General features: G+C 41.5%; 6 protein-coding genes across 6 annotated transcripts in view; 5 read left to right on the top strand and 1 right to left on the bottom strand.

The window, feature by feature from the left end:
- Positions 1-432, top strand: part of LOC109523039 (L-threonine ammonia-lyase) — a 15,201-nt gene extending 14,769 nt beyond the window's left edge. Inside the window, exon 11 of the mRNA XM_019881878.1 lies at positions 1-432. This exon is cut by the window's left edge and continues 332 nt beyond it. The gene's annotated coding sequence lies outside the window, so the exon portion shown is untranslated.
- A 690-nt stretch (positions 433-1,122) lies between these two features.
- tmem254 (transmembrane protein 254) lies at positions 1,123-5,561 on the bottom strand. Its single transcript, XM_019881854.1, has 4 exons — positions 5,403-5,561; positions 2,582-2,685; positions 1,739-1,798; positions 1,123-1,642 (listed from the first exon to the last, which is right to left on the bottom strand). Exons 1-4 carry the CDS (start codon positions 5,487-5,489, stop codon positions 1,525-1,527), a joined length of 369 nt encoding a protein of 122 aa, XP_019737413.1. The 5' UTR covers positions 5,490-5,561; the 3' UTR covers positions 1,123-1,524.
- Positions 5,562-9,633: 4,072 nt separating this feature from the next.
- Positions 9,634-11,317, top strand: mxtx1 (mix-type homeobox gene 1). The gene is made up of 2 exons (XM_019881889.1): positions 9,634-9,846; positions 10,380-11,317. The coding sequence occupies exons 1-2, from the start codon at positions 9,634-9,636 to the stop codon at positions 11,085-11,087; spliced, it is 921 nt and encodes a 306-aa protein (XP_019737448.1). The 3' UTR covers positions 11,088-11,317.
- A 7,298-nt stretch (positions 11,318-18,615) lies between these two features.
- Positions 18,616-31,916, top strand: LOC109523194 (rho-related GTP-binding protein RhoQ). Its single transcript, XM_019882184.1, has 5 exons — positions 18,616-19,200; positions 19,498-19,556; positions 28,891-29,055; positions 29,429-29,524; positions 31,056-31,916. Exons 1-5 carry the CDS (start codon positions 19,059-19,061, stop codon positions 31,215-31,217), a joined length of 624 nt encoding a protein of 207 aa, XP_019737743.1. The 5' UTR covers positions 18,616-19,058; the 3' UTR covers positions 31,218-31,916.
- Positions 31,917-38,501: 6,585 nt separating this feature from the next.
- On the top strand, positions 38,502-42,776 carry LOC109523052 (proline-rich protein 36-like). Its single transcript, XM_019881888.1, has 3 exons — positions 38,502-38,939; positions 40,526-42,351; positions 42,452-42,776. The coding sequence occupies exons 1-2, from the start codon at positions 38,750-38,752 to the stop codon at positions 42,154-42,156; spliced, it is 1,821 nt and encodes a 606-aa protein (XP_019737447.1). The 5' UTR covers positions 38,502-38,749; the 3' UTR covers positions 42,157-42,351; positions 42,452-42,776.
- A 1,610-nt stretch (positions 42,777-44,386) lies between these two features.
- Positions 44,387-55,143, top strand: socs5b (suppressor of cytokine signaling 5b). Its single transcript, XM_019882134.1, has 2 exons — positions 44,387-44,883; positions 51,064-55,143. Exon 2 carries the CDS (start codon positions 51,100-51,102, stop codon positions 52,762-52,764), a length of 1,665 nt encoding a protein of 554 aa, XP_019737693.1. The 5' UTR covers positions 44,387-44,883; positions 51,064-51,099; the 3' UTR covers positions 52,765-55,143.
- The last annotated feature ends 16,626 nt before the right edge of the window (positions 55,144-71,769 follow it).

Here is a 71,769-nt window from a genome sequence, read left to right as displayed (position 1 = left end):
AGCTCGTGTAGTTTGCTCTCTATTAGGGAGCACGACTGATGCAGTGCTGGTATAAACTCCCCAACAGACACACATGGAAGCATTTCATGCCCAATATTGGTTACGCTCGCACAATCTACTGGAATTCTATGGAAGAGCCTTTTGAAAATCCTGTCTTTGCAAAGTCATTATAAAAGATGGAGTTTATGATGCAGCGCTTGGATTTTGTTAGATTGTGCAAATGGAACCAGTGAGTTTTTTGTCTGTGTATATATGTAGTATAGATAAAGTTTATCATGAATATGAGTTTAATATATATTAAGATGCCTCATTTTGGAATTCTTATTATTTTTGAACTGCTGTAAATATGTTTCAGTATTATTTATACTCCTGTCGTAGGTAGCATAGTCACTCCAAGCAGAAACATTCTCAAAAATATATAATAAAGGTATACTTGACCTGATCCTTTTGAATATGGAGTACTGTATAAATGTCTTCATGAGGTACTATATATCGACAACTCTAGATGAGAATGACTGATATTTTTAAAAAGTATTTCAGTTACAATATGAATACACTACAGGAGAAATGCTAATACTACAGAAATAGAAATAATAGCTTCTACTGACCACCTCCAAAGAGTTTCTAAGAGTGCATCTCTACTACATGTTGGCTAGTTACCAGTTATACCAGCAAATCATTTACCTCTCTCAGTCTACTGTACAGATTTGCTTCTCAGAACATTTAAATAAATGTTTTATTTTTCCACTGCACTGGTTTACAAGCTTTAGTAACATTATTTTTCTGCGGGGCTAAATATTATATGACACCTTGTATTCTGTTAGCCGGCGCAGAGATGCTTAGTTATGTGAAGTGCTATTATGAACTTTACGAAGACAATGTTTCAAGGTAAAAATCCCATTTGTGAAAACAAAATAAAAAGAAATAAATAAAAACAACAATAATGTTCAAATAATGTCTCTGTAAGTAGCAGCAAGCAAGCAAACCGAGATTGCCACTTCAGCTGTTCGGCTTGTGGTTCTTTGGCCACAAAATGAAGTTCTTTTGTGGTTATGTTATATTGCATTACTTGGATATTAGTTGAAGAAAGAAAAACATCTACGAGAAACACAATTCGACGTCGTTTGTGGTAACTTTTATTTCAATTGTTTGCATTAAGAACGCCAAGTGCAATGTTTCAAAGGAGAACACTGGAACGATGAGATGATTTCTCCTGGAATGTAAACATCAGGAATGTATGACAACTCATAAAATTGTACTGCATTTCCAGCTTGCTATTTCTCTCCCAAAATAGCTTTTAATGACCATCTCTTCAGGAAAAAGATTAAAATCTACACAATAAGTGTTATCACAGCAATGCAAGATTCAAGTTAAAAATACCTCAGTGATCTATTTCACAGAATACTTCAATATTTTAAAGTTAGAAAAAAAAAACCTTGAAGAAGAAAAGGCACTAGTGTCATGTTCCGAGGATACAAAATGTTCGCAGCTGAGTTTTTTTTTTTTTTTTTTTTTGAGGACACATCAGTGCTGTTTGCGCCGCTCTGGGTTGTATCTGATGAGCAGGCCCAGTGAGGCAAAGCCGAACACAAAGGTCTGGAAGAACCACAAGCAGCTGGTGGGCATGGTGATGCCTTTGTTGCTGAAAACACCAGATGACACATGCAACGTTTCCAATTTCAGCACGTTTCCACTTTACCCAACAGCATCACCTAGTGGACAAGCTCCTCTTTCTTACCTGCAGACTTTCAAGGAGACCAAGGCCTCAACCAAATGGATTGCGCAGGTCGCCCACCACCTGGAAAAGCACGTCAGATCTAATTCAGAATAACTGAATCTACCGTATTTCATTTATAAAAACGTTGTTTATAACGATACCGATATCTAAGCAACCTTGCAGAATGCGGCATGGAAGCAATTAAACAGCTACAGTTTATTTGGGGTCATTGCGATGCCGCTTCAATGGTGGCAGGTGGAAGCCGACTGGAATTGGACACGAGTGTGAACACACATCTGCACGTCTCCAAAAGTGGGTGTGCACACTTGTGCAACCATGTTGTTTCTTCTGACTTCTCTGATCTGAAAGATTTCATTTTACCACATGAGTTCAGTGTGTTCGAGGTGACAGTGGTACTTTTTAAATATTTTTTTTTCTTGGTCTCCCAACCAACGAAATAAATAAACAGCCCCCATATTTATCGTCACTATCCATTGACGCGGAGGCGCGGTGTGAAAAAATTGCCCATCGAGGAGTCATGTGGGGACATTTTGCCGGCCAAGAGCAAGTCACCTGCTGAAGCCAACCTGAAACCCCATTTCCCAGCAAACCTATTGTTGTGTTTATTGCCACACTCTGCCATCGTGTGACAACAAAGTGTGCTAGTGGGCGTGGGTTGCTAACGACCTGGGAAGCATCGCTGATTAAACAATGTACAAACATGTGAGATCACCTTTTGAAGACCAAAAGAAGCATCACACATTTCTAATACTGCCAAATGGCCTTATAAATGATTTGGCTGATGCATCGTCACCTGATGCTTGTTCTTTAGCTCATGGTGCACAATGTAAGCTAAGCTCTTACCCTTTGTACAAGACGCTAGCATGGTTGTCTACAAGATATCGGCAGAAGGTACCAAACGGGCCCAGGAGACGGTATGGTATGATTTCAGGCGCAAACACGATGCACTGCAACAGAAACAAGAGTTATTTGTTATTTAAAAAAAAAAAAAAAAAATCATCATCAAAATAAAATTTAAAAAAACAGGCGCTCAGCAGATTAGAAAGCCATGAAATCACGACGTGACTAATTAACTGCCACATACGTGAACAAGCTAGTCTGCTCAACAGAACAGAACTCATATTCTTTTTTTAACAAGTGGAAAAGCCACAAGAACATCTGACGGTCTTCCTGTCTTAACCCATCTCATGGTGAAGGCAAAGCAACACTGGTCGCGTTTGTTTGGTTTTTGCCACGCTGGAAGCAGGTTGAATGCAGATGTGGAGCGTGACTGCATCGACTGAATGTAGAGCAAAGTTCAAACCTTGTTTTTTTTGACCGGACACTGAAATTTTACATTTGATGCACCTCGGGAGGCCAAAGCAGCTCATTCAGGCCATTTTGGACATGCACGTTTTTGTAGAAAAATTGGTTCAGATCTATCTATATATATATATATCTATATATATATATATAGATATATATATGTAGATGTCTTATTGAAAATCATTGATGAGCAATTTAACAATGGGGGGGTTGTGGTTTGCAGTTGTGAGAAATAAAGTACAAATACTTCTCGACTATACTTAAGTAGATTTTTCAAGTACGCGAACTACACTTGTGTTTTTCTGATGATTTTCATTTTCCTCCCTGCTTCTTCGAACGGATGTTTACTTTCTACTCCTTGATCAAAACAGACTTCTTACTTTTTTTTTTCTCTCGAACTTCCATGAATGACGACACGGCATAAATAGGGAGAGGTTAAGACTTGATTGATTTAAGATCATGAGGTCTTATGAGGCGGCAAAACAGGGACCACAGCAAAATGGTGCAACATGAGCTGGTGAGTTTTTACCGCAATGGCAACAGATTTGGAGAAGAAAGATTTTCTCCATTCATTGCCTCATTTAATATAATTGTTGGTGTTGGCGATTAAATTATTTGTGCTGAAGGTGTTGTCTTGTGCCCTAAAACTCACCAGCTTCTGTTGCTCAATTATTATTCATCTAATTGCACACCAAAAAAAAAAAAAACAGACAGGTAAGGTGTATTTTTACAGTTAGTAGCTAATTTTGCAATATTTTGTTCTTTACAACACGAAGCTATGGGAACACAATTTGATGCCATCAATGCATTAGCTTTTTTCTTTTTAAACTATATTACCGGGAGTTAACAGCTTCTTTTTATGATAAATGGATTTGTGTCTTGAAACAGATTTTTCATTTGATTAGATTTTTGAGATACATTCTCTTTTTGTTGTTGTTTTTAAGATTGACCTATAAAAGCTTGCGCCACACATATTTTGCCATGAGCTGGAATTTAGAACATTCCAAAATAACTGATTCCATCTGTTGCTGAACCGGACCTACCTACAGTAATACTACTAAATCCAAGGCATCTCAAAAAAATTGGGAAACATTTCAAGATAATTGCTTTTAAAATGATGTCCAATTGATTAAAACCTGATTTATTTGAGAAAACTGTGGGCAAATTTGGAATTAGCACAAAACAAGTATGAAGAAAAGTTTACTTGCATCTGTGATAAACAGATTTAGTGAAAATAAATGGTTGACCTGTGTTATCAATATGAGCACTATGAAATAAAAAGAGGACTATTATCTGTGGGCAGTATTTTTTGGATGCAATTATGAAAACAGCTAACACACACACACACACACACACACACACACACACACACAGTATACTATATTTTTAACTTTTGCAACGTACGCACACTTCCAAGCCAGTTGCCTCTACTTGGACTTCAGTTCCAGACTTTGTCAGTACTTTCACGTTTAGCCCACCAATCTTTTGATGCATCTGCACTTCTACTCAAGTACGACTTTTTCCAAAAGTGTCTAAGTATATGGGGTATTTATAAACATCTACAATTCAAAATTGAGCTGGTGGACCTCATGTTACGTTCAACATGTATCAAATGTGCCACGTGTGCTGCTGCATTCAAAATACAAAAGGTCCATTGGAAGTTTGGGCCCCTGTACACCTAACTGTTGGCCACATCTCGTCTAAATTCCAACACTCAACTAAAAATCAACTTTTTTTCTAGCTAATAATTATGAATGAATTAATGACAGTGAGTTGTTAGAGTATTTAAATCACATATGAACTAATTTTACCGTCAGTAGATTCAATGCAACCACATACTTAAACGTGAAAAAGCGCAACAAAGAGACACAATGTGTACCAGGTGGTATTAAAAGACATCTGAGCATTCCTGTCATATTTTAAACGAGCCAACACTGAAAGTATATAAAGTTTTGAAGGAAGTTTATGCGTAAACGAAAGGCTTCTGGCTGACTTGTAAGCCGCAGGAAACCGAGACGTGTTCACTTGCAGTTTGAACCTTGCGCAAAACTCGATATCGTTTTTCTTTCGGACGCCACAGTGAACTCGATAAGATAAAACACACTAACGATCACCAAACAATGACAATGGCCTCGGTAGCCACTCTTATGAATCTGTCACAAAATAAGAAACGGTAAATGAGCACCAGAGAAATATGTATAAATCACAAAAAACCCTACATTCGTGTTATTCGCTTTAAATGTGAGTTGTGGCATCATGGGTACATTTAACGCACACAAGCAAGTCAACGTGAAGTTTGCAAAGACAGCAAACATCACATTTACTTCAAATTAGAGTCTATTTAATTAGTCTTACTTACAGCAAAATACCCCACGCCGAAAATAATGGAGACAATCCAAAAGAGGCTGGTTCTTTTAAAATAATCACTTCCATCACTTTTAGCCATTGCTGCTGCTGCTGTTGCTGTTGCTGTTGCAACCGTCAAATATGTTCGTGTAACACCGTCGGTCGGCACTGCAACGGGCAGCCTGGATGCATTGTATTTTCATATTAGGGACGCACTTATAATTTACGAAGCATACACGTACGGTGAACGGTGAATACGATTTGAACTGTAACATTGATCAAGGCAACTGTTTATCGAAACATTGTTTTTATTAATTACAATGTTTATTTAAACGTGTGTTGTTTTCAATGTATTTACAGTATTTTTGTCGAGCAGGAAGTGGTTTAAAACACACCCGTTGAAATAGCGCCCCTTGGTGGTTGTGAAAATATCGCCTGCACTGATACAAAGGGTCCTTGTATGTCTTAAACCGTTACGGTGACATATGACGTTGAGTGATTATGAACATTACAAACTATACTTTATTAATTGCTTACTTTAAAAACGATTTTGAGATGTGATTTGCTACAAACCACGCCATGCCAAAGCTGTGTCGCACATTTACATTCCCAAAAGCAAATGCGGCAATGTAAAGAAATCCCCATACGAAAACAAACTATTTCTTGCAATCCGGTCCATTAATGTTTTTATGTATCATGTAGCAACACTGGCTGTTTAATTTTGCTCTACCCGCTGTTATCCCGATGATTGATGCAAGGGTGGAACAGGATGTTAAGATAAGGCTGTCCGATATCTCAACACACTGTTGATTTGCGGCTTTACATCAAAGTTACTTTTCACAAATAGGGGTTTCTTATATATAAAACCCAAATTCTGTTATGTTTATGGATAAAAACCTATGGCTGAGTTAGTAATGGTGATATTTCTTGTTACATTGATGCAAATGTGACCAATAAAATGGAATGGAAAATAGAACTTTGCAAAAAGTATGGGAATGTTGAAATGTATTTTATACAACCCCCGAAATGTTTGAAGGAGTCATATGCATCGCATTTGTTAAATGCTCAGACGGTGTAACCAGCGTCACGTTATATTGAATCACTTGATCACTGTATGTAAACTTGGCCGTAGCACTTATTTATTCTCTGATAAGACTCTTTCCCATGCTTATTTAAAGACAATCATGAAAAATCTGAAAATCATGACCATAGCTGTCATCTAGAATAATGGTTTTAGAAAATGAAAATCAAATAAAAACAAAAAAAATGATTAATAAAAGCCCCTCCTTTTTTCAATAAAAAAAATAAACAACTGGTCAACAGAAAATTTTAATCTAAAATGGCTTTCCGCACCCCTCAAAGTATTCGTGATGTCGATTAACAAAAAACATTCTTTACTTTTTGTCGAGCACATCTTTTTTTTTAATTTATTTTCATTTTTTTTTACATTTGACCTAATAAAAACGAATTTTACCATGTGTTGTAATTTATAACTATGAAATTCCAGGAAAAAAAATCCACCTGAGCCCAACCCTTCATTTATAAATATTATGATGTATATTATTATATTTAATGTTATATTTTGTATTATTATTATCATTACTATAATAATAATAATAATGATCATAATAATACATTTTATTTATAAGCGCCTTTCAAGACACCCAAGGACACTACTATGGAACCATGGTGTGCTAGATTAAAACAAAATTAGGGTAGATTTGGAATCAGCACAAAAAAAAAAAATCATCAAGAATAGTTTACTTTCATCTCTCATTTTAAAAAATGTCAAAATGTTTTGAGCGGTGTAATTTTATTCCAGGTGTTCAATTGGGGACCTTGGCCATTTTAGCAGAGGTGGCCGCCCCACAAAAACATTTTTGTCAAAAAAAAAAAAATCCTCAGGCCATTATTTCAGGAAGGTGATAATATCCTCATATTATGTTATGAAATCACAGTGAGTTTTGAAGTGTTTTGCGGAGACTCTAATCTGAGCAAAATGTGGCTCTGATCTCTGATAGGATTTGGCTGGACTCTGTAGTGAGTTAGTGGGACTTCGAGGAGCCATCTCCCCTTGGAGACATTGATTCCAGTGGTTACTCAGATAAAGATTCAAGATTGTTTTCGTTTGTTTAGGTACCGTGGGTCACCTTCACACTGCACTGTTTTCTAATACATGTCCAAATACAACTTTGACCTTTAGCATTGTGTGGCTTTTCACATGCTTCTGGCTACACAATGTTGACAACATACACATGAAACATGAAATCTGAAACATGACAATAATCACTTTCTGGAAGCTTAGCGCATTCAGGTAAGTTAGCGACAATGCGGGTTAAAGGTCAATGAATTTGCACACAACCTGGCCAAAGCCTGGACATGTTAAACCGCTTGACAAGCTTGCCGCCCAATTGGATGAGGCTCTTCGCTGTAATGAGGCTGCACGGAGGGCCAGGTAAGCATCCAGTTAATCAATGAACAATGAGCCACCTTTGTCTTTACTCTTGTGATAGCAGCCTCCTGATTTGCATATGAAAAGAAAAGAGTAGCCATTGATGGGCTTCAGATCACAATGTGATTTTATGTTTTTCCCCCCGAAACTATCGTTGCTGATTAACGTGCAGCGGGTTGCAAATCTTCCGACATGTGTTTGTGTTTAAAATGTGTCACATGACTGTCAGGAGCCATATTGGGAATTAGGGGACGGCTTTTTGATACAGGCAAGCATGTATATACTCGCTATTTCATGTTTGCAAAACTAAGAAGGAACTGTTGCCAAATGCTTGATGTGGTATTGACATGCCGAGCATGGATGACAACCCCTGAAGCCTAATCATGTATGATCGAATAAACTTGAGTGATAAATGTTTACCAGCGCTACTCCTGAAAATGATCGCAATCGTAACCACAATACAACTCAAAACAGTAGTGCGAAATAATATAGCTTTGAGTAAACCAATAATATGTGAATGAATGAATAAAGGAATGAATGAATGTGGCAAACTAGAAACAGTACAAAGTAACAAAGGTCAAAATGGAAATGTGAACAGTTTTTTTAATTGTTTTGAATTTTTTTTAACTTAAAAAAATAGTTTTATTGTGAATAAAAAATGTTTTATTTTGCGTTGTTCGGCCATCTGAAAACCGTTCACGCAATTTTCTTTGATAACCTGTACATTACCTTAACTCTACTTAACCTGTACTGTCCTTTAACTTATACCCAAATACTGTTTGCCCAACATTAAGAATGTGAGCAGAAAGGTTTACAGAAGAGAAACAAAACACTTATCAGCTATTAGTAATAATTCCACAAATTAGGTAGCATTTTGAGTGAAATGCAGAAGTGCTTTGCAGTAGTTCTATTGCAACCTTATTTTCTGATATGTGCAGGGCATCCAAAACACAGTCATGGCAAAAAAGCCAACAGCTGCAATGAGTACTTGATGTTAAGTGGTATCGATGAGTCTATCCGTCAAAGTTCTTTCATGTCACGTTTGCTATTGACCTTGAAAACACTTTGATAAAGATGGAGTGATAACGAGGGACGTTTTTTTTGGGGGGGAGAGGGGCATGGGGGCACACTTCTTCTGCTGACCAACTCTCCCCAAAGAATAAACCCCACCCCAACATTGTGTCGCTGCTTTACCAAGTCCTCAGCTGATCAATATATAAGGTATCCTGACATAAGCAGTGGACACACAGTGAAGGAACACGCAACCACACTGACCTCTGTCACATCAGACGTCGGTTAGAAATCCATTTGTGTTCAGACCGTCATCCATTTAAGTGCTGCCATGTGGAAGGACTCCAGCAATGGTAAGAGCAAATACAGTACATTGTGCTTATTTTTTTGTGGGGTGGGGGGACATTTGTCTTTTCTTGCATCCCAAAGCACAGAAAAACATTAGTTTATGTGCACATGGTATGGATCTCAAGTCTTGACCAACGAGTTTAGTATTACGGCAGTGCTGAAGAGGATATTCAATAAGGATGGGGGACAAGTTGACAATATATTGAATTGTTAGATTTTTATATGTGGGTGTCTAAAAACCCTTTGCAACCTTCAAAGGGTTTTCTTGTGCATTATAAAACTGCAAGCATTCAGTTCTTTCCGCTGACATTTCAATGATTTGCCATGTTTTACAGTCGATCTGTTTTTTTCATGGCTTCACGGTGCACATTAAAAAAAAATAAAGTTCTAACTTTGCAGTGGTCCATAAATATTGGACAAATGAAGTTCTCTGATGCCATTTCCTCTTCCCTTCTACTCAGATGATGCCAGACCCACGGCCTCCAGCAGCGCCTCGTCTCGCAGCGCCAGCCGCAGGAAGAGGACCAGTTTCTCCAAAGAGCACGTGGAGCTCCTGCGGGTCACTTTCGAGACCGACCCATACCCCGGCATCAGCCTCAGAGAGAGCTTGTCTCAGACGACAGGCCTTCCAGAGTCCCGCATCCAGGTAGGGCACAAGCTTTCATTGTGTTTGGCATTAAAGATTTTTGTGCAGAATTTACCAAGCAGTGGAGTCGATGCAGTTAAAACCCGGTCTTTGGGTTTTCAAGTTAGCTTAAGTTAGAAATGCGATTCCTCGCCTGGCACCATTGCCATTACACGCTTGCCTAAATGATGAGAAATAAAGTAGCGTATTACAGTATTACTGTGACAACCAGCGACCCCATAAAAACTGGTCAGATGATGTAGAGCAACCACACATGTTGTAATGTATACTCTTATTATCGGAAGGTCTGTTTCCAAAAGGCATTGAATTGATACCGCTATCACTTCATTTCTTTCAAGAAAAGATGACACAAGCACTTTTTTTATCAGGATTTTGTTTGAGGTTCCACACGGCGCAGCGACTCGGACAGCTGAGAGTCCCTTGATGTGAACCCTGCCCGTTTCCAGAAAATGATTAACAGAGCGAGAATGACTTTGTTGATCTGTTGCTTTTTCAGATGTAAACTTTGTTTTTTTCTGTGCCTCTCTGCCCAGGTGTGGTTTCAGAACAGGAGAGCTCGAACGCTGAAGTGCAAAGGGGTCAAGAAAGGCCTGTGGCAGACTGACAGTCCAATTCAAAATGCTCAAGCTCCACATCAGAGTGGGCAAGTCTCTCTGGGGCGAGAGGGCCCCCCGCCGTGCTACTCCACACGGGTGAAAGAAGAGATGGAGGAGTCCTGTTTTTATGGACAGTGTCCTCCAATGTACCCCACTATTGAGGAGCATCAACACTATGGCTCTATGTACGGTCTTCATCAGAGCACACCGCTGGGCAGCGGCTCGAGCCCGCACCTGAGAGGCTACTGGTCCCAGTCAAGCGCCCTGACGGACGCCATGACCCCGTTGTGGTCTCCTGCGGAGGGCCGCAGCTGCAGCTCAAGCACCCTCACCTTCATGCGCCCAGAGCAACAGAACTACACGGCCCGCGCCGGCTCTCACTCCACCAACCCCGACACACCCGACTCGGGATACTGGGATGCCAGCCTCGATAAAAGCCCCCCGGCAGAGAGTCACTACTCACAGCTGGATGGTTCGTGGAGTGTTCTGGAAGGTTGCAGGGGGTCTGGATTTCCATCAGTGGTGCAGCATGCCCCCTTGCCTGAGTTGTCCCTACAGGAGATCCTGGGAGAGCTGGATGAGGACTGGCTGGGCGGGGAAGGATTGGACAGCCACGGTAATCATGAGAAAATGGCTCTGTGCTGAGGACTCTCTCAGCGGACATTTGAAAAGAATCAGAAATCATATATAGTCGTTGGTTTTCTTCTGTTTTGTGTTGCTTCTGAGGTGTGTGCATGGTAAAAAAACAAAAAAACAAAGTGTTACCAATGGGATCAGTATTACCCAAAGCCTTTTTCACGTTGCATGTTATCACTGTTGTATTTATTGATTGAGCCTCTATTTATTACCCGTATTTATGTTTTTCTGCACTTTTATATAAATAAATCATTTTAAATAAATAGCAACACGTTTTTTTTTTGTATGAATGTATTTATTGATATACTGTACAATCCATCCATTTTCCAATCCGCTTTATCCTTAGAAGGGTTGCGGGGGGGGTGCTGGAGCCTATCCCAGCCGTCTTCGGGCAGTAGGCGGTTGCCAGCCAATCGCAGGGCACACACAGACGACCAACCATCCTTGCTGACACTCACACCAAGGGACAATTTAGAGTGTTCCATTAACCTGCCATGCATGTTTTTGGAATGTGGGAGGAAACCGGACTACCCGGAGAAAACCCACGAAGGCACGGGGAGAACATCCAAACACCACACAGGAAAGCCGGAGCCGGAATCGAACCCTGCATCTCAGCACTGTGAGGCGGACGCGCTAACCTGTCGCCCACCGTGCCACCTGTACAATAGATTTGCTCAGGTTAATGCTGACCCAAGGAGAATAAATAACATCATATACCGGGTAGTCTATTTTCATACCACAATGAAAGTTTACAAATAACCACTAGATGGTGCCTGTGAATAAGACACAATGCTGTTGTCGTCCTTCTGTGGGCCTATGCTGTTTCGTCCTCCCGAAGCCCCCCCCGCCCCCCCACACCCCCCACCCCACCCCCTTCAAACGATGACGATGAAGTGTTGGCAGGTTTACTTTAAAAGTACCGTATTCCGAGACAATTACTAGTTACCTGTTAAAAAATTTAGTTAGTGACGTCATCCAAGTCCCATAATAAGTAATGTAAGTTGAATACAGTACTTGCACTTACTTTTAGATGACTCCAACACCAAATATGTTGAAAACATTCAAACAGACGAAACTATCTGCATTACAGTATAAATATTTGTACAAATTTGTCCAGTCTTTTCTGTCTTATAGATAGATAGATAGATAGATAGATAGATAGATAGATAGATAGATAGATAGATAGATAGATAGATAGTGTTTGTTAACTTGTGACGAGTTATTCACTTAACTCCAGGAAAGCTTGTTTTGCCAACAAGTTTCAAAAGGCGAGGTGGATACTTTTATCCATTTTTTTTCTCTGCGTGGCAAAAAGCCTTTTTCTTCACGATATGGATATCTGAAAATAGCATAGTTATTAGATCATTACAGAGCACTGGCAGATGTAAGCATTAGTTTACATTAGCTGATTAGATTAGCGCAAGACAGCATTTTTCGGACCTTGCTTCAGCCGCAGTGCGTATGTTTCGAGGTGGAGGTAATTTTGTAACTGAATGGAAAGTGCAACTCGCAGCTCTCAGTACAGTACTCCATGCTATTTCTTTCTTTGCCTGCAGGCCAGTCCGTGCAGGGTTGTTTGGTTGACACATTCCATATTTTTTTCAAACCTTTAAAGGAAGATGCCCAGTGTCTTAGGATGTGAAGCTTTAGACTTGAAAGTATTTCCAGCCAAAATTGGAATGTGCTGTGCTCAATGTTGGCCTCCTGCCTTCATCCACAAGATGATGGGAAGGGAGTTGTCCTTTTGTTCACCTCTGGTGGTGGTTCCTTGAGCGAGAAAAGGCCTCACAATGGGAGCATGACTCCTCAATGTGCTCCTCACTAAAGATAGCTCAACACAGGAAATAGTGCAGACTGTCTGATGGATGCTGGACAGGTGTTCTCCTTCTCCAGTGGTCAACAACCAGCTGTCCTGAGTAGTTTTAGTCCATTATTTTTCATCGACTATGAAAAGTACACTTGTATGACAATTAAAATGTGTTTATGTTTTTTTTTTGAATGTTTTAACATCTAGACTAAGTGCCCAAGAATGGGCTGTGTTTGACTTTTGGCACGATGCATAATTCTCCACCTCTCTTCCTTCAAATTTGAGAGACTGTCCACCTTATATCACTAAAGCCTGACCGCTATTGATTTGAATTGACAACTGACAGAAGATGGCAGAGACAGCTGAAGTCAAAGTTCCAAGTGTAAAATGCTCCCATCCCTACCAGCCAGTTTGCAAGTACTCCTCCAGTTGACCACATTTTCAGATCTGTGTCATCAAAGCAAGAATTTCCTGCTAGGAGTGAGCTACTATCACTTCAGTGAAGCACTGAGAGTGAAATACACCAATCGATCAATCAAGCTGCTATTCGTTCCATGGGGAACAACACAAAAGTGTGAAAAATTATGAATTTTATTTCAGTTAGAATTGAACACCGCTATCCTGTGTCCGCTTAAAGTGTTTCGAAAATAGCAGCATGGTGATTGTTATAAAGCAAATTGAAATTCAAAGGCATACACAAAACCCTTTCAAGATGTTTGTCTCCAGCATGCGTGGAATGGACTGTTTACAATATTGTGAAAATGAATGTGTACATAGTTAAAGTCAATGGTCTTCCGTGGAGTAATTAATGAAATCGACAATTTCTGGAATTAACTTTTTTTTAACTACTGCATAGACACAACACACACAAGGACATGATAATAATAATAATAATAAAAAAAAAAAAGTAAATCACATTTACATAACCCTTTTTCAAAACACTGAACAATACTTTACACACCAAACAGATAAGAGTAGTAGATAAGAATAATAGAGTTGCAGAGAGCATGCAGGAAATGGGGGTGGGCGTATCACATAACTCTGGTATTCTAGAACAAACCACTGTTACTTTCAGTGTTCAACATTCTTCAAACACACACAAACACAGATTCACACACATAAACACGATTATTTGGTCTTTGTCAAGCATTTCAATTCAAATTTCTGAACTTGTCACGGCATCGATGGACGATCATGGCACATACTCACGTACAGTCAGGATGTATTAACACCATGTATTAACCAGTTCTAAGGTAATCACAATTCTTGTTTGCATCAAACTACAATGCACACCATACACACATATATTTTATTGAAGGGCAACTAAGGTCACCGAGACATATGAGTGATGGTCCTCAGCTGTTTGCAGTACCAGGCGATGAAGGTTAGGATCACTAAAAATAAAGCCTGTAATTTCACCAAACCCTCCCAGGGAGTTGACACTGGCCGCGCGCTCTAATTTAGGAGCTCATCTGGGCTCTTTGTGATTGCACTGCTCCACTCTCGCTTATCTACTGCCTGTGTCCAGACGGTGATTAATGTTGCTCACAGACAGGGAGGAAGTGCATGTCAACGTGCATGTCCCCACATATGTTATTTATAGGCTAAAGCATGGACTCTACAGCAATACCTGAAACTGAATAGGGAGTAGTGAGCGGAAATACTCTTGTTTGCCTTTCTTCAAATAGAACACTAAACCCCTTGCAGAGCAGACAGCTCATATAAACGGATGTCATGCGTCACTGTCCAAGAGCTTTATTTTGTTTGATCGCCTATATTCTAATGTGGATAAAATCGACACAACGAATAATGTCATGCCATTGTACACCTAAAAGTATGCCTCTATCACACGCATGCTTTGACTGTCATCTGTAAATGTTTCCAATTTGCGGGGTAATAAAAGTCCCAAAAAGCCGCAGCCTCATCCAAAACTCGTTGATATTTAAATGTCATTCATGTGAGAAATGAGAAGGCCATACGTTGTACGAAGCACCTGCGCTGCATCAATAGTCAACATTGGAGCTGTCAACTCGTGACAGTAGTAGCATAAAGAAAATATCAGTGAAAAATCAATTGGAACACAATGTATGCACAAGTGACTTATAGAACTGCCTAAATGTTAGTGTTGTGGTGTAGTGTCAAAAAAAACATTTACTGTGGAATTTTTAGGGTAAAAAAACCTCTGTTTTGTTCTGATTTTGAAAGTTTTCTTTCCTCAAAGGAAAAAATCTTCACAAGGGCCGTGGGGCGTGGTAGTGCCTATCCCAGCTGTCTTTGGGCAGTAGACGTGGTACACCCTGAACTGGTTGCCAGCCACTCGCAGGGCACACGTAGACGAACACCCATCCGCGCTCACAATCACACCTTGGGACAATTTAGAGATTTCCATTAACCTGCCATGCATGTTTTTGGAATTTGGGAGGAAACCGGAGTACCCGCAGAAAACCTACGCAGGCACGGGTAGAATATGCAAACTCCATAACAGGAAAGCCTTAGAGCAGCGTCAGTGTACACCAGCTTGGTAACACCTGTGCAAAAATATATGTACTTTACAATATTTTAACTTATTGGTAAATTGGGCCACTTTTAGAAGTCATCAAAAAAGAAAAAAGAAACGTTCAGCGGCTGTACTAGCAAATGAAAACCACTTCTTAGCAAGATGACTGGATGGAATTTGTATCACTGATGAGACAAAGATTCACCTTCACCAAAATGATGGAAAAGCCAGAGCTTAAAAAAAAGGACTTGCTCATGATCCTAAACATAAAAGCTCATCTGGGGAAGTAATTCACAGAATAAAATAATTGGCCTCCCTGTTCCAGTGCTTTTATAGGTGAGTGTACTCTACATCAGTGGTACCCAACCACTGGGCTGCGGACCATCTTACGGGACATTTTGGTACCAGGCCACACAGGAAAATAAATATCGCACTTTAGAGTCCGACAGAAGTTTTACATGTACAGTGTATTTTAAAAATCAGTTGCATTCACCTGCACCTCCGCCAGCATGTCGGTCACCAGACATGGTTGAAAGAAAATAAGCCAACAAACTAGCAAAAATGAATAAAAACGCTCTGGAGAGCTTCTTCGGAAAGTGGAAACGTCAACAAGTGATCCAAATGATTCTATGCCCGCTCTGCATAATATGAAACCTTCAAAGCTGTCAAAAAACAACAATATCAACAAGATAAAAACACTTGATACCTTGCTTCTATTTCCAACCTCCTATATTTGTCAAGCAACTTTGTCTTGAATGACAGTGACCAAAACAAAATGATGCAGTAGACTGGACAGACCTGTAAGTAACACACTTAAGGTGTCCATAGTCTCCCATTAGCCCAAGATGAGACCGGCTCATCAAGAAGAATTACAATCTCTAAATTCCCCAGAACAGTGCGCTGTATTCTTCATCATTTGTTTTAATCTATTTCACTAGGATGGGGTCCGCTGCTGTATATTGTGTGTGTCTTGCGGTGTCCACTCAGTGACAATGGTGGTAAATTCAGTTGCTTTTCTAGAATGTTAACGGTATTAGTGTTACAATTGCACATCCTTCTTATTCATAAAACACTATTGATTGCATTAGCCAAAGGGAATAATACATTTGCGGTCATAAAGCAGTAATGGATTTATTGGTCCATCTATCCTCATAAATCCCAGAACACTGACTTGAAGTGGCCGTGGCTTGATGTGTCAAACCCAGCACAGAGAGAACTGTGTCTCCAATGAAGCACCTTCAGCTGGAGTACATGTATGAGGTAATTGTTCATGTTTGGTCACATGACCTCCTGCAGCAGCTGTCAAATACAATGATAGCAGGAGAATCCTTGTCCCCGCCCCCTGCAGCTGATAGGATTGCTAGCAGCAGTCTAGGGACTGTTAACCAGGATGCCATCCCATACATGCACACATTCAAACTGATAGTTGGAACAAGCATATATAGTACATGTATTGATCATTCACCCATCCAACCACATGCCTCGATTTACTGGTGATCTGAATTTCAATTTAATATGGACAGTCGGTGGGGTACACAACTTGAAATCACTAATATCCTATTCAGAAAAAGTTCAGGGTGCACTGATGGTTTGAAAAATGCAGATTCCTACAAGCTTACCGGCCTGCGTTCCACAAGTATTGTTTTTTGAGCTCACATACTCTTTTTTTTTTAACTTTTTGAAGACTTTCCAAAAAAAAAACATTCTGCAGTGTTTCTATGTCGACTGAGAAAACTGACCTCTTTGAATTGTGCTGCATTATTTCATTTATTTAAGAATAAAACATTTATCTTTTTTCTTCTTCTTTTTAATAAGATGAATAAAAACAAAACTGCACATGTGGACAGTGGTCTTAGGCTAAATATGTATCTCTGGAAATGCACATCTACACATCCATTTTCTGTACGACATGTCCCATTCAGGGTTGCCTATCCCAGAGGACATCAGGCCAAATGCAGGCCACACTCCTAGTGTTTGCTTACAAGTGGACCCCACTATTCATGGATTATAAGGACTGGGCCAGCCATCAATTAGCGAAAATCTGTGTATCATTGATGTCCACTGAAATGCGTTGGGATTTCTTTCTTTCTTTCTTTCTTTCTTTCTTTCTTTTTAACCCCCACCAAATTCCTGAAAAAAACCCCACTGATAAACCTTCAGTATGCATTCTCCACAAAGAATAAATAAATAAATAAATAAATAAATAAATAAATAAACACTTGAACCCGTCCCAAAAAACAAGAAAAGAAAGAAAAATATTTTTAAAATATTGGGGAAAAAAAATGCAAAATATGTGAATGCGCGGGAGCCAAACCATGAGTATGTGGGCTCCACTGCATGACAAATTGCTCCCATTTTGGTTCTGATTATGGAGATATTCTAGCAGGAAACAAGGCCATGGCTCACCACAAAATCCTGAAAGATCTTCAGCAATTTTGCCTGATTGCGTTGAACAGAATCTTTGAATTAGCACTTTTTTTCCCCCCAAATTAAATAAAGTTGATATTAAAGTATACAGAACTGCGTTTCATATATTTATTCACTGATGGATTTGTTTTCGTGTGTTTAATAAACGCTTAAAGTGGCCCAAACTGTTTTCTTGAGGGCGGTTCTCGGAGAAAAAAGTAAACAGAAATACTATATAGCTGTGAAATACAGCAACATGGTCCGGTAGCCCGTTATCAATTTTGCATTTTTTATCTGAGCCTAAACTCGGAATGTTATAAATGTTGTTTCCGCCAACCGCTGGCCGCCTTCCATTTCTGTGCAGAATCATCTTAACCCTGGAGAAACCAAGAACCCTTTTCTTCTTTGGAAAATGATGCATTTTACATTAAATGACTGCTATATGTTCACTGAACACCAAAATATACGTTTTTTCAAATATTTAATGCTTTAATCCTAATTTAGGATTAGGGCCAAATTTGACCCTTTGGGATTTAAGGGTAGCATTTGAGTAGCAGAATTTATAGGGGCCAAATTTGACCCCGTGGGTTCTCCAGGGTTAAATACTGCAATTACTTTTTTGTTTGTCGATTGCCAATTGAAAATGGAAAGAACAATTGATACACGGATCAGTAAACCGGCATAATGAATTAATACAATAAAAATCGCTTAGATGTTTAAAAAAATCAAATCGGCACGTGTGTACAGTACTTTACGCGATGTACTTTCTATACAGTGCCTTGGTTCCAAATGTAAGCTCCGCCTCCCCACCAAGCGCACTCACACACCTTGTTCTGGCCGCAGCTGCTCCACAGAGCGTCCGGCAAAGCAAGTCACGCCGGGAAGCGCACACTACTGATCGGCTGGAGATGTGATCCAACACGCTGGAAAAAGCTCCGATGAAAAGGTCACATGTTGGATTAGAAAGCCTTCACTTAAACCTCATAGTGTGGCCACACCGAAGATAGTGACAGAAAAGTGCTTTTCGCCACATGTGGGAGCAGTGTAACCGGTGGTGGTGAGGTAAGGGAGGAGGAACATGCAGTTGTGTAGCCTCTCGGTACGCCTCGCAGCCAGGCACCGAGGCTGGTGATGCCCGCCGCCGTGCGGGGATCACAGGCGGTCGGTAGCAGCAGCAACAGCGGGAAGAGAAAGCGCAAGAGGGCGGCAAACCAGGGCGGTCGAGGACAATGATGATGATGGTGATGATGATGAGTTTAAGATCGAGATCATGGCAAACGGAACCGGTACTATAATGTTAAAATGTGTCGTGGTCGGAGACGGTGCAGTGGGCAAAACGTGTCTTCTAATGAGCTATGCCAATGACGCCTTTCCCGAGGAGTATGTCCCAACGGTGTTTGATCATTATGCAGGTAGGCACAGAAATCTCATATTGTTTCTAATAATGACATGTTTGCGTGTTGCTGTTTTTTTATTTTACCATACTTGTATAGAGAATAGTGCACTCACTGTTTCCTGCTGCACTCAAACTGCATCGGCCTGCATCTGTTGCTATAATCAAAACCACTTGTTTGCCTTCATTGCAGACAGAGGTTGGGGACCTACAGCCCCCCCCCCCCACACTCTCCCCTCCGTTTTATGCACTCACCCATACCTTGTCACCCACAAGGCTTCCTCTTTCTAACTGCTCTTTTGTTATTTCCTCACAGTGAGTGTTAATGTTGGAGGAAAGCAGTACTTGTTGGGACTGTACGACACTGCCGGTCAGGTACGTACGTTTTTTTTATTTTTGTTTTTTTGTTACTGTGGTCTGATGCCAAGCATGTCAAAGAAAAGCACACACGCCCCCGCCCCCTGCTCGCGAACACACACACACACACACACACACACACACACGCACACGCACACGCACACGCACACAAGCACGTACACGAACCATTCTCACCCGGGCTGTCGCTCTGTCTTGGTTGCACACACACACACACACACACACGCACACAAGCACGTACACAAACCATTCTCACCCGGGCTGTCGCTCTGTCTTGGTTGCAGCACACTCACAGGCTTCATATTTAGATCAGACACTAAGCTGCAACAGGTGATAGTGTTCACACATATTTGCTGCCAAAGTCTTGTGTACCATACACATTGGTGGTAGTGAGAGGCATTCAATAGTTCCATTATAGCAAGAACAGGCTTCCTATGTGCAGTAATGATGTCACAGATTTGTTAATAGGGCTGCCTATTGCTACGATTTTTTTCCCTCAATGTGCCATTCAGCACACAATCGTTAAAACTCAGATCCAGCAGCCCACACACGCACACACACACACACAAACACACACAATATTTTCTCTCAACACAAGGGCCCATGTGTGTGCAGAAACACTGGCTCAAGCAACCATATATGAACAACAGACACAAATTGAGTAAATGTTAAGAAACGTCTGGTTGCAGGCATTTGAACTTCCTATTCTGACAAATTACTTGTCATTTAGCGTTTTAACTAAAACAAAAACTTGCTTATAGACAGTATTTGCATTTTTTTTTTTTGCTACATATTCCTAAAACCAAATACTTGCGTTAAAATATATATGCTTTACCATTTTTTATTGGTTTGATTTGACATATTGTAAATCAATTACAGAGCAGAAATGAAGTCACTGAATGATCGGCAAGATTAATGGTGCCTTGTGGAGTTTGTGGCAGTGGGCGCCTACGAAGGAATGTTTCCGCCGTTAGCTCCTGTTTGATTTGTAATAGCAATGTGCACAATGAAACCAGCTGCAAAGTTTTATTCTAAATATGCTTAGGCATACGTATGTGATGAGGACCATATGCTGGATTCATTAAAACAGAGAGGCAGGAAATAGCCCACTTGGAGCTTATGAATCCAGTTAAAAGTAAACACAAAGACACGTCTCACTACTTAGGTCATAGGTCAGCATAGCATCTAGCAGAAGAGGTAGAAAATGCTGAATGCTAATGGCAATGCTTAGGGAAACTCATCTTTCACTGTGGTACATTTTGAATAATGGTGCATAAAAATATAATAAATATAAAGATAATGACCAATTTCCATTCATAACGTACATTAAATGGCAACACTGAGTCTGCTGAATGAGACCAAAACCGTGTGTTTGTATAAAAAAAGTTGTCTGAAAAGTAGCAAGCATTTGGTAAGAGACGTGGGTGTTTGAAATGTACGCCTCACAGTCAAGTAGTGGTGCAGTAGATCACTTTATCCCAGCCAGAAAAATAACAATTTGAAAATACAGGCCGAGCGCGCACTGCTTCACTCTAACCATTTGGAAACTCAAGACCTGTTTTTCAAATGTGCCATTGAGTTATTCAGAGTGTTCCAAAAAAGGAGTACTGTAGCCCAGTGTGTCAGGCAGTAGAGATGGAAAATGTTCTCGTACGGGGTGCTGATTGGTTTATAATAGGCTGTGTTTGGAAATTAATGGAAGGGGGCACGCTCTGCCTCTCCGAACCCACACATCTCTGCTTTTAGGGTATATGAGTGAATTTCCGAACGCACCTTTTGTCGACGGGTGCGAAAGAGTTCTGGTTGGATTCGAAATTTCAGCTTCTACCGACGTAAAACTTTTTCTTTTTAGTTTAAAATGGATTACCTTAATGAGAGTCCTGTGTCACAATGATAGAATGCTGGTCGGTTGTGGCGTTTTTTGCTGCTGTAAATCCTTGTTGCAGCATATGGAAGCCACATGCTAAGCTAGCGATACTTCACACATTAGTTGCCATGACTACGACTGTACTACTTATTCTGAAACAATGCTGTCTGTTCCTTTGTTGGGAAGGGAGCAAGCACCTTTTCATCTCTCCTTAACCCGATGACGTCATCCAACAAAGGTGAAGGAAAAGCGGCATGAGGGTTAAGAGATTGGACTTTCTGAAGAGGCCCTGGGTGTCTTTCCAGCAAGCTACCAATGTGCACGTCACATGCTGGATAACCAAAACTGCTCAGGCTAGATTTAAGAGTGTGAATGAGTCACAATCTGAAACCAAATCTGTTTGCCGGGAAAAAGATAAACAAGGCTCATAAAGGCCAAGAGATTATTCAAGTCTGTACCTCTGGGCTCTTAATTTCTGAATGTTAAATCAATTTATCCTCTTGCCACACAACAATCTATCCGTGGCTTTGTGTGTTACTCTGCAGAACACGGATCGCTGTTGTGTTACACTTTCTTATGCTTCCTGATTGTCTATTCTCGTGTGTGTTAATTGTAAGTGTGTGCGGGTGTGTGTTTGTTTTTAGCTCATTCTGAAATAGAGAAGTTCCCCCAGATGTCAGCCAGGGAGAGTAGAGTTTCCACCGTTCAAAATCCGTCCCCTGCCGCCCCTGACTCTGCTGACCTCTTTCAGGGAGCAGGAGGCCAGCTGCTAATGTTTATAGCTTCAAAGTGTGATCAAAGCGTGGTGGCCCAAATAGAGGGCAGAATGACTGAGGAGATACAAAGAGGAAGGACAGACAGATGCGGCAAAGACAGAGTAAGGCATGAGGCTTTTGAGAGAGTGAAACTCCTTATGAGGAAGAAGCACCCGCTTTCAGTGTTTCTTGAAATGACCGTGACCTGGTTTAAAAAAAAAAAGAAGTTATCGGAGTAGTTGTAGCAGCTGTTGGGTCTGCTGCTTGATAAAGAGACACAATGCGCAACTGTGATGTCGTCATCCAAAAGTATGCTTCGCATAAAATGTGCATGCATGTTAAGTTCATTCAAGACTCTAAATTGTCAATAGGTTTGACTAATGGTTACTAATGTGTCCAGTGGTCACTTGGTGACCAGTCTAGGGTGTACCCTGCCTCTTACTCAAAGTAAAATGAGGTAGGCTCCAGATCTCCTACCAATTCAAGGGCATTCATTCCCCATGTGTTGCGCAGTAGGGGGTGACACAGGAATGGATTTTCAATCCTGTCCCATCCCACTTCCACAGACAAAAATCCTGTCCTGCACCAGACCCAGACCATAGTTAAAAAAAAAAAAAAAAAAAATCCTGTTTCATCTCCTTCCAAGTATGTCCCATTCCCGTGCTGCTCCCATTTTGGAGGTCACCTACATTAAAACTGACTGTGCATCTGTCCAATAGTTTTTTTTCTGACTGGATAATGCAGCTGCCCTTTGCTCCCGAACTTTTTATCCCGCACCATCCCAATCCTGTGAGAAAAGGTTAAGTTGACTCCCATCCCAGGGGATTCCCACGGGACTCCCGAAAAAATGTCAATCTCATTGATTTAAATAGGTCATTTGCTCACCTTTTTGTCGTTTACGCAGTGCAGGTGGAGTAACCCTGAAATGTGGGCATTCCCTGTCTAACGCACATTCTTCCAAAGACTTAGGCTACGTTGAAATGATGATGATCTGAACAGAAGACATAAAAGCGGTGTCTGGTCTCCACTTTTCATTTTGCGTTTAGACAAGCGTTGAAAACATGCATGCATACTGTGATGCAAGTGTGTGTGAAATTATTTTGTGTATGCATGCCAGGCAGCAAGGTGGTGCTCTGATATAACGCCGCCATGTCCTTACGCATGCATAAAATCTCCCTTCAGCTGATCTGCGTTGTACGTCAATGCTCTGCACCACGAAAACCAAAATTATGTCTACTAGCAAAAAAAAAAATAATTTGGACAGAAGAAGTTGAGTTACTTCTCCAAATCACTTTAGAAAAGGCTCTTGAACAGTCGACGGATGGATATAGTCAGACATGTTTGTTCACCTACCAGTACCGGCACGTGTATGTGACGGAAACACGGATGCGACGGGAGCAGATCTGAGTTGAGTTTTGGGCATGAAGAGGAGTTCAGAACATTCAGACAGATATGCCTGTCTTTTCCCTCTAACTCTTAGGAAACGTACACCAGCGTCCCTTATTGGATGAGTCACCAAGCAGTCACTACAGTGTGTGTGTGTGTGTGTGTGTGTGTGTGTGTGTGTGTGTGTGTGTGTGTGTGTGTGTGTGTGTGTGTGTGTGTGTCTGGACCACACATTCACAGCTCATTACAGTGTTTTGTCTGCCTCCTACTGTCTGAAAATCCACTCGCAATTAAATCATTCCATAGGGAAAGCCAGCAAAGCCTTTATCACTAATTGTGACAAGGAAGCAGAGGGCAAAGTGTTTATTTATTCATTTGTTCATCCGCTGCTCCTGCACTCAAAACAACCTACCAACGCTGCTCAAGGAGCTGGATGAAACAAATCTTCGAAGGGTTGAACTTGCAACCCACACCGAGAGTTCATTCCACGTCTGGCTGCCTTATTAACCCATTCCCTTTTATGTAGTAGGGCTGCCTATCGAATCAGATTTCAATTGACAAGGACCCAATTCAGTTGGATTTGCGATTCACAATTGATTTGGATTGATTTTCGATTCGGTTCAAGGATTTCACGCAGTGCCAATTTTACTTTCAGATGGAAACACATTCTCTGAAGTAACAATGCTGCAAATAGTCGAAATTTCTTGCTCTAACTTTTTAAAAATTTACATTACGAACTGAACCCAATGCAGTTAAACGTACGTTTTATTGAACGTGATCCGATCAAAACAAGAAGTCTTATTTTAAATCAATTCCAACCACAGGACAGGCTGTGTAAATAAAGAGGCAACAACACACTGTAAACCAGGATGTCAAACTTGTTTTCGTCATGGGCCACTTTTGAGTTGCGTTTTCCCTCAGAGGGCCGTTATGATGTTTAATCTCATTGTCGCATTATTACTCTTAAGGGTAACAAAATTATTTCGCAAAATCTCAATGTTATTTATTCCACATGACAATTTGACATTTCAGTAATTTTATTTTGAGCAAGGATAATGCAAGTTGACACACATAATTTTCTCTCGGAGGGCCACATAAAATGATGTGGCGGGCCAGATCTGGCCCCCGGGCCTTGAGTTTGACACCTGTGCTGTAAACTAATAACATTCCCATTCTTGTGACTGTCTCACAAGGTTTCAGTTCATTGCTCTCTTTGTGGTTGTTAAAACTCAAAAACCTCCGGACATCTGCCTTTTAGCTTGTTGGCTCTGATTTCATTGCTTCCGCCAACTTGTTTTGTTACGCTACTCTCACGAAGTGACAAGATCTTATGTGACGCAAGATGTCACATGAATTTGTGGGTAAAAAGACATATGAAAAGGATAGATTGATTGGTGAATCAATATTGGGCTATAAAAGGGAAAATCAATTTTATTCAATTAGTTGATTTAAAAAAAAATATACAGGTCTGGTCCTCGCGCACTACACCATCACACCTTACACGTCACAGCTGTTCATCAACGGAAGACTCTTCTTTTCGAGATGTCAAATAATGTTTGTCCCACTGTCCTCAGTACATGTATGCGTCTATGTAGCAGTTGCTTATAACGTAGCAAGACAAAAGACGACCACTTCTGTGGAGCCATTTAAAAAGGTTGGCTAAAAACTAGCTGTTGGCAATGCATCTTGATCCACATTAAGTGTAGCAATAAATAGATAGTAAACATACTTAAGCAGCAGATGACTTCAGAAGGCTGGCAGACCTCTTCAGATCTCGCAACACTCTGATGTCTAACATCCGGAATGCCTTTATACTAACCGATAGCAGTTCTGTTTTGAATGAAGACAAACGCTGTAGATATAAGCAGGTTCTTATCAAGATAATAATGGTTAGTTTTGATTGACACTGATGGTTGTATTAAGTAACAACAACTGTTTATTACTGGGGTTGTAGTTTGCAGTGCTGTAAAATGTATTGTTTAAATGAGAACTATGAACTATTTTAATAAGGGGGATGCATTGGCACATACATGTTATATTGCTAACTACAAAAGATGATTATTATTAAAAGACAAACTCTTGATGAAGCGCCTGTGTTGGATATCTTATGACTGAAGGTGTACCTAAAGTGGGTAGCGAGACTTTTTTTTTTCTTTGTGGTTGAATCTTCAGTTTGCAGCTGAGTCTTGTGATAAATGTCTTGATGTCAGCAAATCAGTTCTACTAATCAGGATGAGTCGAAATAGGCAAGCTTGAGTTCATGGTAAGAAGAATTGTCAACCAGTGGAGCTCTTAAATGTTTTTAGCTGTTTTTTTTTTTAAAAAACTGGGCATCGCCACTGCACCAAGGAAAACAATGTGTCTTGATAACGAAGAAAAAAGAAGCCTTTAAAAATCCTTATGTTAGTATAAAGAAATACATACAAATAATGAACGTACTGTGGACCAGTCATCAGAATGGCATCCCTGCAACAATGTCGACGACATGGCTAACCTACCGTCCCATCGTCTGAATATTTTTTTTGTGTTTTGGAAGCGATAGTTTCTTAGGAGCGCCACTGCCTGTAAATCAACCCATTAGATGTGAATTCTATGGCTTGATGTTTATTGATCATCCTAAAATAAAAGGATTTTTGAGTAGAACCCTTTCATGCACCAATAATGATAACCGGATAACATGCTAAGCTGTCCACTGTAGTGACCGCTGGCCCAGAAAAGGTTAAATCCAGGTCAGTACAAAGCTTGGGTTTGCAAACCAGATGGTGTCGATTTGGTGTTGCATTCTTACCCAATGACCATGTTAACACAGATAGCTTCCATTCCGCGAACTATCCACTTTATTGACCCCTGAGGAGGTTACAGAAACTGAAACAGAGGACAATGAAGATGGGGATGTGGTGGTGACTCACGAGATTTGTGCTCATATGTCTCTGAGTCACACAGCAGAGCTCACACAGTGACCTAATGAACGCAGCAAGCTCTGCAGAGACGGCCATGGACTCAAAATACAGTGATCGTGCTCGTGGTGTCAAAATGAATCTATTCATTGACAACTACTCAATTATCAAATTAAGCAACAACTATTTTAATAATCGAGTCCTTGTTTACGGCAATTGTTGAACATAAAATCGGGCAAATCCTCAGCACTAATTTTTTATGGCTGCTGTTGTCCTTTATGAAATCAAACGGATTCTTTTGTGTTCAATGAAAATATGACAATCAAGAACAGCTGCTTTTATGGAGGAAAACAAAGACAGAGGGAATCAGTTTCACATGTGTTGGCGTGTACATCAGTGCCTCTCATGTGCATTGCTTAAATTGTTTACTTGTTTTTTTAACCACTGAACAATACCTAATAAACAAGAATTGGTTCGTAAACAGTAATTAGGGGAAACATAGTTTTGTAATACACTTTAATGCAGAATTACAATTTGAATTGACAAATTTATGGAATAAACAATACTAAAAAGATTCGATAGTGAGAGCCACTCATCTTATAATCAGTTGCCCGGATTTCTTGTCTCCCCCCTACTGATGACAGGACAGTATTTGGAATATTTGTGATGCAGTCTTGCTGCAATGTCATGAATTGTTGAGCTGACCTAATAAAACTGACATTTTTGTGATAGAAACATTCAACTCAACAAAGTGCCCTCTGAGCAGCACGAGATTGAACAGAACTGGGCCAACAAGCGCCGAACAGCGATTATTAGAGCTGAGCAAGCATGTAAACCGCCTCACTTGCGGCTCGAGGACATTTTGCGTTTAGTGTCAGAGGTAAAGTGAGGAAATGCGCGAGGCATTGATTTGGTCTCAGGAGCTGTGGACCTGTTTCGGAGGAAATATGCTGAATAGATCCCAGTGTTTCTACAATACTGTGCATGATCGGAAGATTGAATTTCATGAGCACAAGTCACAGGCAACGCACCACATTAGCACGCCACTGGAGTATTTCTTTCAAAATGGAAACAGGAAAGCACATAGATTTCAGATTGCATCACAAGTTTGCCGTCGCCGAAGGAATGCCGACCGGCTACGTGGGAGAATATAAGCCCGCTTGTCGGAGATGCCGCCATCAACAGGGACACATTGTTTCAACGCCGGTGGCGGGGGTTGGTTCACACCCTTGACCGGGTCAGGGAGCCTTGTTTTGAAGGTTTCCCGACACGGTCAGCTCTTTTTTAGACACATCACAAGGAAGCAGTGACAGCTCAGACGAAGGCTGAAGTGACAGCCGAAACTGTCAGCTCGGTCAGATTTTATTTTTCTTTGCTTAAAAAAAGACCATTGTCTGATTAAAAAATAAATCTTAATCTATTTCAACTAATAAGAAAACAAGATCCATTTTCTAATCCGCTTATCCTCACAAGGGTCTAGCCTTCGAGTCGAGTGAGAGCCGCCTTCTACGCCACCAACACAAGCGTCTTCTCCTCTCAGAAGGCAATGTTGATGAATGTTAACTAATGTATAAGGTTTTATAATTCAGGATTTAAGTAAATATGTGTACTGCTGTCATCTTTGTCTCAAATATGTAAAGTATAAATACTGTTTATATATTTCAAACATGCTGGTGCCCACATATACATACATGAAAATTCCTGGGGTAAGGGGGCAAATCATTCATTGCGGTTTTCACCTTCCGCAGGGGGTTTCTGTTCCCCACTAACCGTGAAAAATCAGGGCTACTGTACTTAAAATCAAACACCCGGACTCATGTGCCATAAAAGTGTGATTGGGACTACCCTAGTCATAAACATTCATGCATCCATCCATTCATTTTTGGATCCGCTTATCCTCACGAGGGCCACGGGGGGTGCCGGTACACCCTGAACTGGTTGCCAGCCACTCGCAGAAATTCCTCAAAATCTTTTATTGTAGTTAAAGACAAAAGAGAGCTAGGTCAGATGCACAAAGGATGGTTTTCTGTGTGTGATCTTACACATTTGACCTATAACAAATAACATGGGCATGGAATCTAATGTCACACTTTGTGGCTCAGCTTACTCTTAAAGGACAGCAAGTTAAAAAATAAAATAAAATCGTATTGCCTCTGTCATTGAGAGGGCGAAGGAGAAAGTAAATCCCACATGAAGGTCTTCACATTCTTTGCTCTTCATAACTCAGATCCACTTGACAGTGTTACGAGTATCACGCCTGTCATAAAATTACAAAATAAAATTTCATATGCGAAAAACAGCTGGACCTTGGCCGTGTGTATGGAACAAACCACTTGATAAACTAAGAATCAGTTAACTTTCCCAACCTGGCTTCGGTGAAGAGAAATGATATCTGCCCATGACTTTCCTAACGTTGAATCCTTTTCCAGGAGGACTATGACCGACTCAGGCCACTGTCCTACCCGATGACCGATGTTTTCCTCATCTGCTTCTCGGTCGTTAACCCTGCCAGTTTCCAGAACGTGCGTGAAGAATGGGTGCCTGAGTTGCAGGAGTATGCACCGAATGTCCCCTACTTGCTTATTGGCACTCAGGTGAGCCCAAACCAAAATGTTGATCCTAAATCACCCTTTGACCTTACCGTGTATATAAAAATCTGCAGATTAGTTTTGTATAAGTCATTTTAAATTGAACGTGCTGAAATGGTTCTCTTGACTTTGACCAACCAAGTGAGCAAGATGTTGGTATGCACCCTCACCAGCCATAACTTTGGGCACACCCGCACACTTTAACCCTTTCAGGGACAGCGGTAACTACAGTAGACAGCTTAGCATGTTATCGGGTTACAGGTTATCATTATTGGTGCATGAAAGGGTGAATGCCAATATCTAATGCAATGGCTGTGAAAACTACGAAACTCTGCATTTAGCGTGGTAATAACTAGCATGTCTCTTGTTCATTCCTCAGACTGACCTACGTGATGACCCAAAGACCATTGCCAAACTGAATGATATGAAGGAGAAACCTATAGTGACTGAGCAAGGCCTGAAACTGGCTAAGGAGGTCTGTATATTGTGAACGGAACCTGAAAGCTTTTATGTTCCACGCAGACGACCTGCCAGGCCCAGTTACAGCATGCAAGCTGCCTTTTTGTTGAAATTACACCTCCAGAGGATTGTTCAGAGCTTTCATCTAGAAATAAAAAAAGACAACCAATCACATCCTCCAACATCCTCCAAACACTGATTGTCAGATTCAATTAAAGTCCTTTTATTATACCGTATTGGCTCGAATATAAGACGGTGTTTGCATTGAAATAAGACAAAGTGGGGGTCGTCTTATATTCGGGTCTAGACATTATACCCATTCGCGACGCTAGATGGCGCCAGATATCATTGAAGCGAATGCTGAACTTGACTCCCCAGGCCAAAGTGAACTCCTGTCATGAAGAATAAAAATAAAAATAGCGGTAGCACGAAGAAGAAAAATAAAAAATATTGGCAAGAAGGAAAAGAGAAGAAAATAATAGCAGAGACAACAGAAAATGGAGAAACGTAGTGACAATCTGGAGAAAAGTGCGTCAAAGATCGGCCAGGTTAACCGGCAGCTGAGGAGAAGTTATGATGTAATTTACATTTCAAAAACCAGAAGCCATTCATTTACGAATGTGACTGCACTTTGGTTTACATATTTAAATGTTCAGATATTAAGATTTGAATGAGGCAAAATAACATGCCTTTTCTCTCAAATATATTGTTATAATCATTTGTTTCAGATGTACTGTAATTATTTTCTGTATAAAAATTAATTTGGTGTTCAAAAAGTCTTTTTTCAAACTTGAATCTTGAAAAAGAGGCGGTCGTCTTATAATCAGGGCCGTCTTATATTCGGGCCAATACGGTAATATATTGTAGCATTTTATTCATTTTTGAACAGAAGTCAGATCCATTATTCATCCTTTATATCCGTTCTCCTGTGATAGGCAGTACACAAAGAAACCGACAACCACTTATATACTTCGTGCTAATGGCAATTTCAAGTCAACAATTGACCAAATGCTGCACACATAAGGAGCCTGGAATGAAAGATACATGAGTTGCCATGGCATCGCACATCAGTCCATCCATTCTTGGACATAAAAATGCAAACATTTGAAAATTAATGGAAAAATAATCCCCACTGAGGCCACTTATATTACTTTTAAAAAAGGGCTCCTTTTGAAAGGGGAAACTGCCCCCGACCCAACGTTACCCCACTGACAGGTGTCCATCCATCCATTTCCTATACCACTAATGTCCAGCGTCTTCCAAAAAGTGCTGATTGCTTAGCACCTATTCAGCTGACACAAATATTTTCACTTCTATCGTCACCTAAGGGCCATTCAAATTCTTAATAGTATTAACCTAACACACCCGTTGTGGACTTTGGAAGGAAGTGCAGATGCAAACTCCACAGAGAGATCATAGAAAGGTTAAAGCGAGGCGCCAAATCAAAAATCCTGCTACAGGATACCGGATACACGACTCGTTGACAACCGAAGGTTGTTTTTGTGTTGTTCACTGACTGCCGAATCATCCTCTTTCCTACTCCTCAGATTGGCGCATGTTGCTACGTGGAGTGTTCAGCACTTACCCAGAAAGGCCTGAAGACGGTGTTTGATGAGGCCATCATCGCCATTTTGGCTCCGAAGAGAAAGAAAGGAGCTCTGAAAAGAAGACTGGGACCCCGTTGCATGAACTGCTGTCTAATCACATGATACAAAGATGTCCCTATTCAGCAGCAGACCACATATGCCGGGCCCGGACTTGCAAAAACTCACGCTAGTTGAGCAGGGATAAAGAAGAACACAGACAATGACCGAGTTTTGAAACTGCGACGCACTCCAAAGGCCATGACTTTCTTTTGCTGCCCAACATGTGAAGAGGTGATTATAAGGAGCACAAACACAAAGAAAAAAACTCTTCTCCTAATTCAGGTGATTTACATATAAATAAATCCATTCAATCAAAAGTGAACATGTTTGCATTACAAAAGGGAGCTTGATTTGTAAAATGTTTTTAAAAACACGAATATGTTGACCTTGGACGTCATCTCGAGGGAGACGTCACTCAGAGCAAGAAGTAGTACATGCCCCTTTTTGGGCATGAAGGCCAAGTTGTTGTCTTTTTTTTTTTTCTGCCACCCAACTTGTCTTCAATTAGTCATCATTTGACAACCTGTAGTTCAAACCATGCTTTGTATAGGGATTACTAAATGAGAAATGGAAATGTATCACCAAAATATTTTGGACCGAGAGATATTTTTTCATATTCTTTGTCATGCAATTAATTGTATGTTGTACTTTTATCGCTTTTTAAGTGTGAGAGGAAAGACAGTCCATCTTTTGGAAGTGATTCACATCCAGAATAACTCAAAGAAACAAATGCAGTCATCAAAAGTAGGTTGCAAAAATGACCTTGGAGTTTTGTAGGAAAGGTTTAACAGATGAAGCACATTCCTCTGCTTATAAGCCTTGCCCATCTTCCAGCACGGGGACGCACCGAGGATGCACAAACTTGCAGGCACAGCTTGAGCAGTTTATCATCATACAAATTTGTAATCCTAAATCAAAATCTAGAATGCCATTGCTGTGCATTGGATGGAAATTTTTGCCTACAATACAGGGTCAAATGTGAAGCTTGTAAGTAAGAACATTTGTCAGAAAAACAAGATGGAACGACGGTATTTTTAATTCTCTTTTATCTATACTTTTATGAAGTACCGTATCTGATGAATTCATCTGGAGTACACTTGCTTAAAAGGCTGACTAGAAAGCAGCACTTTTGTTTTTGCTCTCATTTTTCAGAAGCCAAACTCAAATCATCTGTCTTTTTTCCATGTGCACAAAAGGCAATTTCTCTCCAATGTTACTTTTTTATCTGTCAATCAGTATCTGGTGTGACCTCCATTTGCCTCATTCACAGTGCCTCTCCTTCACATTGACATGAGCTGATCAGGTTGATTGTGGGGCCTGCGGAATGTTGGGCCACTCCTCTCCAATGGTTGCTTTGGCCCAAAATGGCAGCAACTGGATACCACTGTCCAGGGCACCCCAAAACATACTCAATGGCGTGATTGTTTTGGATGAATGGCAAAATTGCATGTGAAGATGTCGAGGCAAATGGTAAGCACATCAAATACTGACTGGTTATTTTACCCCTCACCCCGCAGTAAAACGTTTTGTTTACATATAAAGTGTTAGCCCTTTGAGTTATGTTCATGAAAAATGGGAGCAAAAACGACCCTCCATTTATAATTTTTTGTTCAGTAAAATTCTGACTGATGACATTGGCAAAATGAAAGAATTGAATTATAGTCTGTCTCATTAAGATATAGAAAGGGTAGGTTTTAAATATTGATCGATCCATCCATTTTCTGATGGGTTTATCCTCGCAAGCGTCGCAGGGCGTGCTGGAGCCGATCCCAGCTGTCTTCAGGCAGTAGGCGGGGTACACCCTGAACTGGTTGCCAGGCAATCGCAGGGCACACATTGACAAACAACCATTCACACTCACATTCACACTTAGGGACGATTTAGTGGTCAATCAGCCTGCCATGTATGTTTTTGGAATGTGGGAGGAAACCGGAGTACCCGGAGAAAACCCACGGGGAGAACATGCAACTCCATACAAGAAGGCTGGAGCCGGAATCAAACCCTGCACCTTTGCACTGTGAGGCCGACGCACTAACCAGTCGTCTACCAGCCCACTCTTTCTAAGATCCTTCCCCAATTCATGTCGTTGTACTTCATTTACATGCCATGACTATTACACATTGCCAATAAATGAAGTACATTGTTACATAACATTGACCCAAGCGAACAGCAGCATCAGATTTTATTCTAAGAAGCATTTATTTCTATGAAGTTTGGGTGTCTGATGAAACAGAGGGAAATGCTCAAAGAATGAGATCACTGCAGCCAAAATGGGTTGAAAAGCTAAAGGGTGGTTGCTTTTCAATTCTGCTGCAATAGGAACCCAGAGAGGCCAATTTATTCCGTTTGATGCTTGGGTGAAGACGTTAAGACAGAAAAATCACACCTCAAAACCTCAGTGGGTAAACAATTAATGGATGATGAACTTCTGAGCCTACGCCTCCTTTGAATAAAAATAAAATCAAATAAAAAGCTTTCATATAAAATGACATATTAACCAGCTTTATTGCTGACTCACTCTTTTCTGAAGCAATCGTAGGAAAGATGACATTTCGAAATAACTGCCACAACTCAAGATTGGTGGGCAATGAAACATCTTTTTTCCCAAGATAAAACATGTCATGTGATTGAAGTGACTGTGCACGGTTTTTTTTTGTTTGTTTATTTTCCCTGAAATGCTCGACGGGGCTCAAATGCATTTGGACAGTTGACCGTCTCGCTGTAGCCCGTCTTCTTGTTAGTTCGAGACAGCTAAAAGGCCAAGTGATAAAAATCTGGAATCTTAGTTCAAAGAAGACAAAAAGAGAAAACTGTCAATTGAATCCAATATGTATACAATTCATTCATTTGTAATTTTAATGATGTCATATCAAACCATATTTAAACTACGATTGATATGTTGTATCATGTCAGGCTAACAAGGCCAGCGGGCAGTACGCTGGCGTCTTAAAATGTACTTTTCCTGCAAGCCAAATGTCCCCCAAAATGGCCTTGTTTTGTTCCTTTGCCGTTGGCTTTTTTGTATCTTTTGAAAAATGCCAACTGTTACTGAAATACTGTTGTTCTGTTCCAAATCTGATACAATGGCCGAGTGATGCTTTATGTAAACGGTGCTCCCTTATTTTCAACCGCAGCCTGCACGACTGCATTTGTCGCTTGAAGTCACATGTTGTTTCGCAGGTCAAACAACCTTTTGCTGGGTTTGAGTCCGCCCTCACACCCTCCACTCGACGAGAGCTGCAACCACTAGTGCATTGATGCTCCTGTAAACTCAATTTACTGTGTTTACTGTGCAAAAGTCATCTTCGTAAGTTTACTTTTGAGTTCAAGTTTATGCAGCACTGTTCATGCTTGACAAGAGAGGTGACTTGTCTTGAATCAGAGGTCATTAAATTGGATTTAGACATGACTCAGGTGACCCAATCTCCTAATTTGACTTTCGCGTATCTTATCCATCCAGCAAGTCTGGAGTAGATGGGCGTATGATCAAAGCCCTGTGACATCGTGTAACGCTTTTAAAATTGAAAATGTCACTTTTTTTTTTTTTTTTTTTTTTAATAATGGCAATTTGCATGTACCGGATACTCCAGAATGTTTTGAAGAGTGATCAGATGGATTTTAATAAATTGCAAAGTCCCTCTTTGCCATGAAAATGAGCCTCATTGAACTTCAAGGAGAGAGGTTCAAATCAATTCATGGGGCCGCAAGGAAGTCCAGAAAACACCACAACTGTCTCCTCCAAGGGCAACTTCTCCCCAGTTAGGTGGCTCAGGGAACAAAACATGGACATTTTGGGTCCAAGGTCAGGAAACTCCCCAGACTTTAACCCCATTGAGAATTTATGATCAATCCCCATGAGGCGGTGAACAAACAGAAACTCAGAAATTCTGGCAATCTCCAAGAAGTGATTATGCAACACTGTGCTGCCATCAGTCAGGATGTGGCCCAGAAATTAATTAACAGCAGATCTTGAAAATATCTAGGGCTCGGCACTGAAAATATTGACTCTTGCATAAACTTACTGTCATTGTCCATAAAATCCTTTGACACTTATGAAATGCTTGTCATTATATTTCAGTTTATCATTGTGACACCTTACAAAAAGATCAGTGAAGCAACAAACTTTCCAGAAATCTATACTTGTGTCATTCTCCAAACTTTTGGCCATGACTGTAGATTAACACTGTATTAAACTTGTACTTAGAAATTTCAGTAATTAATCTATTAGTAGGGTCTCACTATTTTCATGCCAATTTGATGTTGCTGTCCTGTACATTACAATGCAACCTATCAAAAGCACTCAGTTCTGGTGAATTTTCTCTCTGCTGATTTATATACAGTAAATTTAATATTTCTCGACAGAAAAGTGATTTGAAGCTAAAACAAGCACCGAACCAAGGTCGCCCACATCACACCAAGAATCCTCCCCATCAAGGCAAATATATCAGAGGCTTTACAGAGACTGTACAGGGATTTGGAATAATCAAATGTGGTACAGCAAGGGGCAACTAATAAAACAGATGGGAAGTCAGCTTTAGTGTTTTTTGCCACAGACCGTAATGGATGGAATAAACAGGTTTTCCTTTTGTTGTGTTTAGTTTTGTATCACATAACATTTTGTTGATTACCTTTTTGGAGACACCATTGTGGAAGAAAACCTGTTGGCTTTGACTAACGTGGTTGGGACCCTTAACATGATTTAAGACACCGCTAAAAAAAACTTTCTGCGAGCTCATTCTCACAGCAAGGCACTTTCACCAGCTGCTGGCTACTTCTCCAACTCAACTGGACCAGGGAATGAAGACTGTTTGTCTTTCGTGCGGTCTGCTGGCATTTGTCATCAAGCTGCTTCAAGTTGACGATGAGACAAGAGCTCAACGCTTCAGTTTGTATTTCCAGGTCCGTCCATTTGCATTGGATACACAAATTAGAAGATGGCACTTTAGTTTACATTCACTCATTTTTCACGAGATCAAAAGTATGGGCAGATGTGACTGTTTTGTTGCCAAGGTATTACATTGTTTACATAAACTATCCATCCATCCATTTTTCGATCCTCTTAATCCTCACAAGGGTCGCAGGGGGTGCTGGAGCCAATCTCAGCTGTCATCGGGCAGTAGGCGGGGTATACCCTGAACCGGTTGCCAGCCAATCGCAGGGCACACGTAGACGAACAACCATCCGCGCCCTCAATTACACCGAAGCACAATTTTAAAGTGTTCAATCAGCCTGCCATGCATGTTTTTGGAATGTGGGAGGAAAACGGAGTACCCAGAGAAAACCCATGCAAGCCCGGGTAGAAGATGCAAACTCCACACAGGAAAGCCAAAGCCGGGATCGAACCCACAACCTCTGCACTGTGAGGTTGACGTGCTAACCACTGGACCACCAGGCCACCTTATACATAAACCACGGGTGTCCAAAATCAGTCCTCAGGGGCCGTGGTCCTGACTGTTTTCCATCCTTCTCGGCTGCAAGACACCTGATTCAAATAATCTATATCGTTCTAATGGTGCTTCCGAGCTGGCTGATGAGCTGATCATTTAAATAAGGTGTGTTGCAGCCAGGAGAGATGAAAAACAGGCAGTACAACGGCCCTCCAGGGCTGGAGATGCCCGACAATTGAATAACTATGCTGTGCTTCAAATAGGTTTTGCCAGACTACATTTATACTTTACAATTAGGAATATAATGGTGCCAACACTCGGTCTGCACCTGTTCTTGTGCTCAAATGCTCAAATACTAAAACACAGATGTCACTTCACCAGCTTTACATCCACCTTCCGGGCAGATGGAGGAGCCACGTCGGCCATGTAGAAACGCGAATAACAACACAAGCCACTCCAGGAGCTCCAGAAACTCCAGAAAAGGATTGCAAATCATTCATTTATAATAAAATTTTGTAATATTTTATTTAAAAAAGAAGTTTTCATCACAATTTATGACTTGGAAACATTTTAATGTAACGACACTTGGTAAACGGCCTTTATTCAACTGTACACCGAGTACTTAAAAGGGAAATCAACCAAGACGTTTCTTTACAGTAATATGTTCTATGCGCCTCCACTAGTCTAAGCACGGCATTCTGATGAATACTGTGTTTGAGGAATATGAGTTAAGCATCAAAATTCACCCGTTTTTAGCCATCTCAGGGTCAGACATTTTGCCACTTGCTGTCAACTGAAAATGACATCACAGTTGCTCAGGGCTAATTGACCAATCACGGCTCACCCGTTTTCTGAATTTGAGCCATGAATGTTTGCTGTTATTGTAAAGAAAATGTTGGGATTGACTTCCCCTTTAAAGACATCAAATATTTTCTTCACATTAATATGTTCTATGTGCCTCCACTAGTCTAAACACGGTTTTCTGAAAAATATTGCACTGTCAAGAATAAGCAGTTTGGATATTGAATGGACGAATGGATGGTATAACAATTAAACAGATCAATCAATCCATATGTTTCAGCCAGCTGTTGACTGGACATGGCGTCAAAGTGCCCTTGGGCTCACGTTACAAATGTTATGGTTGATAATGATCCATTGGGAAACAGTAAAAAGCTGATTGAGTAGAACGTACAGGTATGCGCATTTACCAGAATATCCTCCATATTATCCATCATGAGATAAGATAAGATAAGATAAGATATCCTTTATTTGTCCCACACTGGGGAAATTTACAATTTCCATTTATTCCATACATTTATCCATCCATCCATTCTCTGAACCGCTTTATCCTCACAAGGGTCGCGAGGCGTGCTGGAGCCTACCCCAGCTGTCTTCGGGCAGTAGGCAGGGTACACCCTGAACTGTTTGCCAGCCAATCGCAGGGCACACATTGACAAACAACCATTCACACTCACATTCACACTTAGGGACAATTTTGAGTATTCAATCAGCCTGCCATGCATGTTTTTGGAATGTGGGAGGAAAACGGAGTACCCGGAGAAAACCCACACAAGGCATGGGGAGAAAATGCAAACCCCACACAGGAACGCCGGAGCTGAAATCGAACCTCTGCACTGTGAGGTCAACGCACTAACCACTCAAACACCGGGCCACCTCATGAGATTATATTGCTACAAAATACTCTCCAACTGTGTGCAATAAACAGTTTCAATGTATTATTTTTATGAGTTATATAAGAAATTATATTTTCTTGCTCTCATTTTGCATCAAATAGAATGTTTTATTTAATATGTTCATTTTTGTAGGGGGTTCCCAAGTATTAAGTGGATAAGGCCCTATGACATCATTTCAAAGCTTTATCATAGGGTCACCTCTCTTATCATCAAAACTTGGCCTATGGTCTTGAGTAACGTAAGCTTGACTCTATATGGTATTGACATATTGTTGGGTCACAAATTTGATATTGGACCTGAGAGCTTTAATTTTCCCATGACTTTAGTAACATACATGCAGAAACTATCGTGCGCTCCCTTGGCGGTCGGCTCATATACTTGGGCTGACGTATAAAAAATGAGGACCAATTCTTGATTTGATTTGTGACATTCAAGAGGTCACATAAGCAAGAACATCCAGCCCAGGTCCATTCTGTACTGTGCTGTACACAACAACAAAATACGAAGGGCGGATATGGATCCCTCATCTGATCCTTTCGGACTGAAGAGTTTAGTGGACTGTATTTTCAGAGCAATATATTTTTCGCAACCGACTGACATGAGTGATTTTATACACCAGTACATATCGGATCTAATGGACTTCATCGGATTTCACGAAGAAGAGAGTCTCGAGCGTCTTTTTGTGGTTTTCCAAGAACAATGGGGTAAGATACACTTCTTAAAATACTCTTAGCTTGATCATGTAATACTGCAAATTACTGTATCAGATTTCAGTTACTTGATTCAGGGTACAGAGCGGCAACTACAGTACTTCAAATCAAATCATATTTTTACATTGATAGCTTTTGTATGTTACAGTTACATCGTTTGTTACACAAATACATCCTGTCAGTCATTAGTACAGATTTAACGAATTTCCTCAAATAATGGCCTGTAAATTGTGATTGACTCGATGTGGTGACCTCTAATGAGACGAGGTGAAAGTTACATACACTTGAATGTGCCATCCAATTGAACAAAAAAAAAAATAAAGCTTGTCCGCCGATTATTATATCCAGGAAAAACAAAACGGTTGTGCCTCAAAGTAGCCACACTTTAATAACATTTCCACAAGGTCAAATCTTTATTTTTGCCAGCAAGACCAATGTCACTGGAAAGAGCTAGAATCAAGGAACAAAACAGTGTTTACATTTTTGTCGATATGTTAAAAATTGAGGAAGATATGACGTTTTAAAGGCTTCAACAAACGGGCAAAAGTGTCTGTAACTTTCTCCATTGTTGCATTGGAACGGCCTGTGACTGAAAGCGGTGCGTGGCTGTTTAGGGAGGAGTAAAAGCAAAGAGAATCCTTTGGAATGGAGATAAGCATAGGGAACGACTATATGTGCCATAAAAGCCATTTCTACAATGCAATCCCGATCTGCCTGTTGTTTGTCGGAAATTCCCACACCATCGCTGGCAACGGATGACTGGCTTATCCCCGGGGGGAAGCCTCCCCTGCATCTCCTCCCGATTCAAGGTTAGGCGACTCAAATTTTGGCAACATAATATGTTCTTTGGTGACATACGAATTGGATGTATCTTCATCCCCATGTCCCCTAAAACCCTCGAGATTGGCCGTGTTGATATAAATATTCCAGATGGCGATCAAAACTTTTTAACATTGGCAGACCCATGAGTAACCCCGCCGTGTGTGCAATCAATATAGTAATACTGCATAAAAATCATCAAGTTTAAAAAGCGACATATAGAATAATAGTTGCAGAAAACACATTTTTAACAAGCCGACGCTATTTTTTCTGTTAGGATTGCAAAAAGCACACAAAAATCACCTCACAAAAATGGCGGAAATGAGTCAGTTGTCACGTCCCAACAATACTGCAACATCATAGCACCCGGATAGTGTAGAAAAAGCTGGCAAACTCAGCAAAGAAAACATCACACAATTTTTTATAAATTCATCCATTGTAACCCTTGGCAACATCTTTGGATTTTGTCTGATTCTTTCGTGTTCCCTATTAGAGGTATCAGGGAAAAAAAATTATATCCTTTCACATTGGTCACAACTAATAGCACATCATCCAAAAAGGGTCTGTTAACAGGCAATTTCTTCCCATTGTAGCAAACAAGTAAGTGTAGCAAACTTTGACCAAACAATCAGTGGCCACTACTTGAGGAAATACGGTATTTGGTGTTGGAATAAAATGAAGTGAGGATTTGAAATGTTACACAAAATCATATTTTGAAAGTATAAACTCATATCTGTGGTTTTGTAAACGACTTTCTACAGAGAAGAAGTTTCTAGATATTAAAGACACAAAAACATGCATGGAATCCGTCCCATCCTTACAAAATATATCTGAGGCAGAGATCGAAGACCTTTTGCAGAGGCTGTACAAGGATTTGGCAATGGCAAACGTATTACCACAAGAGGTAATCCATAAAACTGGAAGAAAACGGGAGAGAATCCAGAAGCCAGACGATAATGAATGTGCAGTGGATTTTCCAGCACAGGCCGATGATGACTGCACGGAAATAGATGTAGTGTCGATAGAATGCGTACCAGATGAAGAGGATGACTTTGGAAGGCATGCTGAAGCACTCCTGGATGAAATGCCATGCTTGTCGCCACCTTTATTGGTGACGTCTTCAAACGTAGAAGTGGCTACATCACCAATTTCTTGTGATAGTCTGTCACAGGTGTCACCAGAGCCTTTTGTCGCACCTAGTCCACCAAGGCAAGAGCTTGTTCTGCCACCTAGTCCACCAAGACTTGAGCTTGTTCTGCCACCTAGTCCACCAAAGTTAGAGCTTGTTCTGCCACCTAGTCCACCAAGGCAAGAGCTTGTTCTGCCACCTAGTCCACCAAGACTTGAGCTTGTTCTGCCACCTAGTCCACCAAAGTTTGAGCTTGTTCTGCCACCTAGTCCACCAAGGCTTGAGCTTGTTCTGCCCTCTAGTCCACCAAGGCGAGAGCTTGTTCTGCCACCTAGTCCACCAAAGAAAGAGTTTGTTCTGCTACCTAGTCCACCAAATGAAAAGCTTGTTCTGCCACCTAGTCCGCCAAAGAAAGAGCTTGTTCTGCCACCTTCTCCACCAAAGAGAGAGATTCTCTCACCATGCCCACGAAGACAAAAGTTTGTTCCTCTACCTAGTCCACCAAGGCGAGAGATTGTTCCCCCAGCTAGTCCAACAAGGAAAGTCCAGCATGACCCAGTGATTACTGAACAAAGTAATGTTATGCCACATATGAAAGGATCAGCCGAGGGCAACCGCAGAGCCACAGGGCAATATGTATTGCAGAGTGAAAAGGATAAAACACCTGGATCTGAGAAGCCCAAGTGTATGAACAGAGTAACCCTACTGTTGCCTGATAAGACCAAGGAGGAGTCATTTGGACCCAAAAAAACAGGGTCAGATGCCAGGCCCAAACAAAGTGAGCCCAAGAGCCCTAGGATAAGCCCCTTCAGTTTACCTCAACGACAAAGACCTTCAAAATCTGAACTAGTGAGCAGATCAATGCAAGACTCCAAAAAAACCAGGCTTGTTTACGGCCAGGCATCTGGACCAAAGAAATCTGAAAGATCAGAATCACAAAGCAGACTAACAATTCTGGAGGCCGCCAACATGGTGTCTCGTGTAACATCTGCACCAAAGAGGCCAAAATTAGGACCAACACCATCCTTACCAGAAGTGAGGAGAACAAGGTTGAGTCTTCATCGCTTATATGGAGCAGAAAGGCCTAAAACTGCTGGAGCGGACACAAGATCAAAACCACAGCCAAAACAGCCCTGGAAAAATCCTCTCAGTGATCCTCCAAGAAGGGAAGGACCCCCACGGGTTCTTTGGATGGAGAGGGAAAGGGTCAAGCCTGTGCAAAACAAAAAACATTGGAAACTTCCTGCCAACCTCTTGTTTTGATATGAACCAGAACCCATATCCAAGAACCAAGTTTTGAATCCTTTACTGTTTGTCTTTTTTTTCCATCCTGTATATCTTGAGCAGTTTGTTGTCTTTTTGCATGCTTTTGAGTTGGCATCGTGTCTTAGTGACTTCCTGGCAAGTTCCCACCTCAACCCACGGACTAGCCCATGATGAACATCTCTGCCTAGCCATGTGAGATCCCCCTGGGGTAACACTGGCAGCAGGATATGGTGTCAGAACAGCCCTTTTGTGTCTGAGATACAGATGATCACATATTTTCTTGTGCCTACAGGAACTTCATTGCAAAGGTAGCAATTGCGAGCGGGTCCGACAGCTCGGATTGGAAGTGAGTCGACGCAAGGCGTGCTGCGATGACTGGCTACAAAGGATGTTGGAGGACCCCATTCCACCTTCCCTCAATGATGAAATACCAACATTTTCAACTGACATTTGGCTCACTGGAACCAATAATTTATTAATTGGTGCTGGCAAACTCAAACTCTTTGGTAACATTTAATTCAGATATTAATAGCGGTAATGGAATGTGAAAATACATTTACTGCCTTGAGTAATGACATCTGTAAATAAAACGCTCTTTGTACTCAACCAGCAATGTCCGAAACTCTTGCAATGGTTTGCCATGTCTCCTTTTTAGTGAAAAATAGAATCTTCAATGGAACTTAGTAGAATACTATAGTTGAACTGTTGGTTCCCATAAGAAGGCTTATATTTTATCTTTTACAAGGATCCCTATTATGTTGAAGTTTGACATTTGCAGCAACACTAAATGTAGGGCTTTCTGCCGGCACCAGATATTGGCTTTTAGAAGAGGAATTAGAATTGGGCTATTCAAGGGAATTTACAGTTTAACAAACCAGTGCTGGTTGCGGAAGGCCAAAGACATCTGAGGAATTCTCCCGGAGGGTGAGTTTGACCATGGACCGGATCAAATGGTAAAGTGATGTGACAATCGTTTTCTTTAAAGGAGTTTGCAATTTAAAAAAAAATTCTCGTATTTGTTAAAACTCAGTATGATCTGACAGTACTATATTATGGTATTAGCCAACCGGAACCTATTTTTTTTCCCACAGATTTGTCCCTAGGTGTGAGTGTGAGTGTGAGCGTGGATGGTTGTTCATCTCTGTGTGCCCTGCGATTTGCTGGCAACTGGTTCAGGGTGTCCCTCGCCTACTGCCTGAAGACGGCTGGGATGGGCTCCAGCACCCCACGCGACCCTTCTGACGAAGAAGCGGATCGGAAAATGAATGAATGAATGAATGTGTGATTATGGCTGGCCAGTAGCTACTCACCTATATCCACTGATGTAATTCTCACTCAAACGTAATCAAACTTTGTGTGAATGGTGGATGTTTTTGCATTACAAAAGCTCTAAATACATTCAGATTTCAACAATAAATGAAAAATCCCAACCATACCTTGTAAACAATCATGTGCTTATAATACTCTTCGGATGAAGGTGGTACGGCATTTTGTCAGCTGGGTGGTACGGGTTTCTTTCTGTTTTGCTGCCACAAGAGGGCAAAAGAGCGCTTAGTCTAAAATTGTTGGCATAAATCGTATCCTTTCAAAGGGGTTAATGTCCACACAGAAATTAAGTTAACCATAGTTACTACGACTTGAAAACACAAAATGATTTGTCAGCTCATGACAGAATAACAGTTTTATAAATTTAGCAAATCATCAGATTCCCAAACTTTCCAAATTTTAAAAATGAAGGTTTAACATTAAGAGATATGTTACACATTTACCTCTCTGTCCACATTTCTTGACTGATTCAAACCATTTCTACTTTTTAAAAAGAAAGATTTAATACATTCCCAAATCTTCACAATTAAATTTTCAAATTTATGCGATAGCTTTGACATTTAATTCCCCCTTCCACTTTTTTTCAACAGAACAATTCCAACAAGTCTTAATTTTACAAAGCACATTTAACCAGTTTGTTTAATTTCACGAAATTCCAATGTCAAATCCTCATGCAATTACTACCGAAATTGTATTTCTAGTTCCTCAAATAATCCTCGGCATTAGGCGTTTAAAGTGATGGTTATTATTAGTAGTAATAGTAGTAGTAGTAGTAGTTGTTGTATTACATTTAACGTTTAAAGCTCCGTTAGTGTTCTTACCTTGGGTGACGTAATTGTGAGTGCGGCCTGCTTAGGTCACGGGAAGCATCATTGCAACGGTCCACGTTTCCAAGTAGCTGCCAGTGACTTGCCCAATCGTGGGCTGTGTGCTCATTGGAGGCACGGCACGCCCATCACTGGGAGACAGCTCCGGGGGGTTTCCCTATCCGTGTTCCCAGTCGGAAGTGCAATTGATTCCCTTGTTCTCCATTGGACCACCACGCCGTCAGTCGTGCTGCTGAGGTGAACGAGCGCTCCCCGGCCGTCAGGGCTGCGAGACCGCAGTCATATTGGCCGCTGGAGGCTGCAGCTACCAGCTCGTTGGCGAACAAGACTCCCCTACTCCCATGGAGAACGGGAGTTGGTGGCTGTAATTTGATTTAGCCTTTTACATGTTTTGCACGGTAGCTGCCAAATGTTTTGAGACCTAGGGATGACATCATCAAGGATCTTCGGACCTTTTGCGCCTTCGTCCGACACCGTGGTGAGCCAAAAGGATATATGCCTGCTCTCGTTCAATAGCCATTTTTTGCAGACAAAGAGGGCTGTTGAATAGGGCTCTCAAAAAGCCACAAGGGTAAGCTATATTTCGACAGCACAACACATTACACATGAATCATATTCTGTCTGTCCGTGCGGTTACTGCTACACACTGATGTTAACCTCATTTGTGGACAATTTGCCATGGATTTTTTTTTTAACGCCAACCACGCTAGCCATCATCTGTGTGGCTAGCTTGAACGCTAGCTCCAAACTAACGCTATAGCGCCCCTGTCCGTGGAATGCTAATGGTTAGCATTGTGGGATATTTTTTCCCCTAATTGCAAATATTTAGTATTAGATGTTCGAAGATACTGTTTGGGTGACCGGTGTCTTCGTGACTGTTTGGCAAATGTATGTCAATATTGCAATTTTTGTAACTGCGTTTTCCGTCGTATATGGGCGAATGCTAGCAAGAGAGCTATCTTTGCTGGGATTAGGGGAAAAGAGGAAGACGTCCTCCTCTATTAAATTAAAAGATCTCGCAACTGTAATTAGATGTCTACAACAATGTTTCAGTCACTCGATGGAGCATGTTATTGTCACTAATAACGCACCTCATATGGTTTGGAACCTTTCTTTCTTCCACAAAGTAATCTAAAATAAATATACTGGTACGCAACGTAAAACACCCGGCAAAGGTATTAAAACAACCTTCGGCTTTTATAATTTTATTGCTCAGTCTTGTCTTACGAATCGTTTGTAATTGTTTTAATTCCTAAATTCGAAAGGAATTGTTAAAGCTTTGGCAGTGGTTATTTTGCCGTGGCCGGTAACTCTCCTGCAAGCGTTATTCTGCCGTGAATGCCTCCGATTAGTCAATCGCCGGAGGGAGGAATTCTGGACCTATAGTACCGTGTACAGTATCGGCTATTTAACCGTGATTACAGGAGGTTGGCCGTGAATTGGTTATTTTTAACGAGATATGATCTTTTTGTCGGCCCCAATCATTTTTGTGGTTCACAAGCTACAATGAAATTGTTCAACTGCATAATTGTTTAGTTCTTCCATAAAAATGTGAAATACAATGGCTTGTTTAAACTCCGCACTGGTTGCAATAAATTGTAAACATAGTTAAAAAAAATTAATATGTAAATGTCGAGAGTGGTATTTGAACCCGTGATGCAATGGAATAAAGCATCACTTTTGGTGTGACTGCTCTACCCACTACACCATGAGCTGGCACACTTTCACTGGCACAGAATTTGTACTTGTAGTTCTCGCGCAATTTACCGCAAACCGCTAAGTGGAAAGTTGCCAGTCACGGCAAAATATCAACTGCATAAAGCTTTCATTGTCTTTGTTAGGTATGTGCTTAAAAATTAAGATTGATTGATTTACATGAAACCAGCATTATGAGACAGATCTTTTGGAGATCTATGTTCTTGTGATGAATACAAAGTTATGCGTATTTAAGAGCAGTGAAGATGTACCAATTCCTGGCCAACTTCGTAATGCAAAGTCGATGGGGAGGTTTAGTTGTAAATGCTTTATTTTTGTAGAATCCAAGTGGCAAACTTCCATAACTTTCTTCAAACCTGAAAACCTGGACTCACCCCCACTCACCCATTTTTAATGAGCGCGGATGGTTGTTTGACTATGTGTGCCCTGCGATTATCTGGCGACTGGTTCAGGGCATCCCCCGCCTGCTGCCCGAAGACAGCTGGGATAGGCTCCAGCATCCGCCGTGACCCTTGTGAAGATAAAGCGGATCAGAAAATGGATGGATGGATAAATGTTAATACCACAATGACTGTTTTTAAATTTAAAATTTCAACAGTAAACAATCTCCCTTTAAGTAAATGTAATGCACAATTATAATGTGAATGTGATAAAGCACGACAAAATATTGCTGTATGTCATTTTTAAAATGGGTGCCGTGCATACAAAAAAAAAGTCCTGAGAGTGAAAAAATACTCCATGAGTTGTTAATATATAAGGGACAAAGGTATCAAAAGTAGGGGGCATTTGTAGTTGGGGGAGGCCCGAGGGGGTAATAAAACGAATGTCGGAGGCGACGGAAAACATGAACCATCATGGTGGGTCAGAGTAACATCATTATTGTGATTTGGCAAATTCTGTCTATAAGTTGACCAATTTACTTAAATTTGGCAGAAGCATAGAAAGTATATATCGTCAACAAATACGGCCATTTGGATTTGACGAATGACCTTACTTACCCAGAACTTTCTGAAGGGTGTTTGTCAACTCCATATTCGAGAAATATTCAATCTTATCTTGATCTTTCAAAACATTTCAAAGTCGTAATTAAAGCTATGACGCCTATTCTGCGTCATCGTTAAGTGGTTTATAACGGTAAGATGAAAACGGCGGTTCCGGCGTAACTCAAGATGCATGTTGGTTAGCATGGCTCAATGAGTGGCCATTTTTTTATAGGCGTGTATACAGTACCCACATACCTAAAATTCAGCTTTACACAAATACTGCTCTGTCAAAAAGGAAGCAATAAAAATACAGTAAGTTTTTTTTTTATATGTTTGAAAAAATCCGCGATGCACTGAACCCGCGATAAACGAACCGCGAAGTAGCGAGGGATCACTGTAGTCAGCATTTTTTTGACCAGTGCATATTGTACCCTATCTTTGCCTCCAAATACATTTTGAGTTATGCATTAAGAGATTATTCTCCCGCCCTCTAATTGAATTGCTGGGATTCAAGCAATCGCAAGAACAAACCCCTGAATAGCTTAGCATGTGAGGCATAGCAGATATCTTCTCCACTCGCCTTCTCCCTTCATCATGCCTTGCCAAGAGCCATCTCAGAGATCAGTTAGATCCCAGGAGAATGGGTGTGTTGGCCTGCCAGAAAGGCGAATTAGCCTAGTTCTGTTCCACACAGTTGCTGGATTTATGTTCCCTGCGTGAACATGAAGATGTAATCGGGGCTCTAAACTAACTTTTGCGCTGGTAGCATCAACTTTTGCAAGTGGTCTCACCAGCACAGTATTTGCTCGCACATTTTTGGGGGCGGTACATCTTCACCATGTTTGCTCATGTGTAAATCGTCCAACTAACTTCAGTTTTCCTTTATATTGACTTTGAGCAGCCAGTTCCAATGATGGACAGGTGTCCTAATAGGGACCTTTTTCACAAAACTGGACATATGTAGACAGTTGACCAATAGCGCTATCAATGGATAAGGCTTCTCTTCGGGTTTACCTTTTGCGTGCTGGCCTTTAGACGTGGTGACCAGAAACTAAGCATTGTAGGTAAAGTGAGTCGGTGGTAAATGTCTGTACAGACTGTACGCTAGGAGGTTTTGTTGTCAGTTCTACTACCACTTTAATGGGTATTTAGTGCCCTTTAAGGTCTTTTTTAAAAGTACTTTTTAAGGTCTTGGCGGGCATGGCGAATGATTTCAGAACTCATAGTCCAACTCATAATGAACAAGCAAGTAAATTATGCAAAAAGAGCAGAATAGACAATAGCTGTTAGCTCAACAATGGTTAGCATTAGGGCGACCTGGCTATTATTATCAATAATGTACACTGCTGCGCCTCACTGAAAACATGACATGGAGTTATGCGTGCACGAGACATGCGAACCAACATGGAACTGTCGAACTGAACCGATTTCCAAAAGCTATTTAACTCCTAGCGTGTGTGTGTGTGGGGGGGCAACTCTCACAGTGCCGAACAAGTTGAGAGACAGCAGGGTGAAGGAGCAGCGTGAATGAATGATGACGACGTAGGTAAGCAAATATGCATGCGAATGACCTTTTATCTAGTCCCAAATATTGGGACGATCTTGTCCATTTTTTCTGATCAAATGATAAGTCGATATATTAATTTTCGTGACCTGCCAAACCCCCATCATTTTTATTGTTACAGTTTGACAGAAAGCCCACATTTTTGAGGATGTTTATAGTTATTAATATTCATAACTGTATTCATTTTTCTGTATGAGTGCAAAATGTCCAACTGTATTTGAATGCACCTTGAGTCTCGCCAAACACAAAAGATGTCAGTGTTCAATGTCATGTTCCCGTTAGGCCCCTATCCATTTGAACCACAAAGGTTAAGGATGTTTGACAAACAATACAAATAATCAATCACGCAGTCTGACAGTGAGACACAAGATGCACCTTCGCTGTATGATTATTGATCTTTATTTATCGTATTGCATACATTTTTTTTTTTTTTTGCACGTCTTGTTAAATTTGTAGTCGTAAGCAATGGCTTGAACAAGTCAACGCCCAGAAAATGTTACATTTTACGCAGCGAGAAAACAACATGCAAAAAGGAACTATCCTGAAGTAGTATTTTCTTAAAAGCTCAAATAATTCAGTGTCAAGGTGCTAAATATGAAATAAGAATTCACTTCTTATTATCTTATTATCTAATAACTAAAAAAAAAGGTTTTTAGAATTGTCACTTAATATTTTAAAGCGACACTCTTAGAGGGGTGTGAGTGTGTTTACGTTTTCTCCTTCCAAATATCCAAAATATGATGATTCGGAGGATAAACCCGGAAAAATGAACCACAATTTTGGCTGTTCCCTGTTTTTCTGACAACATAAGATCCAATTCAACTGCAATAGCAATTTCAAGCAATTTTTAAATTCTTGTTGGTGTTGAGACTTTTTGTGACTGCGCAGCTCTCCATGAATCACAATTTGCAATAAATTTTCAAATTGGAAGGTATTTTTCGTAGTTGAAATCTTATTTGTTTTTCTTTCGTCGGTGATGCAGTCCTGGTTTCGATAGTAGCAGTAACAGCAGATATTTGCGACGTACAAATGATTTTGTCACAGCAACTTAGTGATCGTGTTGCACATATAAAATTCTAGATTTATTTTTTTGCCCATGCTATAATTAAAATTCTCAGCAGACCTCAAGATAGTCACATCTCTAGAACAGTGCAATGGTTCTTTTGAATTTATCAGAAGAAATAATCTTCAAATGTGTCTTGGAGATACACCGAGCCATTTGATTTGAACTGGAGCGACGTGCCTAACCAACGTCTTACGCTGTGATATAGAGTGTTGTAGAAGCGTGACCTGGGGAAAGAAAAATCACTTCTTGCTAAAGTGCAGTGCACACAATGTCAATTTGATGCCGTTCGGTTTGTACTTTGCACATCTAGTCTGACAAAGTATTTAGAGTAACATGGGGAAAATGATCTGGATAGGTTTTTGACTCTTTCGAAAGTATAATCAAACCACACTAGTCTTTGTTTTGGAAGTAAAGACATCTATCCTCTGCACCTTCTTACAAATAACGATAATGCTGCTTTGTTCAAGATATGACAGAAGCACGCGAAACTCTCACAAAAAATGGATACACAGATAAATGTACATGTTGGGAATGATCATTTAATTGTCCTGCCTGTCACTATATGCCGCTGGCAGAGATAGTTGAGCAAACATACATTATATGTTGCAAAATTTGACAGATTTTTTCCCCCCACATTTGTTGCATTCACTATTTTTCCATTCTATTGAGCACATTTCCTATGGATTGCAAAGGCACGTAAATCAGCTGCAGGCATTTTGTAATTTGCAAAGCGAACGGTAATCATTTGATAATGTCTGCCATCCCTCGATAGTAATGAGCATTGTTCACCACCAGAGGTTATTTTGTACCGATCATTGGTAATTTATACCACTTTTTCAACCAAATACAGTTTCTTGTGAAGTATTTTACATCATCAAATAATCATGGCTTGGGTAGTTCCAACTCATAATTCTTAATCCTACATTTTTGGACAATGTTATGCTGCTACCTTTTGTGCTATGCCTCAGTGGACAAAGCAACGCTGGTTGTAACAGCGCATCGCTGAGTGCATACAAAAAGGAGGGCATTTACATGTACCCTGTCTGCTGTCATTTCAAGAAACATTTTGGTCAGGTCTAGACTAGCTCTGTAACAGAGTACATACCGGCAGATCCTGGGTCATTTATAGCTTTGGCCTTGTGTCACCGCACGTCTGCCTGGCAACCCTTAACTCTACTGTTCCAACAGCTCAAATCCTATGTATCACAGTCTATGTACCTTTTATAATGCCGTTTTCTTTTTTTTTTTGTCTTTTTTTTTTTTTGCAGGTCCTTGGGACTCTTGTTGAAAACAAAGTGTCACCGCACGTCTGCCTGGCAACCCTTAACTCTACTGTTCCAACAGCTCAAATCCTATGTATCACAGTCTATGTACCTTTTATAATGCCGTTTTCTTTTTTTTTTGTCTTTTTTTTTTTTGCAGGTCCTTGGGACTCTTGTTGAAAACAAATTCAGCAATATGTGGAGTAGCCTGAAAAGCAAATGCCAAACTCTCTTTCACAACAACAGTTCAGGACCCAATGAAGGCAGGAATGAGGCAGACGCCGTCCACTGCGTGGTGGATCTCAGCCAAGGAGGTGCCTCAGGTTCAGCTCAGGCATCCGAAGTCTCCACTTCATCGAGTACCCTCGTTCCAGTGCCAATGGTAACCGTAGCCCGTCGTCACAACTGTGTCTCGGACACCCCTCAGATAGTAGAGATCACTATCGACAAGGACACAGAGGATGTGGGTGGGGGATCAGGAGGTGTCCCCTTGGCTCGCAGAGACTCCTATTCCCGTCATGCGCCATGGGGGGGCAAGAAAAAACACTCGTGTTCCACAAAAACTCAAAGTTCTTTAGAGATAGATCGACGGTCTGGACGCCTGCGAGGTAGTGGCAACCGTCGAGACAGACGCTATGGCGTCTGCTCGATCCAAGAGATGAGCGAGTCTTTGTCTGGAGGACGCAGTTTGAATAGTCGGTCGTTGCGTCAGCGACTAAGCGATACCGTAGGCCTTTGCTTACCACTACCTGCTAGCAGACGCTCTTCAAAGAACCCCGTTATTTCCAAACGAAAGATTCACCTGACCGAGCTGATGCTGGACACCTGCCCCTTTCCACCAGGCTCAGACCTTGCCCACAAATGGCATTTGATCAAACAGCACACGGCACCAGTGAGCCCACATTCCTCAACTGCCCTGTTGGATGCTTTTGACCCAGCACACCCTTCCCCTGAGGACGAGGAGGAACGTCTGCGCGAACGCCGCAGACTTAGCATCGAGGAAGGTGTGGACCCACCTCCGAATGCACAGATCCACACCCTTGAGGCTGCCGTGCCAGGCTCATCTGTCTTCAAACCGGGACCAAAGATGGCTCCAGGCATGGGAGATGTCCCCGGCGATGGCCGAGCCTCAGGAACTGCTAGTTCTTCAGGAGCTTCAACATCGGGGGCCTGTGCACAGGTGTTAGGGGCCGCAGCTTCAGCCCAGGACACTGACTCTGAGGAGGACTCGACAACCCTCTGTCTACAGGCCAGGAGACCGAAACAAAGGCACGCCTCTGGGGAGGGTCACCTGAGCAGACAGCAACCTGGGCCCTGGAAGGTTCACACGCAAATCGATTACATCCACTGCCTTGTGCCAGATTTATTGCAGATCACATCATCGCCCTGCTACTGGGGTGTCATGGACCGCTACGAGGCCGAGTCACTGCTGGACGGACGTCCGGAGGGCACCTTCCTGCTGCGTGATTCCGCCCAGGAGGACTACCTTTTTTCTGTCAGCTTCCGCCGTTATAACCGCTCACTACATGCCCGCATTGAACAGTGGAACCACAATTTCAGTTTTGACGCACACGATCCTTGCGTTTTCCATTCTTCCACCGTCACGGGGCTGCTGGAGCACTACAAGGACCCAAGCGCCTGTATGTTTTTTGAACCTCTGCTCACAGCACCTCTCCATCGGACATTTCCCTTTAGCCTGCAGCACCTTGCACGAGCAGCCATCTGCCGCTGGACCACTTATGATGGGATAGGCTCTCTGCCGCTGCCCCCTGCCTTGCAGGACTTTCTCAAGGAGTATCACTATAAACAGAAAGTTCGAGTTCGCTGGCTGGAAAGGGAGCCGCCGCTAAAAGTCAAATAGTGCTCTTTGTCAATTTGCCTGTCAGATCATGGAGAAAGATTACGGAACTCAAGAAATGCCTCATGAGAGGCTACATCGACTGAGTGATTCACCTCTTTCCAGTGGAGGTTGGAATTCAAATGTAACAACCTATACAAGATTCATTCTAATCTTTATTTTAGTTATCACTTACTGAAAAGCATATGAGTATATCTGTGTAGTACTGCCTGGCTAGCACAAACGATGGAGTACTTTATGAGTATAAACAGTACCGGTATATTTTTGAATGAGGGCAGGGGGGAGTAGCACAAATAGTGCAAAAACATCGTTTACCTCCTGCTTTGCCCTTAACATATGCCTGATCCCAAAACATCACCCTGCCTGTAGACCTCCATGCATGCCTCCCTGTCAACCCCACGCAAAATTCAAATTCAAATAGCTATACTAAAGCCAGATTCTGTAGCTACATTGTACAGGTCACTTTTTATGCACTCAATTGTTTTTCTTGTCAAAACACATAGTGGGACACCTTTCCAAGAGGTTCTATTTTTTTTTAAGGTGTGTGCTTGTCAAGGCATCTGGAAGTGCTTTTCGTGTGTTGCATTCTGGGCTTGCCTCATTGATAAAGCTACATAAGCCACATCCTTTGCCATCTCTTTGCACATGAGCATTAGCTAAACAAGAGACGGGTGAATTCTGAGAGGGCCCATGGATGTTCAGGAAAGTAGATCAGGGAACTTAAGTGCTTTTTAAAGGATTATAGATTATTATCAACATGTTTCTCCCTAAAAGGTTTATGGTGACTGATAAATAATAAACGAGCCTACTGTTTCTTACTTTGTGAGCTAAATTGTCAACTTTATTCTCACTGTATGGATTGGCTTCGTGATCAGGCTACCACAGAAACACCCAGTATATTTCCTCCTGGATGAAATTCAAATCCAGACTCCACATTTTTCTCGTTTCAGTCGGATCGTGCTGTTATTTAACATACATAAGGTTTGTTCATCAGCTTCATGACAGTTCTAGTCTTGCAGTAATCAGGATTCAGTGACTTAGTTGATTATGCTTACGTTTTCTTCATCAGCCACTTGAAACATGCTTGTATCACCTTTTGAGTATTTATTTAAATAAATAAATAAATGAAAAGGGAATGGGGTACATTTCACAAAGGATAAGAAAAGACAATCAGTCTGTCTAAAATTTGAGGACGTCGTTCTCATGTGGCTGTGTGGGTCACTTCCAATTCTTAGGGTTATGTAGGAAATGGAAACTTATTAAGACTTTTTTTTTTTTGTCATTATTTCAAAAGACCACTAAAAAGTAAGGTAGCTCTTTAATAAATTGTTTCGATGTTGCCACCCATTTAACATAACTCCCATTGTTAGTCTTGGAGCAGCATTGTTGAGGCTTTCCGAAACCATGTAATCTGTGCCATAGTGTTCTGTGCTGTATGCATCATGCTGCAGTCAAAGTTGAATTTTGTTGCAAAGCATCTTGCTTGGTACCGAGCAAGCCACCGGACATCGTGGCTTTTAGAACATGGTGGTGCTGATGGTGCTTTGAGTCCGAAGGTACTGACACATAGACAACTTAAGTGTAACCTATGTGCCTTTTATATTGGAACAAATGTTCATCTAAATTTGAAGTAATTTATTCCTCATCAGTCCGCTGATGTTACAGAATCACAAACATATTGGTGCATTAGCTCCAAGCTCTTTCACTCACGGTGCACATAAGATCTTTGTTTACTGGTGCTAAGTTGGATAAGCTACGGCAAATTAATTACTTTCGGGGGAGTGATTTAAAAAAAAAAAAAAAAAAAACAAAACAACTTCTATGTATTTCTATCTCCATACACAGTTGTTGGGTCGCTAGAAAAATGCAAAAGAATATGGGTCCAATGCCATCTCTTCTGTACCTGATAGCAGTCGAGGCCAAAGCAGCTAGTTTTCCTCCTGCAATTTCACAAACTCTACCCCGAGAATTTAAACTTTTTTTTTTGTTCACTTATTCACCAGCATTCAATTAAAACTGCATGATCCACATAGCTCTTCAAAAAATTGAAACCCCAATAATCATCTGTGCTGAATATTAACAATGGCTCTATGTAAATCGCCACCCTCATGTCACTTTGTCAGAACGCATCTTGCCATGGTTTATTTCTTGTCATTGTCATTGAACAGAAATTCTGAACAAACATTGCTTCTTTATTTATTATGAATAATTTGTGAAACGCTCTTCTATTGCCATTGAAAAATCCTGTGACCATGGAACGGTCACAGGATATGTGTCGACGAGCAGGCTAATCATCGCTGCTGTGCTACAGCGGTATGTTGTGCCAAGTCACATTTAAATTGATTTTCAGTCGACAAAAATTGGACACTTTTCTTGGTTAATATGTTGTACATGTAATATGTAGGTTCTGTTCAAACCTACACGCAAAAATCTCAATCTCTCATCTACACCTTCAACCCATTTGTTTTGGATTTCTGTAGCTGTAGTTTGCCTCATATCTCACGAACTCATGTTTTAATGTTTCCATCACACTGTGAATTGATCCGGATATGTCAAACATTTCTCTGAGAAAAATGTATCCTTGGTCTTTAAGCGGGAAATATAGTGTCAGCAATGAAGTCATATGCATTATCTTTTATACCATGGCTATCCTGTATGGTACTTCTTAGCAATAGCATTACTCCTTTTGTTGTCCTGTTCGCTAAGTAGCACCAATCGCAGGTAAATTGAAAAACTGAGCGCCTCTCTGTGTGGCTTTACGGAGACTGTTGGAATTAGGGAAGCCTTTTTACCGTAATTCTTGACACTCTATCGAGCCACGGGCCTCCCAGGGGGCCAAGTCTCTCAGGGTATCAAATTGGCTGAAGTCCTGGAGCCAGTCCAAAATGGCTACTGTCCCCCGAGTGCCCATGACCATTGATTACAATTTATATATACAGTCAAACCTCGGTTTTCGTCCATAATCCGTTCCAGAAGGCTGTTCGAAAACCGAATTGTTCGAAAACCGAAACCACGCTTTTTTTTAAAAAAAAATGTTTATTGAACACGTCTGTTCACAATGGAAAGCGACACGAGGAAGCGTCACTTCCTCGTCTACACGAGGAAGCGTCATTTCCTCGTGTAAGGAAGGCGAGAGAAGTCAAGTGGTGCATTCAAGTGTGCTCAGTTTGTTCGAGAACCGAAATTTGTTCGTCATCCGAGGCATAAAAAACTCGAAATTTTTGGCATTCGAAAACCGAGGTCCGACTGTGTATTTTTTCTCTTCAATCACTATTACCTTAATTACAATTATAAGATGCAAATGTTGAGTATGAGGGCAGTGATTTTTTTTTTTTTTGCAAAACCTGAATCCAATGAAGGTGGGACTTTTGTGTTAAACATACAAAACAGAATACAATAACTTGCAAATCATGTTTAACATCGACTTAATTGAATACAAAGACATTTAATGTTCAAACTGATAAACTTTATTGTTTTTAGCAAATAATCATGAACTTGGCATTTTATGGCTGCAATCCATTCCAAAAAAAAGCTGAGACATGGTCATGTTTTCCCCAGTGTGTTATATCACCTTTTCTTTGAACAACATTCAATCAATATTTGGGAACTGCGGACACTAATTGTTGCTGCTCTCTCGGTCGAATTCTTTCACATTCTTGCTTGATGTACAACCTCAGCTGCTCAACAATCCAGGGTCTTCATAAAGCCCGACACATTTTTAATGGGACCCCATGTGGTGATTTCCATTACACATCGATGTCGGCTTTAATGCAGTGTTGTCTGAGGGGTCGACGGTCACAGGCATTCAATGTTGGTTTTCGACCTTGCCGTTTACATGAAGTGATTTCTCCAGATTCTCCGAACCTTTCGATGATCTGAACCGTAGATGATGAAATCCATAAATTCCTTGAAATTGTACATTGAGAAACACAGTCCTAAAACCGTTCGACTGTTTTCTCACTCACTTGTTCATTAAGAGGGGAATCTCGCACCATCTCTGCTTGTCAGGGAAGCTCCTTTTTATTTATTTATTTATTTATTTTTTTATAAACCCAATCATGGCACCCACCTCTTTCCAGTTAGCTTGTTCACCTGTGGGATGTTCCAAACACGTGCTTGATGAGCATTCCTCAACCTTCTCAAGTTTTTTTTTTTTTTTGGCCACCTGTCCCAGGTTTTTTTGCAACGTGTTGCTGCCTGCCATAATATTCGAGGTTAATGATTATTTGCTAAAAACAATCAAGTTGATCAGTTTGAATGCTAAATATGTTCTCTTTGGAGTATATTCAATGAACTGTAGCATGATTTACAAATCATTGTAATCCTTTTTTTGATGTTTGACACCACTCCCAACTTCATTGGAATTGGGTTTGTATTTGGTTCATAGCCATAGACATCCAAATCAGTATCTTAATTATTTAAACTTTACCCATGATACAGCAAGTAACTAGGAATGGGCATGAGATGAAAATTTCTTCAACTAAGGAAAATTACCGATCAATTATTTATTAACAAAAAAGGCTAGTGAGGTAGGATTCTCTCTGGATGCAGCTCAACTTTTCATAGCTATCAGGTTTTATGCACCACAAACTAACTGGAGTTGAGACTGTAGCAACAGTGCCCCTGCTGGTTGCCAGAGGTAGTGGACTGCATGTTGCCAGAGTAATATATGATGAGTTCTGTTCAATACACTGAATTCTTAATGATTAAAAATATTATGCCCATCCATACAAGAAATCATTTATTGGGGAAAAGACATATAGAAAAAATATAGTGAAAATCAAAACAATATAGTTAAAAATATAAACTGATATATCATCCATCCAACAATTATCTGAGCCACTTATCCTCACAAGGGTCGCGTGAATGCTGGCGCTTATCCCAGCTGTCTTTGGGCAGTAGGCGGGGGACACCCTGAACTGGTTGCCAGCACACGGCTATTCACACTCACACTCCCACCTAGGGACAATTTAGAGTGTTCACTCAGCCTGCCATGCATGTTTTTGGAATGTGGGAGGAAACCGGAGCACCCGGAGAAAACCCACGCAGGCACAGGGAGAACATGCAAACCCCACACAAGAAAGCCGGGGCCCAGAATCCAACCCTTGACCTTTGCGCTGTGAGGCGAACATGCTAACCAGTTGGCCACCGTGCCGGCCACTCATATCTCAGTATTAGAAAGGAAAAAAAAAAAAAGTACAATGTTACTATTTCAATTCGTGCTCAAAAGATGATTGACAGATATGGGTTGAGGTTGGCTAATTACAAATGACTATTTCGGGATTGGATATTTTAATATAAATTCAGAACAGAACCTTGGTTATGCGACAGTGATTTCAACCCACTCGACTATCTGCAAAACCAAAAGCAGGTTTTTAATCAGTCATCTGAACAAAAATGTGTGTTCATATAAACCGTCGCCTGAAATTGGAGAACTCATTCATTTAGCTTCAGGCAAAAGCATGAGTCAGAGTTCCATCATGCAGCCAAGCGTGTGTGTGAGGTGTGGGGAGTCCCTATGGAAAGGATGCAGAGATACCTTGCTCGTGTGAACAATGCCTCTGTCCCTATTTCTTCTCTATTAAAAATCAAGCCGGTCCATTTCAAGGATGGTCCTACGACCCTCTGAACTCAGTTTTTTTTTCCCCATGGGAAGTAGATTCTTAGCATATAACTGACATGACAAGCTAGGAGAAATAAACCATCGTGATCTCGAGCGAAGTAATGACGCCTGATAGACATTTAGTTTTATGTTTGGTGCACGGACACGCACATCCGCACACGTGTTAAACATGGACCACATTTAGCCAGCACCATGTGTGTGTGACTTCGAAAAAGCATGAGAACAAGAGGGGGTGTCTACATTTGTATTATTTACAAGAGGAAACTACTTTTGTTATGAAGCTGCACTATTAGGAGCCTTGTTTGTGGCAAGACACGACCAGGTCTGGATATGAGTGAGAAAAGAATCTTTAAAAAAAAAGAAAATCCACTTTCCACAAGAATATATATTTTAAAAAGTTGGTTTAAATGCTGTATACAAACAGAAATCTATGTGTGAATGCGTCTGAATTTTCCATTTGCCCCCCCCCAGTATGCAACCGAGTAATGTAACAAGAGTTGCAATCCTGTCACTTTAATGCTGTATGTGCACATTAGTTTTGGGTGTGAATGTGAGTGCGGAGGCAACAGGACTTGACAAATGATGCCAACTAATGATTTTCACTCTGCAGTACAGCCGTGCATTCCCCCAGACTGCCTTGTTCGTTCTGACCCGTCCCTTTTAAAGTGGGACCGCGGCGGCCGCCACAGGCCGGCCAATCTGACGTCAAACGAATATCGCCGTTTCCTTTACCTCAATCCCACAGCTCAACCTGTTTTCTTTTTCAGTGCGGTAGGATTTGGTGTATGTCAATGGCATAAACATGTTCATGTTCCATTGTTTGTTCTGTGTGTTTGCGTCACCAGTCAGAGTGTTGGGGGGGGGGGGGATTCAAATTCCAGTGTAACCTGTTCATTTGGAAAAGTCATATATGATGCTATACATGTAGCTGTCACTCTTGGTGCTTGGCTTCTGCTTCATTGTCTTAATATTCCAATAAAACTGTTAAGTGTAAACCACACTGAACTGTCTTTTTTTTTTTAATACTCTCCACTCTTTTGACACCTAATCTGTGAAGTCATCAAGAAATGAACAAGACGCTATTGGATACACATGCACTGTCTGAGATCAATGTACTCTTTCTGCCTTTCAGAAGTCTTCATTAACTTTTGCACTGGTGATGCCAACTTTTTCAGATGCTCCATTAGTTCATAGAATTTTAAAAGAAGACGCCAAAAAAGGGGAAAAAAATACCCTGGCAAAAACTTCAAACACGAGTAAAAAGCAATGAAATAATTGACAGCCAAGTTACTTCAAACTTGACTTACTTGTATTAGTCCAACAGAATACTATAAAGATAATTAGAATGTTTGTGATCACAAAAAAACATTTTTAATCAGTCTATGAGTGGATGGAATTTACAAATGATCTGAACACAAATTCTGAAAGAGTCTATGAATAAACAATTGAACATGAAAGATATTTCAAAAATTTTACACACTATTATTTATATTTTAAAAATAAACAAGAGCATAAGCGCCTCAGTGAATGGGAGAGAGCTGAATGGAAAGCCGTCCTTTTTAACGTAAATGGTGCTCGTTAGGATAGATGGCCGTTAACGTGACAAAGTACACCTCCCGACTTCATTTTTACAGAAACCTAACCTGAACCTGATGTGTGTTCTGCAGTCCGTGTGCAGTCTGACAGACAGACAAAGAATTGGCGCGCCTCCACTGTATGTGCCGGTAGGAGCATTAAAAATGGGTGTCAAACTCTTTTTTGCCGCAGGCCACATTGTAGTTGCGGTTTCCCTTGGAGGGCCGTTATGAATTTTGGGAAACCATATTAATGTTTAATCCCCTCCACATATTACATAAACAGCGCACAACAAATTGTGAATAACTAGTTTTAAAATCAGAAGTCAAGAATAATGACTGTTATTGTGGATTATATATGACAATTTGAAATTTTGGTTCAGACTTTAGCAAGCATCATGGAACTTGACATGCCTGATTTGCTTTCGCGGGACACATAAAATGATGTGGCGGGCCAGATCTGGCCCCCGGGCCATGACTTTGACACCTATGATTAAAAACATACAATCGTTTTATGCGCTCAGGTAAAATTTTTACCAGCACACATCGAAAAGTTGGTCGCACTTGCGAGCATAATGGTCGCAGTGTCGAGCCCTGCCTTTACAGATACTGTACGCCAACCATCATTTGACCTTCTTGTATCTGGTTAAGATAAACCATTCACGAAGTGCACCTGAGCATTGTCACCTTTCTTCGGCCATGTTTTAAGATACAATTGGGTCTTGCATTATGAAACGATTTCCCTCCGGATAAATACTGTATTTATATCAATCTAATATTATGCCTGGTGGCTTTATACATGATTATTTTACTGTATTATATATGATGACGCGTACATTAATTAATATACATTTCTACCGGTATGCTGTTCAAAAACTATATTGCACCGCTGTGTTATAGATTCAACATTGAACTATAAGGGGTGGCCCGGTGTACCAGTGGTTAGCGCGTCAACCTCGGAGTGCAGAGGTACCGGGTTCAATTCCAGCTCCGACCTCCCTGTGTGGAGTTTGCATGTTCTCCTCGGGCCTGCGTGGGTTTTCTCCGGGTACTCCGGTTTCCTCCCACATTCCAAAAACATGCATGGCAGGCTGAGTGAACACTCAAAATTGTCCCTAGGTGTGATTGTGAGTGCAAATGGTTGTTCGTCAATGTGTGTTCTGCGACTGGCCTGCCACCATTTGAGGGTGTACCCTGCCTACTGCCCGAGGTCAACTGGGTTAGGCTCCAGCACGCCCGTGACCCTTGTGAGGAAAAGTGCATAACAAAATGGATGGATGGATGAATTTTTTTTTTAAATATAAAATATTTTGGGGGGGGGGCATTTGCAAATTAAATGTCATAATTGCTCAGTTGTCAGAGAAGCAACTTTTGCTTGAACTCGCCATGTTTGATGGGGTTTTTGGGCACTGAGAATCAGAAAAGATCCTTTTGTTTTAGCTGTTGATTGTAGGGGCAGTCGTTTGATAGTCTGCTTGATGAAATCCTCTTTATTAAAATTGGCTGTATTGTGAAGGCTAATCTTTAAGAATAAAATGCAATGTAGAATAATTATCAATATCCTACTATTTGTTTCAGTTTTTAGCCACAAATGCTATTCATGACCTCCTCTCAAACACAATGTGAATTCTGTCTTTCAAGATAATCATTCTAAACAAATCAAGCCACTAAAACTGTGTCTTTGTCCCACAGTGAAGTCCATTCATGGTAGGGGTAAATCCCCTCAAATACTAATTCAGTTGTTTACCGGTTGATTGAATTTGCATTCAGATTTGGTCATCTGTTTAACCATGGCAGTTCCCCAGTGCGCAACGCTAGTTTTGTAAAGGCATCTGGTGTGGAATAATTTGAGAGAGCTCTGACCCCAACACCATCAACCAACTTTGGGATGAACTAGAAGAGCGATTATGAGTCCGGCCCTCTCTTCAAAAATAAGTGCCCTTCCAAATGTTGTTCTGGATGGACAAAAATTCTCTTTGACACAATAGAATCAGTTCTATTTACAACGTGGAAGATCCCAATACACATATCAATACATTTTTAATACATACAATCTTTCATGTATACCTTCAAAGGTGGCGAGCCACTGGTTCAACCTTTCTCCCCGAAAAGAAAGTTGCCCCTGCATGCCTCCGGCCCAACCATCCAAAGACTCCGCTACCGTGGCCAGAAGCAGCTGTACAGTCACTGCCAAGCAGCCAGGAACGCCACGCTTGAAAGTATAAATAGAACGCGGGTTATCGGTTTCAAGTTAGCTACCCAAGGATTATGAATAATTGATGCGCACCCAGGAGGGTGTGAATGGGAGACTTTTCTGTGAGGTCAAAAGAAAACAAGAGGACTGAGTCGCAAAGTCACAGACGTCACCACCATGTCAGACGTTTGGCAAATCCCTCATAAGACACCCAGTCATAACATGTTGAACATTGGGTTGGATGTGGGTGTCCGACAAGGGGAGGCTTGTGCGACATCAGCGAACCAAGCCCACCAGATTTCATCTCCACACAGCCCAATCAGGCCAGTCCGTGTCTTTATGGCCCCCAACAGTGCGCACTGCTCTATCTCTGCATGGCACATTGGCCTGCAATGAGCAGTCATTTTTGGCAGCAGCATCAAAAGGCACATCAAGAGTGAGAACCATGACGCTGCGATTCAGATATGCGTTCTTTTTTTTTTTTCGGGCTTGCTGTTCCAAGTCAAGACCAAAAGTATTCATTTACCTGCCTTGACTCACATACTCTATGAAGTTTAGCGACATCCTAGTCTCCAGTCCAGAGGGTTAAATATGATGTCGGTCCACCCAGAATTTTCTACAGGGTTTAGGAGTCTGTTAACTAGAATTTTGGAGCATTCGTTCAGCCGAAATCTAAAATGCTCACTGGAGTGGTTCATAGCCAAGTGTGAAGCGGTTGGGAAAATCAGCACCTCCAAATCGAAGACCATGGCCCTCAGATGGAAAGTGGTGGAGTGCCCTCTATGGGGTCTTGGATGAGATCTTGTCCCAAGTGGAGCAGTTGGAGTTTCTTAGGTTCTTGTTCACCAGCGAGGGTAAGATGAAGCCGGAGATCAACAGACGGATCGGTGCAGCGTCTGATCTGATGCAAACTCTGAATCGGTTGTTGTGGTGAAGATGCAGCTGAGCCGAAAGGGGACACTCTCGGTTTACCGGTCGATCTCAGGTCCTACCCTCACCTACGGTCACGAGTTGTGGGTTGCAACCGAATGGATGACATCCCAGATAAACGCGGCCGGATTGAGTTGCCTCCGCTGGGTGTCTAGGCCGTCTCATAGAGAGAGGGTGAAAAGCTCGGTCATCAATGTCAAAAGCAGCTAGATGAGGTGGCTCAGGCATTTGGTTAGGGTGCCTCATGTACACATCCCTGGTGAGGTGTTCCAGGACTTGCTGGAGAGACTATGTCTCCCAACTGGCCTGGGAACACCTTGTGATCCCTCCGGAAAGATCTGGAAGAAGTGGCTGGGGAGATGGTAGTGTGGTCTTCCCTGCTCAAACTGCTTCCCCTGTGACCCGACCTTGGATAAGTGGTAGAGAATGGACATATGGGTGGATGGAATTTACAAGTAGTCTGAACACAAATTCTGAAAGGATCTGTCTATGTAAGAATCAAATGTTCTTTCATGACCATGTCGATCGAAATCATTATTTCCACACCTTTGCAAGCAAACAACATGGCTGAAAAGTCATTGTTCATCATACCATCCACAGTCATGTTTTCATGAATGAGAAAGTCAACTGCAACTGCACGGCCACCCCTCAGTGAGACGTTGTCACCCCACTGAAAAATTTCTGGCTACGCCCCCAGCCAAAGGACGTCAATTGCCCGACTGTCGTAAATCTAAGATTGTCCTGTAATATTATTCTTTGGCTGAAGTGTTTTAAATTGTGGATTTGTCCCAATAATAGCGTCCAAAACGGGTCGCAAAGGCAATCTTAAAGTTTACACATTCAATATTTGTGCCGAAAAATGTTTGTGTGTACGGGCAAAGTACATTGTAGACATCTCCTGGAGTAATTTGACTCCGTGCCCTGTGGCTTGAATGGAAAGTAGTCAATCAAAGAAGTATCCTGGCTGACGTTAAGGAAGCGATGGTAGGTAAAATAGGCTGTACGTGATGTTTTTTTTTTTTTTTTTTTTTTTAATCAAAGCGGGTTCCCCTTTTGACCAAGAAGTACTTTCCAAAGCGCATCTCCTTTTGCCGACACCACCATTCTGTTCCAACACGACTTAGCACCAGTACATAAAGCGAGGCCATAAAGACATGATTGGCTTGAAGAAACTTCCGACTTCAACTTCAGCCCTCACATACCTGTATGTGCTACGTCAGAGGTGCCCAAACCTTTTGGACCGAAGATCTACTTTTCGATCAACTAACCTCCCGGGATCTACCCTTACCGGCACGCGCGCACACGCACGCACGCCATGATGAGAAACAGCCTGAAACTGAGGCATGCGATGCACTTTTGCAGCCTGTTAACTATCATAGCTCACACGTACCGTTTTAAAGTGCTTCCCTGGGCCCTCCTAGACTCCTATTCTTTGCCCGTGCCCTCGGTGAATTGTACACGAGGCAAACTCTGAATGAGAATAATGACGATAAAAGATAGAGCGCAACAGCTCTGATCACAAGCTGCAATTGCAGACTGCTGAGCGCTAACAACTTCCGGTGACGTAATCACGCGCCACCGTAAATTCAAGATTTACCTGCTTTATTTTATTTTTTAAATATTTTTTTGGTGAAAATGAGACTGATAGGATGATTAGGGTGCAGCGTACATTAACACAAAAAATATATTACTAACATGTACAAAACATGTACAAAGACACACAAATGTTTGTTTTTTTTCTCCTCGACACTCCTCGGATCTACTTGGGACCTGTCTTAGATCTACCGGTCGATCAGGATCGACGTAATGGGCACCTTGTGCTACGTGGAAATGCAAAATTTGCTCTTCCGAAACAACCTCTTGAACCTTGTGGAAATATATGCCCAAAACAGTTGAAGATGTTGAAGCGTGGGCCGACGTTATATTGACCGCCATGAATTAAGAATGAATGCAGGTGCCTGTACACCTTCATATTTAATGCCATTTAAGAATGAATAAATAATTTTGAGCCATGCAGTGGACTGGCTTGGTACCAGCACAGATTGTGTAATCAGCGAGCATTCACAGCATTTTCCATAGCCCCAATTGTTTTTCTTCTTCCAAAAGAGATGTCAGATGTCTTGTTTCCCTGCCAAACGCAACAAAGAGGGTCTTTGTCTTCATGTCATGAGGATGCATGTGTAGAGTTGTCTTCAGCGCGGTGTCAATGCTGTTTTTTTGTTCGTCTATTTATTTATTTTTTTAATGATATCCTAGAACAGCGAAAGGTATGAAATGTTGGAAGACATTTTTTGGGGGTGTCAAATTAAAGTGCAGTCATTTGATGAACTCAAGAATCTGACAACCTCTTGAAGAGGATGAAAATGAGTATTGCTTACCACAAGGACTAAATAAAAGTTCACAGTTCAGTGACATGCAGATCAATTATGCACGTGTTAAAATACTTTTTCAGAAGGCTATTTCTTGTAAGTTTCTATCTTGAAAGTCCTTTTGAACGTTGAGGTTAACTGTCAATCATCAAAATTATGTTTGAAAAGAAATTATTTCACTCTGTGTGTACACAATCAGTACCAGGCATAAGTTAAATTCTCCACAATATTCAAATGTGGTGAGCTGCACCTTTGCTTGGAGTTCAAGTATTTCAAAAAATTCTTCCACGATACGTCCTTAGGTAATATACTGTCATGCCTACTCCACCTTCACAACACAAATATATTTTCTTGGATATACAGCCATTCTTTGCTCGTCTAACCTGCTTGTCAACATATGAACCTTTTCATTCTCGTTACAATTTCTCTGGAGGCTCCGGGCGTGCGCACGCAGAGCAAAAGCCAGATCCGAGCTCACATCCACATCACGTGGCCCCTTTACCGTTTTATCTGCAAACTGCAGCCCGCTGTTAAAAAAGAGACAACAGCAAGAGCAAGCAGACAGTGCCGTTGCTTATCCCTGTGTTGGAGAGCCTCCAAGTCTGTGGCTCACAGCCATGTGAGTGTTTGACCTCTGCCTGACCTCGTTACGAATGTGCAGGAGCCTGCGCATTTCATAGCGGAATTATATTTGGTTGATACAGAAAAGCTATGGTTGAACATTGTCCGTTTCTTGATGCTCGAACTGATCCATTCCATTTGATATGTGTAAACATAATTGTCAATGAAGACCCTGTAAAGTGAATTCAAGGCCAAGTGATGCAGATGGGTGTCCAGCATATGAGTCCCCCCCTCCCCCCAACATAAGAATTGAGCGCCTTCATTTCATCCGTGGCTATCCGGTGTACACTGTAATTGCAGTGTACAGTGCACACCGGATAGCGAAAGTATTTATCATTCCTTGGCCCATTTCTACCACGATATCATTATTTACAATGTAATCATCTGATTTGGGAAAGACGGAAGGGGGGCCTGATTTGCTTACCAGTGGTTCAGTTCCAACTTCACCTCCTACATATTCTTAGACATCCCATCTGTTCAACATCTGCCGGCCAAAAAGACTCCAGGCTTTGTTTCAAATAAAATGATTCAAATAAGCCACTCAGTTAGCCTTCAACCTTTGCCTCCCCCTAAACCCCCAAACCAATCGAAAGCTCTCCAACACTTTTTAAAAATTGTATTGAGGTGCCTGTTTGTTAGCCTGAGAGACATTAGGCAACACGAGTTCTGTTCAGCTAGCAGTTCATTAATCTTTCCCACCATTTTAGCTTTTTGTCATCCAGTTATTGTTCCTCCTTTTGACACTTCTCAGTTGAAATCTTTTGAATTTGCTAGAATGTGTACTTATTGTAATTTTTTAAAACTTTTAAAAAATATCCAGGTCAGACTACAAGCTGTGCCCCCTGTCCCGCAACTTTTCATCTCTTGCTCTCACACATACACACCCTTGTGTCCTTCTCCATCAGCACAGTGTATCATTGCCGCTTGGCTGGCCTTTGCATAAACCCTCAGTCTGCCCAGCAGCCCTGCTTACTCTCCCCCTCTGCCTTCCCATGGCCCAGCGAGCCCCCGGAAAGTTCTCCTCACTCACTCAGAGAGCTGGCACCGGGATCTGAATCCATGCATGTGTTTATGGAGCTCTGACAAATTCCTTCCTCCTCACTCCCTCTCTTGAGTTGCAGACTTGACATGCGAGCGAGCATTATATTTAATCCCTCATTCCCAGTGCATGCAGAGGCTGTGTGGTGGAGCCTCCATGGCTTTTGCAGCTCAAACTGTGCCTTCTGTGGTGGCTGGTGCACCATTATGGATGCAAGCAGGCAGCGCTATTCAGATTTGTCATGCGGTGGAGCAATGGGATCTATGGCGGAGCTGTAATTTCTTAGGGTTTGACTTTGCCCGTGTCCTTGGTCGTTTCGACCGGGCAAACTTTGGGGTCGGAATCCAAAAGAGGTTTTTACTGAGCGGTTGAAAGTCACAGAAGGGTGGTACGATTCTGAATCTGGAGGGCAGATGGTTCCACTGATGCCATAATGACTGAAAATTAATCAATTCCTGCATGTGCGCTTTTATTCAGAGGCTCGGCGAGATTTAATTGTTTCTTGCTTCACCCAGCTACAAAGTTGAGAGGAAATCTGCCATGCGTGTTTGTGTAATCTTGTTTTGTCTGTCCCTTTTATTGTTGAACACTTTTAAAAATGACTGTTGTGGAAGAGGTCATTAAAATATCAAAACAAAGTATGACCATCGGGTGTCTGGATGTGTTTTTGCAACAACAACAGAAACCTCCAATAACACCAGAAAAAAAAGGTTATTACCGTACATGTGTCTGGGGAGTTACATTACTTTTACATGAATACATCTTACAAAAAAAAAAAAAGAATAATAATAATAGGGGAGCGACGCATAGTGCTCAGAGGGTTAGGTTCACATAAACAAACTTTATCAGAATCAGCCATTTTGTTGTTTACATTCACCTTGAACGCTTTGAAGTTGGAACTGGGACAATGCAAGTGGGATAATTCCGACTTCCCACTTTCCTCGAATGCAACATTAGCTTGCAAAGGTTACATGACCAAATCTGGAAAATGGGTGAGCCATGATTAGTCATTACCTGAGCCCTGAGCAACTGTGATCATTCGACAGCAAGTGGCATAATTGCCGTCCCCCGGAAATGGATACAAACAGGTGGATTTTACCGGTTAACTCATATCTCAAACCCATTATTAATCAGAATGTAGTGTTTAAGCTAGTGGGGGTGTATTGAACATTTTATTGTACAGAAAATGTTCCCCTTAGACAAGTAACCAACCACAATGCTGTGCAAAATTATCTTACTCATCATAAAGAAAAAAAGCACTCGAATAACTTTGGTGAGTCAGCTATTCTGAAAAACATTGCTTTCCCTGGGAGTTCAAAACCAAAGCATGTGGCATTTTAATAGAGCTTACTTGAAAAAGACCTTAACAAGAAACGGCACCGGAAAATCTGTCCCCCCCAACCCCAGCCCCCAATTCTGGTGAAAACTGGCAGTGGCAGAATTGAAGGGGTCCCAGAGAAACTGTGGTTTTGTTTCTCAGCAGTGTGATTGAGCCAAAGATTACCACAAAAGAACCCAGGGCTATTTCATTCATCCCCCAGGGTCCCCTCGGTAAAATCTAGGGTGTGGGGGACGGGGCGGTTTTGTTGGGGGGTTGTGGGGAGGTTAATGTGACATTAGCCCGACACCCCTGGCCTAAGTGAATGGTCCAGGCCCAACACGGTGTGATGAGAAGTGTGAACGTTTGTGTTGTGATGGAAATGATGAGGAGGAGGATTATTCCATCCATTTTCCGATCCGCTTTATCCTCACAAGGGTCGTGGGGCAGGGGGTGGGGGGGGGGCAGATTTTCCACACAGATTGCAACCTATCACAGCTGTCTTCGGGCAGTAGGCGGGGTACACCCTGAACCGGTTGCCAGCCAATCGCAGGGCACACACATACGAACAGACCATCCGCGCTCACACTGACACCTTGGGACAATTTAGAGCACCGGTGTCAAAGTCAAGACCCGGGGGCCAGATCTGGCCCTCCACGTCTTTTATGTGTCCCGCATGAGCAAATCATGTGTGTCAACTATCATGATTCTGGCTGAAATCTGTACCGAAATCTCAAATTGTCTTGGGTATTAAATAACGTTTGCACCGGCCCTCAGAGGGAAGCCATAACTCCAAAGTGGCTTGCGACAAAAAATGAATTTGACACCTCTGATATTTGCGAGGAAACCGGAGTACCCGGAGAAAACCCATGCACAGAGCCACGGGGAGACCCCGCAAACTTCACACAGGGAGGCTGGAGCCGGAATCGAACCCTGCACCTCTGCACTGTGAGGTCAACGCGCCAACCAGTCAACCACCGGGCCACCCGTGATGATTATTTTACATCCATCCATCCATTTTCTGTTCCGCTTTATCCTCACAAGGGTCGCGGGGGGTGCTGGAGCCTATCTCAGCTGTCTTCTTCCTGAACCGGTTGCCAGCCAATCGCAGTGCACACAGAGACGAAAAACCATCCGCGTTCACACTCCCACCTAGGGAAAATTTGGAGTGGTCAATCAGCCTGCCATACATGTTTTTGGGAATGTGGGAGGACACTGGCGTACCCGGAGAAAACCCACGCAGACCCGGGGAGAACATGCAAACTCCACACAGGAAGGCCAGAGCCGGGATCGAACCCACAACCTCTGCACTGTGAGGTCGACGCGCTAACCACTGGCCCACCGGGCCGCCTGATTATTTTACACTTGAATTATAACAGTGTTTAACGTAGCAAAAACAGCAATCATCTAACATTGTTGGTAAAGGAAGGAGTGAATGTCTAGTTGTCCAGTTGAGTAAAAATGAGTTGGGTTTTTGTCCATACTTCAGGCTCCACATACGTACTACTTTCTTGAAAGTGTTGGCCATAATTTAAATCAAACCAGGGGGTTTGTGCTTCGGGAATAAGGTACAGTAACGGTATATGGTGAAATCATTAAGACAGGTTCTTTTACCGACATGAACTGAAATAGCAAGAAAAATATTAAGTATCTATGAAAATCCACATGGGTCCCACTCGGGCCCATGTGATTTACCACAGTCCACCATTTATTTCATTCAATTGTCGGCCACATGACCTCCCACATACAGCTGCTGCCGCGATGTCCACCACTCTGCTTGAATGCATACAGACACTCTGCTCATTGTAAAATGTATATTTGTAGAGGGAGCTGTATAGTCTATTGCGTAAACTTGGCCTCCTTGTGGGGTCTTTATATGGCTACAATGCAGAAGAGGAGGAGCAATTGTAATTTGTCACAAGGTAAATTCACTCTGAGAAAATACCTCTTTTTTAGCTTGACTGTGCTACTGTAAATGAGACCCAAAGCCAAATCGAGAACATTTTAAGAACGTGCTGTGTTTGGCTGTGAGTCTTTAAGCAAAGCATAGAGAGGCACCAAGTGTTGAGTCTTGACTTTGTGGTCAGCAGAACTACGAGCCCGACCACAGGAAATGACAGAACTCGGCACAGTGGCTAAAAATAATGGCCGTTGTTAAGAGAGAATAGCGCTCGGGAGGCAGTGAAGAACAGCAAATATTATTGCAATTAAACCACAAGCCTAAAAAATCGCGGCTGTTATTTTAAAGAAAAGACCAGTTGGCTACTAGAAGGGAAAAAAATGGAGGAAATGTGGAGAGAGGGGAGAGGTGAGGAGTTTAAATCATTGCCAATGGAGTGAAATGCGAGGTGGGGGCGACAGGGTAAGATTCCTGAAGTTATGGCGCAGTCCTTGCGCGTTTCCACCCTCACATTACATTTGTGAACAAAAGCTGAAAGACGGGGTGCTGAGAGCTTTAACTTTGGAATACAAACTGACACCAATGCCACTCCGTTTCACCTCCCCCTTTTCTAAGTCGCACACACACACACACACACACACACACACACACACACACACACACACACACACACACACACACACACACACACTCTGGCAAGCTCCACACACTCCTGGCACTCAGCAGCGCCGAGCTAAGAATGGAGCCCTCCTCTGCTCACGCAATGTGGTGTGCTGAAAGTTCCTGCTCTGAAAAAGTTAGTGGGAAGATACCCATTAAAGTGTGTGAGGGAAGAGGAAAGAGACGAGTGCTTGTGCCAACCAACTGCAGACACATGGAATGATAAAGAAACGCAAGAAGGCGGTGGAGCGGGTGGAAATTAGTTTAGTGGAGGAAAGTTAATGACAGAAAAGCACAAGAGGGGGATGACATGCTTTCCTTGCTGACCACTGGCTAAAATGGCACCCATTTTCAAGGAGGGGGTCAAACACATTTTGGCTTTATTTTACATTCCCTTTCTTAAAATTCAGTTTTCAGTTAGTGCTCCCTCGAACTCTTGACTTTCCCAAACCAAAAGCTATTTCCTGATTCACTCCCTCCCTCATATAATTATTCTTGTAGGCCGTTCTTTCTTCAACCTTTTTTCTTCCAGTACTGCCCATTCTGTACTTAAGGTGACATCACAACCCCAGTGGGGCAGCCTGATAAAATATGTTCGCAATAGACCAGAGGTCATGACTGCTCACAATTTTCACATATACTTTGTGTGCGCTGCGTCAGTGTAACATTCACATGTAGACAGTTTTGTGGGAAAAAAAAAAAAATCCAAAAACATTTGAATGGAATACTGTATTTAAATCATGTGTCAGTGAATGGCATCATTTAAAGACCCTGTAAAGT

The sequence above is a fragment of the Hippocampus comes genome, unplaced genomic scaffold, assembly GCF_001891065.2.
Source record: "Hippocampus comes isolate QL1 unplaced genomic scaffold, H_comes_QL1_v1.1 scaffold36, whole genome shotgun sequence".
NCBI lineage: Eukaryota > Metazoa > Chordata > Actinopteri > Syngnathiformes > Syngnathidae > Hippocampus > Hippocampus comes.
The sequence above is the reverse complement of the archived record's forward strand: the minus strand, read 5'-3'. Positions and strand labels throughout refer to the sequence as shown.

Excerpts from the sequence above, each read along its gene's own strand:
- tmem254 (XM_019881854.1), bottom strand. The coding sequence starts at position 5,489 with ATGGCTAAAAGTGATGGAAGTGATTATTTTAAAAGAACCAGCCTCTTT. Across the intron at positions 2,686-5,402 it reads TCGGCGTGGGGTATTTTGCT|TGCATCGTGTTTGCGCCTGA; the intron begins GTAAGTAAGACT and ends TTTCTGTTGCAG. Across the intron at positions 1,799-2,581 it reads GCTAGCGTCTTGTACAAAGG|GTGGTGGGCGACCTGCGCAA; the intron begins GTAAGAGCTTAG and ends GTGCTTTTCCAG.
- mxtx1 (XM_019881889.1), top strand. The coding sequence starts at position 9,634 with ATGCCATTTCCTCTTCCCTTCTACTCAGATGATGCCAGACCCACGGCC. Across the intron at positions 9,847-10,379 it reads TTCCAGAGTCCCGCATCCAG|GTGTGGTTTCAGAACAGGAG; the intron begins GTAGGGCACAAG and ends CTCTCTGCCCAG.
- LOC109523194 (XM_019882184.1), top strand. The coding sequence starts at position 19,059 with ATGGCAAACGGAACCGGTACTATAATGTTAAAATGTGTCGTGGTCGGA. Across the intron at positions 19,201-19,497 it reads GGTGTTTGATCATTATGCAG|TGAGTGTTAATGTTGGAGGA; the intron begins GTAGGCACAGAA and ends ATTTCCTCACAG. Across the intron at positions 19,557-28,890 it reads TGTACGACACTGCCGGTCAG|GAGGACTATGACCGACTCAG; the intron begins GTACGTACGTTT and ends ATCCTTTTCCAG.
- LOC109523052 (XM_019881888.1), top strand. The coding sequence starts at position 38,750 with ATGGATCCCTCATCTGATCCTTTCGGACTGAAGAGTTTAGTGGACTGT. Across the intron at positions 38,940-40,525 it reads GGTTTTCCAAGAACAATGGG|AGAAGAAGTTTCTAGATATT; the intron begins GTAAGATACACT and ends GACTTTCTACAG.
- socs5b (XM_019882134.1), top strand. The coding sequence starts at position 51,100 with ATGTGGAGTAGCCTGAAAAGCAAATGCCAAACTCTCTTTCACAACAAC.